At 53.2% G+C, this 65,249-nt stretch overlaps 3 protein-coding genes across 6 annotated transcripts; 2 read left to right on the top strand and 1 right to left on the bottom strand.

The window, feature by feature from the left end:
• The first annotated feature begins 9,279 nt into the window (after positions 1–9,279).
• DIRAS3 (DIRAS family GTPase 3) lies at positions 9,280–14,427 on the top strand. Of its 4 annotated transcripts, none has more exons than XM_030034158.2 (2): positions 9,280–9,302; positions 10,913–14,427. In XM_030034158.2, exon 2 carries the CDS (start codon positions 10,998–11,000, stop codon positions 11,592–11,594), a length of 597 nt encoding a protein of 198 aa, XP_029890018.1. In that variant the 5' UTR covers positions 9,280–9,302; positions 10,913–10,997; the 3' UTR covers positions 11,595–14,427. The 4 variants fall into 4 exon arrangements, with proteins under 4 accessions (XP_029890018.1, XP_029890017.1, XP_029890016.1 ...); XM_030034157.2 differs by lacking the exon at positions 9,280–9,302 and adding an exon at positions 9,894–10,211; XM_030034156.2 differs by lacking the exon at positions 9,280–9,302 and adding an exon at positions 10,264–10,506.
• A 12,489-nt stretch (positions 14,428–26,916) lies between these two features.
• GNG12 (G protein subunit gamma 12) lies at positions 26,917–52,098 on the top strand. Its single transcript, XM_030033888.1, has 5 exons — positions 26,917–27,010; positions 35,256–35,313; positions 35,947–36,046; positions 48,890–49,006; positions 49,980–52,098. Exons 4-5 carry the CDS (start codon positions 48,911–48,913, stop codon positions 50,103–50,105), a joined length of 222 nt encoding a protein of 73 aa, XP_029889748.1. The 5' UTR covers positions 26,917–27,010; positions 35,256–35,313; positions 35,947–36,046; positions 48,890–48,910; the 3' UTR covers positions 50,106–52,098.
• A 3,892-nt stretch (positions 52,099–55,990) lies between these two features.
• On the bottom strand, positions 55,991–57,889 carry GADD45A (growth arrest and DNA damage inducible alpha). Its single transcript, XM_030034190.1, has 4 exons — positions 57,762–57,889; positions 57,543–57,644; positions 57,246–57,459; positions 55,991–56,532 (listed from the first exon to the last, which is right to left on the bottom strand). The coding sequence occupies exons 1-4, from the start codon at positions 57,803–57,805 to the stop codon at positions 56,419–56,421; spliced, it is 474 nt and encodes a 157-aa protein (XP_029890050.1). The 5' UTR covers positions 57,806–57,889; the 3' UTR covers positions 55,991–56,418.
• Between the last annotated feature and the right edge of the window lie 7,360 nt (positions 57,890–65,249).

The raw sequence follows: 65,249 nt of genomic DNA, 5'->3' as shown, positions 1-65,249 counted from the left end.
TCCTGTAGCCCAAGGCTATTGTGTGGGATTTCATTATGATGAAAATAAAGGGTTGGCTATATTGCTGAGGAAAGAATTGCAGGAGACTGAGCTGTAGGAGATGAGATGTACAGAGCTGGGGACTGCTGCTCACATCTGCTCCAGTTCTTGTTATAAATGACTGTCACACCTACTCTCAAAGATGAGACAAAGTCAGTGCATTTTTATTGAGGTAAAATAAGCAGCAACAGATTTATTTTTTGAAGGATTTTGCTCTGTGGTTGGCACACAGACATGTGTCTACTCTCCTACTTAGCACCTGACATTACACTGTACATGAGACAATGGCTCTTTGAGTTTTTCCCTTGTCGGAGACTATTATAGGAGATCAATACGAACTTCAGGCTTTAGATCTAGCGTTTTAAATAAAATATAGGATCTTACCATGTCTGTAATTGCTGGCACCTTCTGCCTCTCCATCTCTGACACGTGCAAGAGGTAAGTCTGGAGCTGGTGCTGCGCAGGGCAAGCCTTCCCCGAGCAGGGGCAGAGGCTCAGCCGCCCGTCCTGCTCCAGCAGCGCCCGCTCTGCTTTCCCCATGACCCCAGCTGCGATGGCATCTGCTCCAGGGCCCTCTGTTTGCTGCGATTCCTCGGGCACACGCTGCCAAGGCATTTCCATGAACTGCCCTTTCAGGTCCTGCTGGAAGGGCTTGCTTTCACTGCCATTAATTTGGATTACTGGGCTGAGATAAGCTGATGCAATTAGTCCCCCTTCCGCAGCATCCACCCCTCTTGCAGGAGCCTCTCTGAAGATCACGCTGGTTGGTGATGGCTTCCCAAATCTCCTCTGCAGATTTCGAACGGGCGGGCGTTTCGGCGGGTTATCCCTCCTCGCTGCCGTGCCGAGCGCTGGGGGACATCCGAGCCCGTGCTCCCCACTCACTCGTGGGCAGGCTGCAGGTCAGGTGTTTGTTTCTGACTCAGCTGAGCTGACTCCATGCAGTGACTCCCTTGCTGAGATGGTTTAAATATTGTCCTATCCTTTGGCTGTTTCATTATCTCGAGTCAAGGAAAGTTTATATCCATTATAATAGCAGGCATTTGTGTTTTCTTCTATTTTTTCCATCCTCGTTTCATTGTGCTTAAAGCCCTCCAGAGTTTCCAGAGGAAGGGCAGTCTTCCAGGTACAGACGAGGCTCGCTCATGAGATGGATGTTATGTCTCAAAAATAGATAAGCCACTCTGGAACATTTTCTAAGAAATATTTTACAGGCTGAACTGCACTCCCAAGTATTGGCATTGCTGGGAAGAGACATCCTTTCTGATAAGCAATATGCACCAATGACACACATCCTCTGGTTTAATAATAATTTATGTAATTGCAGAAGAAAATCCTTTTTCTGCCTTCAGCTGCTGTCTCATACCTCTCCACAGGAATCAGTGACATTCAAAGCAATATTAAGAAGATGGCTGGTACTGGCCGTGAATATCAAGCTCTGTCTCCCACAAGAAAAGGAAAGCCTTGGTGGGCTCCAGAGGAAAAGCTGTGGAAATGGAGCAGTGAGGACAAAGCAGGACGGGTACCTGTCCCCGAGCCCCGGAGTGCCATGCTCATTGCTGTGCCCCAGGTCACTTGGACATCCCCCAGTAAGATCCTGAGGACCTTTGGGAGCTGTTGGTGCTGTGCCATGCCTCAGTGGTACCCAGAAGTTGGACATTTTTAACTTAGGAGGTCAAAACTGGTGTTCACAGAACTTCCTCTGTAGTGATACAGCAAGTAAAATACATTGGTTTCTAATTCAGAATTGCCCGAAGCACCTGTTTTCTGGCTTGGTTTCAGCCTGGCTGCTGCTCACTGTTGTGGTCTGGATAAGGACAGGTTCTGTGGGAATCTGTACAGCAGCTGAGAGCTGTCAAACCTCAAACAAAACCCGTTTCTGGGGTGCCCCATCTGTGCTCAGGAGCAGGCAGCCCTCGCTCATCCTCCCTGCCAGGACCAAGCGCAAGGGAGACAGCGGCGGCGGCTGTACGGGGAGGCCTAAAGCAAGGCTCCCCCCTCCATCCCAAAAGCGGTGACCTGCATGATTTCAGCCATGTAGCTCCAGGACGGAGTTAAGAGCAGAGCCTGCAGACTCTCTCCTCTCCCAAGGAAACCAATGAAGTTTGGTGGGGTGTCCCCCGTGCTTGCTAAGCAATGGGAAAGGGGGATTTACCACCCTGAACGTGGATAGAAAAGCAGTGAGGAGCACTGCCGGGGCTTGGTAACCCGGCAAAGTATGTTCTTGTGCAATCCCTGCAAGTTGCAAAGGAGTCCTGACATCACAGAAACAATCTCTGGCAAAATCACTATGGAAAAGGGGATGTGATCATCTTCACCTGTCCTTTCTGCAGGTCCCCACTGCTGTCCTGCACCAGCTCGCAGCTCCAGGAATTCCCCAGGCAGTTTTCCAGGGCAGCAGCAGGAGCAGGCAAAGCAGCACACGGTGCCTCTCCCCCTGCTCCCTCTCCGCTCTGCTTTCCGGAGGGGGTCTCGCAAACAGCTGAATTCCATTTAAAATTTCCATTTAAAATTTCTCTTGTTGCTGTCAGCTCCAGCCAAAGCAAATCCTGACCGACAGCGGGGCACTGAGCCAGCATCTCGTGGCCATGTCCCTCCTCGATCGGTCTGTCCCACCCAAGACAGAGGGCACAGGACAAGTCTCTCTCCTTCCCATCCTTTCTCCAAGGAGGCTGGAGACCTTCCCACTCTTGCCTCTGCTAAGTTGACTCACAGCTTCTTTCCTACTGTTCTTACCGGAGAAATCACAAATCCTTCCCTGGACACAGGAGCCTGCTAACTTTTCATATCATCTTACTTATCAAATATCTCTTGGAAAGAGCCGTCTTCCAGCTCGTGCTGGTCTGGGCTCGGTTCTGCACCCATCTAGGTTGCACGTAGCTGAGCCCTGCTCAGCTGCCTAGTGTGGGTAAAACGCAGCCGGCCGGCGGCCGAGAGACCTGCCAAAAAAGGGTGAGATCCCAGGCTGAACCACCTAATTGGATTCAGATGGGCAGAGGCTGAGGAATGGTAAATCCATCCCAAACCTTGGAAGGCCTGGAAAATGTGTTGTCTGAAAATGGGATATCTGCCTTTGAGCAAACGTGGCTAACTGAGATAGTGAATAAGCGACTAATTACTAGTTAGCATTTCATTGTGGCTAATAAATACCTCATAAACACCAGAAACGATGTTTTATAAATCAGCTCTGGAAATCCCCATTAATGATAGGATTCAGGCAAAGTGAATGACTTGCAGGTTATTAGGTTTGCCATGAGCAAGTCATCCTGCCTGGAGAGACAAGAACCATAAAAGCAGCCACACGAGGGACAGGAATCGGTTTCCAGCAAAGGGAAGGTGAGAGGTGATTAAATCTGATCTCGCTGCAGCAGACAGAGTTATGTCGGACTCAGCGCCTGCTGCAGACAGCCGCTCGTGGGTTTGCCAGCACTCAAAACTGCAGCAAAGGAGGGTGAAAAGGGGGAAACTGTTTCAAGTGGACACAAGCGTTGCCTGGATTAAAGAGGGCTGGTGACAAGTTTTGTCATGGCCTAGCCATGCTTTCACCTGGGATGCTGCTTGCAGGCACTCACGCCATAGCCTGAAGGACTCGGGGAAGTGAAGCCTTTGCACAGGGAAAGTCTCTGCTCTTGGAGAGAAATCTTTTAATTTCCTCAAAAAAATCCCTGCAGGAGATTAAATGCACAGGACACGCTCACTGCCAAATGCATGTAGTCATAACAGCCCAGGTACCATTGTAGCACCCTGTGGATTTAGGAATCCCCAAGGACCTGGTCCTGGAAAGCTGGATAAGCTGCAACGCTCTGATTTCACAGGCTTGTGCAGGTTTGGACACAGGCACTAGGTGTGGGTCTTGCTTAAATGGTTTTGATGGAAAACTATACGCAAAGAGTGGCAAATAGAGGTTTGAGGTTCTCTGAGCTCCCCAAGAGAAAGAGCACCTTCGGCTTGTCGATGCACGGTGGATCCTGCGCTGGGGATGGGAACGTGAGGGAGGGATTCAGGAAACAGCACTACGGCTGCCCCAGAAATCAGATGGCAAATGTGGTCAGCTCGGGAGTCAGCATTCCCCAGCAAGTACTTCAGGAACAGCGTTTGTGTCGCAGCCGGTGGAAACGTGGACTTTAAAGGACAGGATGGAGAGAGTCAGGAGAGAAATGGGCACGGGTCAGCTGATGGTGCCAGTTACCTCGAAATGGGATGTTTTAGGATTGAATGACGGAAAGCTTGTAGAAAATTGCTGCTGACGTGACCAGGCGGATCTCCACGAGTTCCTACGCGGCGATATCTGCGCGGGAGCACGCTGGTGCCAGCACGCGTGGGACTCCGTTCGTGTATGTCGTACACCACGGAGCAGGACTACCGCTGTCCCCTGCACTCCGGTGGGCACCCTGCCACCGCAGCAACGTCCCTCCTGACACTTCCCTACGTGAGGCATTTCGTTTTGCTCATAGTCTAACAGACGTAATCTTATGTGGTTACCCAGCGGGCAACCCCTTGTATTTACACCTACAGAGCTGAGCACGGGTTTATTGAGATGACTAATTAACAGGAGAAAATCTCCTGAATAGCATTAGCTCCCCACACAGTTGTGATTCAGCAGCTGTGACTACAGCACTAATAACTCTCTAATGTAATAGAAGTACAGTTTATTAGAACTAATTTTTATCCCTTTGTATTTAGCACGAAGCAATGTTGATTAGTGTACTGTTAAAGAGATCTGGTTTATTCCCCTATTTTCATTTTCTCTATTATTATTTGATTTATATCATTATATCATTATTATTATTTTTTCAGACAGGAACTTTCAAAGCAGCTCAGTGCAGCTGGGCACCTTACTGGCTTTAGAGGCTTCTTTTGAATGTCTCAGTTATAGTTCCCCTTACTTTTGGATGGATTTGATCCAAGTTTTATCCTGGGTATTTCTGAGTACCTTGCAAAAATCAGGTGTTCTGCTTATATGCTGTGCAGCTGAGATGGGAATCAGCCCTAATCTTTATCAGCAGCTGACTTTGAGGCAGCTTGCTTCTGCGTCTAAAACAGGCAGCCCAGTAGTTGAGCATCTAGCTTTTATTTTCCCCTAGTAAATAATGCAGTGAATGATGACAGGAGTTGACAGGGCCTCATGTTAAGACTGAAGCTCCTTGAGAAAATCCTCTGGGCTTTTTGTGTTAGACAAAAAATCCAGAGCAGTATGAAATAGGTCCAAAGACCCTTTTTTTTTTTTTTTTTTTTTTTTTTTTTTTGGTCTGGGATAGGAGGCAAGCATTACAAGGCTGCTTGGTAAGGATAGAAGTGGATTTAAAATAGATGGGAGAATACCATGAAGTCAGTGATGCAGCGAGTATCAGAGAAATAAGAAATGATAACCTGGAAAACCACAAATGGTTTTGGAAGAATAAGCTTGGGGAAGGACTGAGAAGTGTTTCCTCCACAAGTGCTCCCTAGCACTTTAGGTGCTGCTGTACCTCCCAAAGTGAGATTTGGCTACAGGCAGAAATTACTTAATTGCTTAACTAAGAGACAGAAACACAAATAGGAATGATATCACTGCAGTAGCCTTCTGCACAGCAGATGTAGGCTTGGTAACAGATGCTACTATACTGGGGATGGGCCAGCCAGTAGATTTTTCCATGAAAGTGTCCATGTAGAGCGGGAAAGAACTGGGGCCACCAGAAGTCAAGACGTGACCAGGTTGTATATAATCCAGTTATGGCCCCAAGCATAAATGGTTCATGAACTGCATTAATTTTTAGTAGGCTAAAAAAGTACAGCGGTAAGACAAGAGATGTAACATTGGGAAAACGTAGAAGCACAATGAACACAGACAGGATGGGAGAAACAAGATGGGAAGCTTCTCAGTGCCTTCAGGACCCTTCCACTGTTTTTTTTTTTCCTCAAGGAAAGGAGAGACTACCCGGAAAGGGAAGCATTGCCTCTTCAGCCATCACAAATCCGCCTGCTAATACACGAGCAGCAGTCTCAGAGCCTGACACGAGGGCATGCCTGTGCCGACGGATTCTGGACCCATCAGGTCCTACTCCAATGGTGACATGGGATGGCACAGCCCTGCTGTGGGTGGCTAATTAGCAGTGCCAATGTGTCTCTATCTTATCTGCAGATGCTCAGTTGTTATTCTTTAGTTTCTCAGCAGCACCTGAGCCGTGGGGGGATTGCAGCTGCTGCTGCACTGATGGGGAAGTGTGTCACAGCGCTAATCACCTCCTCATGCAAAGCCAGTTCGGTTCCTGGCGCGGATCTGCTCTTCCCGAGTTGCTGCTCAGAACAAAGACGGGCACACGTCCAGTAAGGCGGGCACTGGTGTGGGCAAAGACTTCCTCCAGCATCAGGAAGAATGAAAACCATTCACAGGCCTCCCGTTGCGCACGCAGGCACGCTCACACCAACGCATTTCTCCACGAGACGCAGCGGTGTGTGCCCTGCCCTGCTGCCCTCGGCTGCAGGAGCCTGCCTTTCCTCTGCGGCACAGCCTCTTCAGCATCCCTTCAGACAAGGACGGGGTACCAAAATGAAACCTGCCCAAATTTTCTGAACGGCGCGATCACTTTCTGTTTCTGCCCAACCAGACCCTGGCGCCAGCTGAGCAGCTGCAGAAATGGTTTCAAGCAGGGAACGGGGGCCATTTTCTCCCTCAAAGGTCTGTTGCTTGATCCTGTCCTGTCCCTGAGTGAACAACCACAACTGCTGCCTCCACACCCAATAATTCCCATGCAAGGGCTGGTGCCGGTCGCTGCCCTGCAGGAAAGGGAGGTGTTAGCTCTGGGAAACACTCCAGTGCTTTGCAGTAGGTTGGCATCAAGACCCAAGCTCCCGCCGGCTCCATGCCAAGGAAGAGGTTGCAGAGTCCGCCGCTGGCTATCCACTCCGCCAGGTCCAAAGCTTTATTGTAAGGCCAGGTCCTCAACGGGCATAAACTGGCAAAAGTCTGTTGTCTACAGTGAACACGGGAATAAACCACCACGGTGAAGTAGGGTAAGGTTTCTGGGGAGAGGCGAAAAGGTGGGATATTGCCTTCAAGAGGCTTTTGCACAGCCAGCTGGCCCTGAGCAAAAATCAGTCTGTTCATAAATCCCAGCAAAAGGGGTTTTGCCTGGCCTGCTCCCAGTGGCACAGCCAAAGCTGGGGCCGGTGGGTCAGGTGTGTTGGGCTCTTGGAGAAACTGGATTTGGGGATAGGGGAAAACTAATTTTAGCAATGGAAATTGTGCTTTTGTCAACATTTTCTCCTTTTGGGGCACACTCCCTCTGTTCCAGGATTCATCTGAGGCCACCTGTAAGCATATTGCTCTCCAGCTCCCGCACCAGTGCAAGCAGGAGATTTACAGAGCTTTTAATTTGCCAGGCACCTGCAATTGCATTCTCAAGGTTGTCCTCTATCGTGGAGGGCTTCCCTCCCTCTCCCACCGCGCTGGGCACAGCACGCCCTGCGGCTGCCAGCCCTCCAAAGGCAACTCTGGCACCGGAGAAGCTGCCGGGAAGCAGGGAGCCTCGGGGCGAGACTGCTAGGGAGCAGCCAAGGGAACAAGCCTCAGACTTCGAAAGATGCCGCTTGCCTTTGGTCTGAGCGGGGAACGGCACAGCTCCTTGCCTACGTCCCCGCTGGGGGAAACAGGTTCCCACCGCTGCCGAATTGTTCTTTGTAATTATTCTACAACCTGCATCAGTACACAGGCCGCGTGTGTCTTTCCTCTTTTAGTTACTGCGTTAATTTCATGACTCTCTAAGTCATCAGCGGGATTCAAATCCAGGCTACCTTAACCTCCTCCACTTGGCTTTTACGGCTGCTTCTGGCTGGTCCCACCGGGGAGCGATCCTTCACTTCCCCAGCTCCAAGCTTTCTAGGAAGGGCTGTGACAAATGCCCCCAAAGAGATTTAACTCTTCGGCTTACAGACCTGAGCCTGCCCCAGCCAGAAGCTTGCATACTCATCCCAGGCTGCAAGCAGCAGCGTCACCCTTCTGTGACTAGGATGTAATTATGGCTTTTGAAACCACGGGTTATTAAGCACCATGTGTTGGGATAATCAGTTATTTCTTAGACAGTTTGGCCTGTGAAAGAGGCAGTCACCGCCGATCTGGATGGGGAGAACAGGACTGGAGGGGGCAAGCTTGCTGTCCAAGACATGCCAGCAAAGGGCCATGCGTGCGGTTGGGGTGGCTGGGAGGCCAGGCGGTCTGCAGGAGAAGCGGAGGAGAAGAACCACGTTCCTGTAGACTTTCAGAAGTTATTTGCCCCTTTCAGAGCCGTTATTCCCCAAACCAGGCCCTGCGGCCCAAAGAATCAGGGGAAACATCTATGGCACCACCTTTAACCACATTTTCAGTTACAACTTCTGCGAGGGAGGGAAGGAGCTCTGGACCGTCCCCTCCCGCGGTGGGCAGCACAGGGAGGTCGGGGCCGCGGAGTTTGTCCTGCTGTAGTTTAACTGTAACAACAACAATAAAAGAGTAAAGCTTTGCAAAAGGGTTTCTTAAACACCCCCGTCTTGGGCAGCACAGGAGTTACAGGCGAGACAGAAAGACCCTGAGGCACCCCTTGGCCAAGGGTACCCCCATTTTCGAGTCTCCCGGTCAGAGCTGAGTTCTTAGCGGGGACGTTTGTCCCCCTCGCTCTCTTCCTGCTGAATGTCCCGGCAGCGGAGCACCACAAATGCCCTTCGTCACATGTTAAAATTGGCAAATTCCTCGGCTCCCAGCCCCGGCTGCAGCTTCCTCAGGCCCTGGCCTTGTCCGAGCACTGGTGACTCCCTGATGGCCGCCCGGGGACACGCGGCTTTTTGCAGGCTTCCACACGGGAAGCTCTGGTCCAAGCCTGAGGTCACGCTCAGGAAAAAAAAAAGCCCATTCTAGAGAAAAAAAAGAGAAGAATTCTCATCCAGGCAATGCAACACCCCCCTCCCGGTCACAGTCAGACAGCGGGGTGGGTTTAATTGTCACGGTGGGAGATGTTGCTGTTAGTCCAAGCCCAGACTGGCTGTCCTCAGGAATTAGGGCTAAATAAATTGCGCCTGTCAACCTGACAAATGTTGACCCTGTGCTCCAAGGCTGGTGCCCTCCCGCTCTCTGCGGCTGGGGAGGAGAGCTGACCCCTGCCAGCATGCCCAGCGCAGGCAGGCGAGCACTGCGGTGCTCCTGTGGTGGTTTGCCGTCGCCAGCCGGCCAATTAAGATGTCTATATCAACCCGCTAATGAGCCAGGCTTGGGCTCTGGGGTGGAGGTCGGTGCGGTCCCTCTCTGGGTGCAGGTGGGTGGCTCTGGAAAAAGCAGGTTCGGGGTCTGACTGGGGGCTGGCTGCCCTCAGCTCCCTCCATGGGGGCCCGGCAGCCATTTTGGGGCGTGAGGGAATGCTCGGGCAGCGCCTCGGCGGGGGCTCCGCGGGCGGGAAGCCCCTGCGGGGAGAGGGGCGGCGGGGCCGGGGAAGGAAGGGGCTGCGTTCCGCCGCTTCCCGCCGCGGGGCCGTGAGGCGGCAGCCGAGCTCCGGGCGCCCTCTCCCGCCCGCCATGGCGGCGCCGGCGGCGGCCGGGGAGGCGGCTCGGGCGGAGCGGGGCGAGGAGGCGCCGAGGCGGGACGGGGCCTGAGGGAAGCGGGAGCGGCGGCTGCGGGCCCGGTTCTCCCGGCCCCGGGCCGTTTTGGAGACGCAGCAGCGGGGACGTGGGCGCCTTCTCCTGTCAGGCACCGGGTTACCCGGTCTGCCTTAAGAGAGTGTGCGGACAGACGGTGTTTGGGGGGAGATCTCTTATAAATGGAGAGCAATAAAACCTGTGATTGTGAAATACTGCTCGCTCTTTTATTTGCCAGTGCGAGGGAGACAAATCAAAGTAGTGGGCCACAGCCCGAAAGGTTCGGTGGCTTCTCCGGAGGAGGGCGGCAGGAACACCTCGGGTCATCCCCGCCGCTTTAACGGCCGCGGCAAGCTGACCCGTGTTTTAAGTGCTAAAACAAAATTCAGCCTTAAATGTGAGCTAGGGAACCTGCGGGCTGGGTCCTGCCGGCGCCTGGAGGGGGTCTGCGGTGCCGGGGGGGGGGTGGCTGAAGGAGGTGCGATGGCGGGAAGGAGCCTCCCGTTCCTTTGTGCGTGGAATGGAGAGGGGTGGGACGCCGAAACTTGGCTCCGGCGTCTTTAACCACCAGGTCGAGGCGTTTTGTGTCGATGGTTTGTTTGTTTTTAAGGGGAAGGTTGGATTTTTACGGTGTTTTTTTTTTTTTGAGGCACAGCGGTAGTAGGCTGCCCGGAGCCCCGCAGCGGGCCGGGAGGGCCGGAGGAGCCGCTCTGCCGCCCGGCCGCTGCCGCGGGGCTCTGCCCGGGGAGGATGGTACGGCCCGCTGCGGTAGCTGCCATCCATCGGCAGGGACGCCGCAGCGGCCGGCTTTCCCAACCCGGCAGGCAAGTGGGTGGACGGAGCACAGAGGGAAAGGGAGAAAGCCCTGGGACCGCTGCCTGCCCGCAGGTCGGAGGGAAAGAGGAGGAGGAGGAGGAGGGAGGAAGGTGGAGGGGGTGGGCAGGCAGGGAGCCGAGCCTCCCCGCAGCGGCGGGGCTCCGGCCGGAGCTGGCAGAGCTTCCCCGCTGCTGGTGGGCGATTTTAGTCTCGTTTCGCTGGGGCTGATGGCCACAGGTAAGTTCGTTTTCACGTCTCGTGGCGTTAAGCGTGCACGGGATGTGTGCCTGGCGGGGGGGATAGTGGTTTCTTTCTCTTTAACGCAAGAAAAAAGGATGGGAGGGGGAGTGACTTATTTAATTGCTTATTTCAATAACGCACCGTAAAATTACCGAGATGGTGTGAACGATTTCTTCTTCTTTCTCTCCCCCCTGCTCCTCTCTGTCCCTTTTGCCCCCTCCCTCTCCCTTCTCTGCAGGCCACCTCAGTGTACGGGTGTGTAAACTTGAAGAACTCGGGCTCGTTCAGTTAAAAATCTTCACTTGTATCGCAGCGCAGTAAACATGCCTGAACAAAGCAATGATTACAGGGTGGTTGTGTTTGGAGCAGCAGGGGTTGGGAAAAGCTCCTTGGTCCTTCGTTTTGTAAGGGGAACTTTCAGGGAAACCTATATCCCCACGATCGAAGATACTTACCGGCAGGTAATCAGCTGCGATAAGAGCATCTGCACCCTTCAGATTACAGACACCACGGGAAGCCATCAGTTCCCTGCTATGCAGAGGCTGTCTATATCCAAAGGGCATGCTTTCATCTTGGTGTACTCTGTCACCAGCAGGCAGTCCATGGAAGATCTTCAGCCCATATTTGAACAGATTTGTCAGATTAAAGGGGACATCCAAAAAATCCCAATCATGTTAGTGGGTAACAAAAGCGATGAGACCCAGAGGGAGCTGGATGCCAGCGAGGGGCAAGCGTTAGCCAGCAAGTGGAAGTGCTCCTTTATGGAGACATCAGCCAAAATGAACTACAACGTGCAGGAGCTCTTCCAGGAGCTCTTGAATCTGGAGAAGAGGAGAACTGTCAGTCTTCAGGTGGATGGAAAGAAATCCAAGCAGCAGAAAAAGAAAGACAAACTGCAAGGCAAGTGCTCTGTTATGTGATTGACTTTGGCTGGACTCGCACTGCTGCATGGTGTGACTGGAGCATGGACTCCCACAGAAAATACATTTCTGCTGGAGGTTTCAGATGAATCCATGCCTTCTAGGCTATTGCTTTTCTCTAAAATCTCTGCTGGATTATATTATGTGTTGGTTTTAAAGAGGATGGCTTTCTGCATGTTTATTTTTTTAAAACAATAAATGTTCAATGTTAGCAATTACATGTGACTAGAAGTTTTTAATGCAAGTTTACAGAAGAGAAAAATGTCAGTCAGAAACAAACATCTCTATTGCTGTGAGTACATGCTAGTTTTTAAGTATTTCCAGCCTATTGGCTCAAAACAAATCATAGTGTCTATAATGTGTATAGTTCAAAAATTGTTTTCAGGAATCTGTTGACCAGAGCAAATCTTTAACAAAGCTAGGCATTTGCACTGCAAATGAACATGTATGTGGCTCCAGATGCTTACATTTTTGGCAGACTGGCTTGCATACCAAAGACGCGCTTTTTTTTTTTTTCCCTAGTAAAAGTTAAGTTTTCCTGGGCGCTATGCAGTTCCTGAGACTTCTGCAGTTCTGTGAGTGATTACAGCTATACCAGCATATAATCAGGCTGTTTGCTCCCCCCTCACCACCACCCTTTGCACTGACTTCCCCTGTTCACAGAGGTAAGAGGTTCTACATCCTCTGGCTCCCAATCCAGGGGTGATTCCTGGCATCCTTAAGCAAGAGCTGCCTCCTTCATGAAGGTAATTAGGCTGTTGTAAGTACCAACTGAGGTGGTGGTTGGTTATCCTGGCAATTCACCTTTCCTTTCTCAACTATTGGTCTGGTTTTGTACGTGGTGGAAGCTACTTTTGCAATCTTCCTGGAGTTCCCTTAGATTTTTTTTTTTTTTTTTTTTTGCCCCCCCCCCCCCGCCCCTTATTTCTTCCAAGTTACCTAGGTTTTAGCTGAGGCTTACGATGAGTCACTTCAGGTAACACTGCTTTGGGAAGAAACGTCTACACCTGGAAGCTGCATGTTTAAAGCATGCTCTTGTCTGACAAACTTTTAGCAGACACTTCCCACAAATGAGAGGACTGGAGACATGGTCTTAGTCTATCTCCTGTCTCCCTCCCCCTGCTTTTTTTTTTTTTTTTTGGCTGTTGTTAGCAAGAGACAAGCATGATAAGCCTCACCTGCAGTGCATGCTTGAGAAAGATTTCAAGAAAATAAGTGCAAGTATTTGCATCAGCCTGTGCTGTAGATGTACTCTGTGTACGTATTAGTCCAAGCAGAAGACTGTATGGACTTCAGTACTGCACTGTTGATTTGATTTTTACACAGCAACATGGTCTTGACGCAAGAGACGTGGGAGAGAGGAATTGCTTCTTTTTATAGCACTTTTCTAGTGAAATGATTCTATTGTTGAAGATGAGCAAAATACAGAACAGGAGATGCTGGAAAGTACATACCCTTTTTTAGTTTGAAAGCATTAGTGTCTATTAATAATTGCTGGTTTTCTACGTAAGATTCTAGAGAAGGGCCTTTTCTCTCAGCTGTTACTTGTTCATGCGTTGCAGACTAATACACAAAGCCATGAAGTTTGTATCCTTGTTAATATCTCGCATATTTGAACAACTCTGACAATCGATGCTGGCTGCTGATGCTCCGTTGTCTCCTATGTCTGTCTGTGGGCTGCTTTTCTAGTCTCCTCAGGCTGTTCCTACACCAACAGAAGGGGTCGGTGAGCTCTGTTTGTGCCAGGGGAGTTTGCCCCAGCTACAGCTGGAGCCCTCATGCCACTTGATTCGGTAGAAAATCTTACTCATGATTTCAGAAACCCAAGCAAGTTCTGCACGAATGTTCAGTGCCGACTGAAGTGTTACGCTTACTTGCCAAAATGACGTGCCGATTTGCCATGCTGATACAAAGGCTCTACACCTGATTTTTCTTATTGGAGATGATACCCTGCGAGCTTGCTGTGCTGGACCTGTGGTGCTGAGTGGTGTAGTCCTCCGTGCTACTGCTGTGTGTGACCTTCGCTTCTGTTGCCCAAGCTGAAGGGCAGCTGGAGAAGCAGCCGTAATGGCTTTGCTTGAAAATAACTCTTGCTTTTTCCTCTCTAACTTTGTGCATGGATTTTGATCTCTCTGTTCTTTCGTTTCCAAGCAGTTATGCAATGCTTCTCTGTGGGTCATTTTTAGCATCTGGCAATTATTATTGCAAAGACTATTTCAGTTCTATTCCAGCCTTTGAAACCCCTATAAGACATTTTATATTTAAGCCTTTTTGAAATGTCATGAGACCTAATAATGTCTCTACGACTCCCACTGCCTTCGTGGAAATGCCTGTGCAAAGGCAGGGCAGTGTGTATCTGCAATTATTCGCACAGCCGAGATGTTCCGTAATGTGTCATTATCACTGCAGTGTTTTCCCTGTACATGGTATGGAGATCACTGAGGACTGGGGGCTGGCAGAGCACAAGGAACAACTAATTGAACAAAACAGGCTCAGTCCCGCCTGCACCTGGGAGAATCATTGGCAGATCCCCCCAGGCTGCCTTTGGTGGCTACGAGGGGAGGTCCCGTGGGACAGAGCGGGTGATGGAGACGAGTGGGTGGAGATGCTCAGCTGCTCCTGGTGATGCAGGATGGTGGTGCGGGGGCATCAGCACCCCAAGTTCCAGCCTAGAGCAGATTGGGAACGAGTGACGCCCGGTGTGGCTGCCTTTCATGCTGTGTAAATAATCTGTGTTTTGGGTGTGCTAGATCAATTGTATTGTAAATGAAATCTGTATTAATAAATAAACTGTATAATTGTATTTGTTTCCGTATAAACTGAACTAGCCTGATTTTTGTGTGTGTGTGTAATCTATCATTCTTATAAGAAGATAACTTTATTTTAATTGAACTGATGCCCGTCAAGATGTTGGCTATTAAAAGTTCCATACAAATCTAAACTGCAGGGCAGTATCTTCACAATCTTCCAGGGAGCTATGTAGAGAATGACTATAGTTAGTAACAGGGTGAAAAATACCATACTGCTTGGGGACACTCGTTAATCGTTACGAAACACTGGCCACATTCCACTTGTAAATGAATGTTACTTCATGAACCTTGTATTCAGATCTGCTTCCTCATAACCTGGATCTGTTGGCTTTGTGTGTACTGGGACAGATGGTGCCATCATTCCTCTTGTGCCCGTACAACCAGCAGTCATGGGCTAACATTGTTATTCTGGAGTGATGGTGTAGCAGTAGAATTATGCCCCTCAGACTAACTGGAGAATAGCTGAAGATTCATCGTTTTTAGGGACTGGTGGGTAGGTTTTTGCTAAAACCGTACTTAAAGTAATATGTGCCTCTTGCAGATAACATTTAAGGAGTTTATTGCACACGTGCTTAAGTTTTATTTCTTATGTAGGAACATTTTGCATATTAAAGGAATAATGATTTTTCTTTAAGGATTAAAGTGTTTTGTAGTGTAAGGAGTATATGTTGGAAGTAAATGCTTTAGCCTTTTTTGAATAAGTGCAGTTTAAAAAAGTGAACAGATCTGGGTTTTTTTGATTATTTTTTTTTTTTTAAAAAAAAGGCAGAAGATACTCTGATGAAAGACATTCAGGTAAGATCGTTTGTCTGAAGTAAACAAGCAGTTCTCATGGCTGATAGAGCTAGCTCTTGTATTACCTTACAGGCTTTGTCCTTAACTGCTGTTTGCCAACAGCATGCTTTTTCATGAGGCAGTGACAACGTGTGTTTTATGGAGCTATTTATGCATCCTGTAAACTCTTCAGCTTGGAGACATGCCTTGACACACTGTTCGTATCTGGTGAGCAGAATGGTAACTCACTGCTTCTCAAGTTGGTTGTTTTTCTCTCTTTCTCTCTTTTCCCCCTCCCCCCATTCAATCAAATGTCATTCAATCCCAGAACTCGCTGTTTTTCTGAAATGTTCTTCAGGAGTTCAGATGTGGTGAGACAAGGACGTGGAAGATGTTGATGCAACTTGTTGAGTTGCTATTAATGCCCCCACAGCGTCTTTTCCAGGATCACAAGGTGAACACAGTTGACTGTAAAAATTCTCTGCAACGTCCTGAATGAATCATGAGACCTGTCGGTAGCCTGGGTGGCTGGGTGAAGGCTGAGACATTTCAGGCAAGGCCACTTACTGCATTTACTGGCTACCCTCTGTCCTGGGACTTAATGAGGAGTGGCAATTTCTAGCTTTGACCAGCTAGGTGTGTATTTCCAGCAATAATTTAACCCTGTCTTTAAGTTTCTCCACCAAGCAGCTACTTTAAGTTGGAAGCAACATGGACTGAGTGGAGCATTAACACAGGTTTCCCTTAGATCTGCATTTCAGGATCTCAAGCTTGCTTTAAAGCTTGGCTCAAATTTTGCTCTTAAAAATCAGTTCCTTGCCCTCTATCACTGTAGAGCTCTTAAATAATTTTCAGAAGCAGCATTGCAGTGCATTTTGGAGAACTTGTTAAGCAATATTCAGAAGAGAAGGTGTCAGATCAGAGGTGTTTTAATGGAGAAAGATAATAGCACTGCAGGCCTTCTGTTTCTTTGCTGGAGGAAAAATATTATAGCACCTTTCATTTTAAAGCTGTTCCAAGGTTTCCTCTCTGCAATACAGAAATTCAAACATTTCTCAATTAGTAATGTTTATTATTTCTATGCAACACTTGTCGACTGGCTTGAGGCAGCTTCCTTCCTGAGTCTGGCCAACAAAATTAGTGTAAAGAGAAAATACCAGGGCGGAGAATCACGAACAGCTCTTCTGTGACTTGCAAGAGAAAAAATGTGAGCAGTAGCTGGAGTGTCCACCCACACGTGTATTTTAAAAACAAGCAGCCAGAATATTGCCGTATTCTAATTCCTCTTCCCAGAGCAAAGCAGGCACATGATTAATGTAACAAAGAGTTCTGAATAATAAGCAATATTGCTTTATATGCATGGTCCGTAGCTACAAGGTACTCGGCGCACTCTGGAAAAGTGCATCTTAATCATCGTCTGCCATCTTCTACAGTTTCTGTGGCGTATATTAAGGATGTCAAAAGCATCTAAGAGCTAATGAAAATGCTGAAGACCGCTTAAAACTAATTGCAGCATAGCAGCCTCCTAGTTAATGGATATTGCTGCGTGCTAGGCTAGCACTGCTACCCCTAATTGGTTCCTTTTTTCCCCATTTTCAGCACACATTTAATAACGCAAAAGGACAGGAGGAGCGGAGAAAGGAGGGAAAGACCCGAGTCCCAGCACTGCCTTGGCACTGTTGCTCTTCTGCGCAAGGTCGCAATGTCCCACGGTGGCAGAGCTGAGCCAGCAGCAGGCGTGGGGTCTGGCTCGGTCTGCTTTGTCCAGTCCCGTTTGCTGCTGTTTGTTCTTTTTGGATTTCCAGTAAGTCTGAAAATCAGAGGGGAAAAGAGATTGTGTTTTCCTGGCTTAGCAGAGAACCAGAGTCTTCCAACCCAACCATCCCTAACTGTTCCTGCAACCCTCCTGTTGCCCCCCGGTCCTTAGCTGGGTGGGAGAGGTGGGCATGGGGGGACCGCCGCGGCCCATCGCTTCTTGGCAGCCTGTGCTGAGATCTTGCTCCTCGACTTGAGGAGACAGCAAATGCAGTCGATCTGCTGTAAGACAGCATCTCTGTGAGCCCTCCCCTGAGCTCTGCTGATGAGGATAAATGGTGTGAGGTTATGGGTCTCTTCCCGCTCCAGCAGCAAACTGGGACCTGGAAGCGGTAGCCTGGCACGTGGTGGGCATCCTTGATGGTGCTTCTAGGGACGGGCAGAGCCCACGTGTCCTGAGCTGTGCCCGCAGAGACTCGGCTGCAGGAGAAAGCTGCTGGATTTTCTTAAGCTATTCAAGGTCAATTGTGCATATGTATTTATTTAGCTCTGGTAAATGTGGTGGTCTGTAGCTGTTGGGAGACTGACTCCTTCTATTTAGCTCCAGTGAAAATTAAGTGCTTGGGCAAGTGCTGGCAAAGAGTTGGAAGATGAAACCAACCAAAACTCACTTCTCCTTATGCACAGCTTTCCCCAGAAATGCTGAAGTGACTTAGGTACTCGGTCCCTTTGGCTCTAGGAGGTCTGAGGGAATAAGGCACCGCGCAGCCTGCGTAGTTTGCCGGTGTAGCACTCGTACCGTCCTTAATACATGGAATTAATTCAGCCTCCTCTTCTAGGCTGCTCCTCTGGACCAAATGGCCAGGTAGGTCTGCAGCTTTTCTGTCTGAGCTACTTACTTGTTAAGACGGCAGATGTGGATCTAGACAAATCAGTGAATGAAAACTTGATCCCCCAAGAGCAGCTGTAGGCAGAGGTAACCTCACTGATGGTGTGAGTAAATACAATGGTAACTCTAGAGCAAAGTACGTGTGTGTTCCTGGTTGGAAACATTCTCCTACCGAAAAGTATTGGATCTATTTTTAATGACTGCAATTTAAAACACTTTACTGATAATGATATATTATTAACACACCCATGATGAGACCCCTGCATCTCACCAGCTGAGCCTGGGATGTCTCTCCCAGGTAGAGGGAGATGGTTTTCCTACACCTGTGAATTCTGCCCCAGTGCTAAAACCTCTGCACAGAGGTAAAAGGGCAGCACAGAAGTAAAAGCCTTGCATCTTGAGCATCAGCAAGAGTCTTGTTGTTTCAGCTCTGCTTTTCGGAAAGGGCACTTCTGAGGTGACAGCTGTTTGTCCCCAGAGGTGAGACTAAAATAAAACACTCCAACGTCATAACAATATCCACGGCTGAGCAACCTGAGCGTGCGGCGGGGCTCCGGGTTACCCAGGAGAGGCAGGGATGTTGCATTTGCAGCTTGTCAACCAGAAACGGGCAGAATCCAGCAAACGCCACCATCGACTGCTCAGCAAAGCCTTTGGGTGAGCTTTACCCAGCCTGCGTCTCCCGGGGCTGAGTCTGCAGGAGTGGGCTGTAGGTGCCCACCAGTACCTCCTGCAGCCCCTCGGACGTGAGGGAGAGCGGTAGGACGTGCTGCTCAGGGTACGCGGCGGTGTGACGCGGCACCGCGGCATGATCGCATCCCTGACACCACGAGACAGCACCGCCAGATGGTGAGGGCTGGCCAGCAGAAATCAAAATCTTTTTCTCCCAGTGGAGAACAGAAAAAGTTGCTCCGTTTCACCCGGAATGATAGCATGGGCAAGGACGTAACATGCATCTTGATGAAGGCTGCCCTTTTAAAAGTGTATCCTATTTTTCCACCTGGATAATGGTAAGAAGAAATCGGTCATACCGACAGATCTTTTCTGCGTAATTCTGCTGGTTTTTTTTCAAGGATCAGTATCTGAAAAGCTTATGCACGTACGCTGCGTCGTGCCCGTGTGTAAATACAAGGTTTGTGTTGCCCGCAGAGAAGGGCTGGTTGAACGTGCCGCTGTTTGCCACCAGCAGCCAGGCTGTTCCCGCAGCATAAGGGTCGCCTGTCCCCCTCCCCGAAGAGGGAGGGCCGGGCTGCGGTGTCGTTCCTTTCCTAACCGGGGTCCCTTCCACCCCCCGAGAGTCCCTGCTCCCACCCTGCCGCAGGGCGAGCCTCTGACCGGGGGGGGGATGCGGGCAGAGCACCGCACCGGAGTCTCCGGCACGGGGACCCGCGGGGAGCTTACTTTTTATATCTCAGTGATGCATTTGTGCTTTTCAGACTAAAAATATCTAAGGATGGAGATATGAAGATGCTTCCCTCCTATGTTGTCGTTTCTTCTTTGTTCCTATGTGGTTTTCTCCAACCCTTGCATCCCATCATCTGCCTTAGGCTGCCCGTGGGATCCCAGCGGGCGAGGGACGAGCGGCTCACGCCCGGGCAGTGAAAATCCTTTCTTGGAGGGAAAAATCCACCCGTCAGGTGGAGTCCCTGGACCAAGACCGAGGTCTCGTCTGAGAAAGGAGCGACGAAAAGGCTTCTTCAGCTGGTGCCGGAGCAGAGGGCTCTGGGCTGCATCGCTGCTGTCACTGCTCAGAGCATCCCGGGTGGGCAGGGGATGGAGCAGACCCTGGCCCGCAGATAAAACCTACCTCTGCAAAATGCTCAGCCCTATACAGGGCCATATAGGTCTGCTGAAATGAATACGGAGGTGAGGGATTAACTGAATATGCTCCCGCTGCCTCCGAGGAGCAGCACGACGTAAGTCTGTCCCTGTGCAGTCCTGACATGTCATTTCTACAAAGTAAAACCCACAAAAGGAAAGGGGAAGAAAATTAATAAATAAGGGGATGTTTGTGCTCAAATTGTTTCAGCTGTTTCTGTCATCAGATGCTTTACCAGCTGGCCGAGCTGGAATGGGGAGATTGGCTGATTTCTTGATTATCTGGAAAGATTACCCAGAATGTGGCTCAAAAATGGAAAATATTTCTATTGACTGTAAGACATTACTCTTTCCTACAGGCTTAATTCCAGGCATTGATTTGTTAGTTCTTTTTTAGGTGAAAAAATAGCCTTTACGCACAAGAAAGAGGATGCTGAAGTGTGGCTGGCGTTTGTCCATAACGCGAGTCCTGAGGAACACAAAGGTATTTGGAGATTAATATTTTTTGTTGCATTCATTACTGCTCGAAACAGCCCTTCCCGGGCAGGGTTGTGGTTCCAGCTGGATTCAGCCCGTGGGACACGGACGGGGTGAGAAGCAGCCGGCCCAGAGCCATCGCCGCGGTGTGCCTGCCGGTGCTGCGGGTGCTGAAATACACCCTCAAAGGAAAGCAGGTCGTGCAATTTGAACTAGATTGAGCTGTTCTATCAAATTGTGAATGCCTGGGGAGATGTAACAGGCCTACGTTTTCTTTACACGTGATGTAGCAATTGAATCAGTTGGAGGATTTCAGTTATATGGAGCATGGGAAGGTTACAGCCCGATCAGGCAATTTTTGGCCATTGCAGGTATGGTGCCAGTTACTCTCGTAATGCGCACGATGTAAACCAGTGTGGTTTTCTTAGGGGACAGGGTCATTTATCACACATGCTCCTTCTGGACAGCCTTTTCCAGGGAAGGCTGGGTCCACCAGCCCAGTGATGGGGATTTAAGTGAGAAACTCCTTCATTCGTGAAAGAAATACATGATAAATAGTAAGGGAAAATAAGCATAGGGAGGGTTCAGACCATATTGCCAGCGGCTGGCTCCTTGGGACATGGGTGGGCAAGCAGAGGTAGCAAAGCCAGGGGAGCCTGGGCTCTGGTTTCTCCTCCGATGATGCTGTAGCTGGCCAGTAGCTCTCGCCCCTTTATCCATTTTCTGCTGCCAGAAGGGACTGGGGAACCTTTCTGACCCTCTTCCCCGAGCACCGCAGGTGCTGGTGCCCCCTCCCTGGAGATCTCCCCGCGGATTAAGCCCCTGCCCTTTTCCACGCTGGTGCTACCTGGGAGAGGTGAAAGCAATATTTCTTTCCTGGTCTTTCTCCTTTAGCAGAGTCTATTCAACAAAACAGCCAAGATACTGATTTTTTTTTTTTTTTTTTGTCAGCTCATTAATCCAGGCTTTGCTCCGGGAATGCAAGAAGCCGCAGTGCTGGGACAGAGCCGGCAGCGTGGGTGCCATCACGGGAGGGAACGCCGGCCGTTACCGGGGCCGGGATGGCGATGGGGGAGCAGGGACCGCTCTTGGCCGGGGACCACGGTCACGGGCGCGGGCTCTGCGGTGAGCAGTGAGGGATGGCTGCCCTGTAAATTACACTGCGATGTCTCCCGTACCTCCGGTTCTCCTTCCCCGCACGTCTACGCGGAATTTGATTACTCTTCTGCTCTAGGGAAAACCTTTCTTGACTGCTGGCTGCGCACATCTGTCTGGTTTATTTATAAGTCCCTTTTTGTAATGATTACTCCGGACTCTGTGCCCAGTGAGCTAAACCCACAGGATAGCTGGGACCGGCCCCTTCCCGAAAGACACGACAACCACCTCTGCCCCACGTCAGCACCTAACCAGGAGCAAGCTCTGGCCTGCTCTCAGCTATTTTCAGGATAATTTTTCTGTGCGTTACTAGTTAAGTATGAGCTCAGCAGAGCCACTAAGTCAAAATTCCCATTCTGCGCAGATCCTGGGGAAAAATCACTGGGCTTTTTTGGGGGGGACATGCCACAATTTTGAGGATTTCCTAGGCAGGGGAAAAAGCTAAGAACTGAGGTTTTTCTGCTCTGCCTGCTCTTGCCTGGCTCCATCGTCCCTGCCAGGAGAAGGGCAATGGTTGGCCCCGGGCGCTCGGCTGCAGCGCCTGCCAGCCCGGCCGGCTTGGACGCCCACGCTGACTTCTTTGGGCATCTTGCAAAAGAAGTGGGCAATTTATGCGGGGTATTGGTGTTTCATTTTTGCTCACTACTGCTAGCGTGTCCAGCACCTTACTTTGAGGTGCAGGTTCAGGAAAGCATCTTTACTCGTGGTAGCGTTGGAGCGAGGCACCTGGCTGATGTTTTTCTGACAAAGGAAGTTTTTGTTACAACATGATGAATGCTGAAAGTCAAAACGCATCGTAAAAAGCGTCAATTTTAGAACAAACTCCCACTGAATGCAGCTTTGGACACGGGCACTGGGTGGGTGCACAGCAGCCCAGTACCACGCTTGCGCCGGGGGCTCAGGCTGACCCACCTCGGCGCAAAGGCAAACTGCCGCTTTGTCCTCGGAGAAGCCAGCCCTGCTGCTGGCAGCCTTTAACTTAGGGTTGGCTTTTGGTCAAATGGATGGAAAAAAATCACTTTATTTCTCCTTGCGCATCCTTCCCCCAGGGATGACGCACTTGACCTTCGGGCACCGCTCATCCAGTGCTGTGAACGTGAGGCTAATGCTGATTTTCCACGACGCTGCCGGTGGGGCTGCAGGTCTCCCCCTTGACTGCAGCAGTGCCTGCGGCATCTCCGAGCGCCCCAGAAATTATTAGCTGCTTGCAAACACGCACTACTTTTCATTTCAAGGTCCGCTGCCTCTCCGTTGCATTAGGTGCTGTGTCTCATTCCCCAGCAGGGAATAGGTGATATGCTCACCTCTGGAACTGGATTATTTGGGAGACGCACGCTCGCTGCTCTCTGCAGCGCTCCTGCCAACAGCAGCTCCACTAATTGCCTTTGAGGAGAGATTTACGCAACTGCTGCTGTTTCTCTTGTTCAGCTGGTGCGTGCCGTACGATCATTTTTCAGCAGAAGTGCCCTGAGGCGCTGGGAGCATCCTCTGTGGTCACTGCAGCTCAGCATCCCTCAGCACCGGGCCCCGGCGGGCAAACCCCTGCTCCCGGCAGGCTGCTCGGAGCCTCCCCGGGGCACGAGGAGCCGCTTTTGGGCAAAAAGGTGGCTGTCCTTCCTAGGATGGCCGTGTGAGGGACAGGCGGTCCCCAGGAATGGGCTTTGCTGGGTGATGGTGGTTGGGAGCCGGGTGCCGGGCTCTGCCGGGCGAAGCTCTGCCTTTCCCACAGTGCTGGCCCCGCTCCTTTAACCCACCCTCTCTTGGTTCACGTGCACTGGAGGCTCGTTAGGGCTGGGAGTGATTTGGCTATTTTTCTCCAGCGTCAGAGGTCTCCAGCTGGGGAAGACCCCCCCCCAGCTCATTCAGTGAAACCCACCCCGCCTCGGTGGCACCGGGCAGGGCAGGACGCCGGTGATGCCCGGCCGGGGATGCGGAGGAGGAGCTGCAGCATCTTCTCGGCCGTCCCCGGAACGGGCTGCGGCGCATCCGAGGCAGAAAGGAGCAGCAGCGTCAAACACGCGGACGAAATCTGGCTTTGCTTTAGCACGGCCAAAGTGCATGCTGAGACCAGATCTTCTGTCTTCCAGGTTTATGGTATTGCAGTGTGTCCCTTGGCTGAACTCTAAACCTTGTTACGCAGGAAATAATGAGAGTTCAGCAAAGATAAATGATCGTGGTGGACAGGATTAGACCCTGCATACCGTACTGAATCCCACCGGCGGGGGCTGCCGCGCGTTCAAAACAATGTTCACACACTTTGCTATGGGTTAAGGGGAGCAAAGGAAAAGAATCAAATAACAAAAAAGTTATTTGCAATAGCCTAGGTGGAAATACAGGTGTAAGATGTGTGAAAAGCAAGCTGCAAAAACGAACAGTGGCTTTGCTTTGTGTCACCTTCCTCGTGTGTGTCCGTGGTCAGACGGGCAGGTAAGAGCGAAGTCGCGGCAAGACGATGGGCTCGGGGTGCCGCACCACCGGCCTGGCCGCAGGGAAGTTTTTTGCTGTTTTCTTTGAACCGGTTCTGGTCACCGATGTGTGTCGTGTCCTTGGGAAATCATGGCATCTCCCCGTATCTACCCCCGTCCTTCTGAATGGACAAAAGGTGGGAAGGAGGTAAGCTCTTGAAGCAAAGACTCTTTAATAGCGTGGGTGCTCTGATCTAGGCTTAATACATGCTAATAATAATAAACATTTTTATATATAGATATATTTGTGTTTGGAGGAGAAAGGAAAAACTGTGCTTGTATCACTGCAGACCTGAAGAACTCAGTCCTGACTTCAGAGAAAGGTGAGACAGCCTTTGTTTTAATGTCTGGGACAGAAAAAAAGGAAGGAAAGCCGAGAGATCTCCTCGTGCTGAGTCTTTACCCAGTCCCCGCTGAAAAGGAAAACAAAAGTTTAATAGAGAAAATACAAAGTTCAAACTCGCTTTAAGTTTTACGGTCCTGTTGCTCCGAGTCGGAGCGGCAAGGCTGGTCCTGCGCACTTGGTGCAACTCGCTCTGTTTTCTGGAAGCGTTTGAGAGCGCAGGATGCTGCAGCGGCGCGTAGGCGGGAGCGTTGCGTTTTTGCAACAGGCGAACCTGGCGTCACGTCAGCTCCACGAGGAGCAGGGCGGCTGCAGCCCCGCGGCCGGGGCCTCCACCGGCTTCAGCGGCATTTTTCCGACATACGGTCACTCTTTGTTTGGCCGTTCCCTGTGCTGGAGCCACCCGTGGTAACGCACACGTGCAGCCCCCAGCCCCGTGCCCCTGCCCAAACCCCCCGGGCACTGCACGCCTCGGCTCCAGTGCACCCAGTGCCTGCAACAGCGGGCCCAGTGTATGTTCTGCTGTGCTTATTGCACGCACCAGTGTGCCCAGTGCATGCTCCAGAGCACTTGACGTGCCCAGTGCGTGCCCCGTGCACCCAATGTGCCCTGCCAGTGCGCCCAGTGCACGCTCCAGAGCACTCGACGTGCCCAGTGCGTGCTCCAGTGCACCCAATGTGCCCTGCCAGTGTGCCCAGTGTGTGCCCCAGTGTGCCCAGTGCATGCTCCAGAGCACTCGACATGCCCAGTGCATGCCCCAGTGCACCCAGTGCGTGCTCCAGTGCACCCAATGTGCCCTGCCAGTGTGCCCAGTGTGTGCCCCAGTGCGCCCAGTGCATGCTCCAGAGCACTCGACATGCCCAGTGCATGCCCCAGTGCACCCAGTGCATGCTCCAGTGCACCCAATGTGCCCTCCCAGTGTGCCCAGTGCATGCTTCAGTGCACCCAACCTGCCCAGTGCATGCTCCAGTGCACCCAGCATGTGCTCCTGTACGCACAAGACACCCCCCCAGTACAGTCCCCAGCCCTGTGGCCCCCGAGGGCTGCAGGCAAACCCAGGGAGGCAAACTGGGGGGGGTGAGACGGGACCCCCCTGCAAATGCTGCTGCTCGGGTCAGGCGATGGCCCACCGCACTGCTGCTGCGGGTCGGGGGCTGCTCGCCCAGGAAGGCTGTACTGCGAGGCAACAGGTAGTTAATTAACACTGGTTAATTAAGCTCACGATTAGAACTGAATTAATGGGTAGCTGCTGCTTTAGCCCACGAGAGGGCATTGCTTCCCGGGGCCTGGCTGGCTGGCGGAGAAGCTTGGGGAAAAGTGGCTTTCTCTTTTTTTTAATTACGAATTAGGAATTCGTCCTCTTTTGACAGTTTTTGAAGGGTTTGGGGTTTTTTTGTTTGCACTGCGGTGTAATGCATGACATGTGCATCCAACAATTACTTTCCAGCACCGAAGTGTTACCGGCTATAATGCCGGAGATGTGCCATAAAAAGGAGCCAAGCAGAACGGCGATACCATCTCCTCTCCTATAAAGCCCGGCTGCGGAGACGGGCTGGCATCGTCCGTGAAGACCTGGCTGTGCCAAGAAGAGCAACAACCGGTCTGGGCTGGCGTCAGACGAAATGGAAAAGAGCGAGGAGGGATGTTCCCGATGCTTTCGGACCCGCTGCAGGGCAGAGGGACAGCTCGGGATGCTGCGCAGGGACACGCTCGGCACCATGTTGGTGCTGGCTGGTGATGAGCGCAGCAGCTTCCCTATCTCTCCCCACGACGGGACCAGCGTTTTCTCCCACCCAGCTGCCTCCCCTTCCTCCCGTCTCCTTTTTCCCAGGCTGGGTGCCCGCTCCCTCGCAGGGAAGGTGAGCGGGTGGGAGCCGGCAGCAGAAGTTGGGTGCTGGGTGCGGGGCTGCTCCCCCCGCTTCGGGGCAAACCCAGCATCGCTGCCGATAGCCGAGGAGATGCGGGAGAAACATCGAACTCCACACCTTCGCTCGTCCTCCTGGAGTTTTACAGCAACAAGTCTGGTACGGAAACGAGACCGAGACCAAACTTAATCTGATCTCACGAGGGCTCCTGCAGGCTCCCAGGCAGCAACCTGTATTTAAGCATTAATCAACGCCCTCCTCTGCCTCTGAAGACAAATTCGCAGCATCAAAGCGCCCAGCCCCACAAGCAGAGGCACGTCGGGCCCGTTTGGGCAGCAGACAAGTCTTTGCAGATGCCAGGCCTGCTCCTACCCGGGCACCGGCGCTGCCTCCGCGCTCCAGCAAACCCCACGGGATGCCCAGTTCGTCCCCAGGCACAGGGACACAGGGATGCTCCGGCCGGTCCAGCGTCCGAGATGCTCCACCATCACACACCCGTGGTCCGGATCTGCTCCAGTCCCCGGGTACGCACTGCTCCTGTCGCGATCCCTTTGGAAACAGCGTCGGCGGGTCTGAATCTGGCCTTCGGGACAGGAGAGACCGGATCCGGTTGTGCAATCTCCCGTAGATCTGGAAGAGGCACTTTGTACATCAAGTCGCCTGCGCTATGGAGCGAACTCTGTGGAGTTTGGCGGGTGGTGGGGTTTGGGAATGGGCGCCCCGTCCCCCGCGTTCTGCTCCCTCGGGCTGCGCTCAGGCTGGGGAATTAAAAAAAAATTAAAGTTAAAAAATAAAATTAAATCCTTTTCTAACGTGAAAGCAGGGATCCCACGAGATGGGAAAGCGGGGGGGCGGGGCGCCCGAGGTCCCGCCCCCCGCCCGCGCTCGCCCCGCCCACGCTCCCCCGGCCCCGCCCCGCCCGGAGGGCGGGGCGGGGCCGGGGGAGCGTGGGCGGGGCGAGCGCGGGCGGGGGGCGGGGCGAGCGCGGGCGGGGGGCGGGGCCACACCGCCCGCTCCGGTCGCCCGTGGAGACGGGCTGCGGGCGGAGGACGGGAGCGGCTGGCGGTGAGTACCGGGCCCGGGCGGGGAACGGGCACCGGGCCGGGGGTCGGGGGGGCTCCGCCGGCGGGAGAAAGGTCTCCGCTACCGAGGGGGTAGGCCGTACGGACCCGGCGGGAGGCGTCAGCCCGGCCCCGTTGGCGGCTGGTTCCCCCCCCCCCCCCCCCGCCCCGGGTGGGCCCGCGGGCGGTGCTGGGCCCGGCGGGGGAGGGTTGGGCCCGCGCGGTCCGCGGGTGGTTTTTTTAGGTTGGTTTAGGGGTTTTGTTTTTTTTTTTCTTTCTTTTAATTTCCGTCCCTCAGTTTTTCTGAGGAGAAGTCCCGGCGAGAGTCGGCGCGCAGCCCGATGGGGTTCAACAAGTTGCGTGCGGCTTCAGAAAGCGACGAAATCTGTCCAGTTACATTAAACCCCCACCCAAAACCCCCCCAAAAAACTAGGCCTTTCTTTCGGAGGCAGGGTCTGCTGCGCAGCACCCGGCCTTCCCGCCTCCGTCCGTCCGGACCTTCTCTCTGGCAGTGATGGATGCCCAGGGCTGGGAGCAGGAGACTGCGAAGAGGCAGCCCCAGCCGTCGGATAAATCATTTAAACTTTTATCTGTTTCCACGTTCCCACCCGTCGGGCGATGGATGGGCTTTCCTCGGCCCCGCTGGGGTTCCTCTGCTCGGCGGAGGAAGTTTCCCATGTGCGAGGAGTTGTGGGATTAGTGTGGGAAGGAGTTTAATTAGTGGTGAGCGTCATTATTCGAGGAGGTTTCGTGTTGATACTGGGAAGATTACACGCCCTGATGCAGTAATGAGTTTACTCTAGTAACTTTTAAATTGCAATACTCTATTCCGAGCTTAAATTCTTTACTTTTTTGGGGGGGAAAAAGGGTAGCTGGAGTGTATATTGTGTTTTTAGCCTGGTGCTGTTGGGAAGGAGGACCCGCGCTGGGCTGATGCCTGTCTCGGCGCATCCATCCTCCCCCCTCGCTGGCACTGACCCCGCTGCCGGCGTGTGGGGGACACGGGGGTCTTGTCACCGCCGGTGGAAGGGCAGCAGGACCCGCGTCGACATGTGGCTTCGAGCGCGATGGGGACAGACATCGGGGTCGCTGCAAGGCAGGGGAGGGCCCGGGAAGCCAGGCTGAATACTGTCAGAAGCTGGGCCTCGTTAGTTCTGACGATCAGGAAACAATTTGATTAGTACGGCATATCAAACTGAATTCACAGTGATTTGTCAGGCTATTAGGTGGCATTTCTGTTGACTTAGAGCTAACAGCATGAGTGACAAGTTACTTGTTTGCATTTATCTTTGTTGTAAATTGGTTTAGAAATAAAATTCCGTGAGTAAATAGCGAGTACTGGACACCAGTAGCATTTTATGCTACTCCAGTACCACTAAATGAGATTGAGGGATTAGTATGCAGTTAATGACTTCTCAATCCCGTATTTCGTCCTGGCGTTGAACGTATTGCAGTCATTTAGGATATCTTTAATCAAGCACTAAAGCGGCAAATAAACTCTAGAGAACAATGGATGGGGTCTAGCGCTGCGGTCAAGCTCGCTTTCGTAATTGCTCAGCTGACGGAACCACCTTCCTTTAAAAACAAAGGTCTCCTGCTCTTTGGAGAAGTTTCAGAGGGCTCCCAAACAGCAGTCATTGCTGGTCAGAACCACTGCCAGCATCTCTGGTCTCTTGCTGGCATTACATTTAAATGCAAATACTGAGTTGTGCTGTAGGTTTCAGATATTTCTTTTGTTTCACATACATGTCTCTATGGCTATATATTAACTTTTTTTATGAATACTGAAAGTTCTTAATTTCTTAGGCTCTGTTCCTCAAAACACTCAGTGTATTTGAGCCAGATGCGTGAGAAGTTCTCTATAGCAAGGTTTGGGATGCAGACAGTAGCATGGTGATGGCTCCACAATCCCTTCAAGTGTTGCTGAGATGTTAAGTCTGTTGTGGAAGATGGTGAACATGACAGCTCTGCAGGGTAGGAACGTGTTTCCTTCCCGGCCACAGCTTCCTAAAGCTGATGCATCATCCTTTGATTAGGCTCTGTTGCAAAAGCAAATTCAGATTACTGCAGAAGTTTGTGGTACAGCCCCATAAATCCTCACCCTCAGCCATTTCACTTTGTCCCCTGCACCAGAGCAGAAATTACCGCACGAGCCAGCTTGACGGGGCCGGAGAGAAGTACTTTGCAAGCAGTATATAGTTAGCATGGGAAACACCACCGCAACCTTGGCCAAAGCATGGAGCGGTATTCCTGGGAGGATTGTATCGCTGCAGACTCATCTGCGCTTACAAAAACTATAGAAATGGGTAGGGCTAGTGGGTCTCGCGTTCTAGCACAGAAATACCCTTGTCAGGACGAGGTAGGAATTGGTAGTGCAACTTTCATTAGACTTAATGGAAGCAGAAAGCAAGTTCCCCAGATCTTGAGAGTAGTTGTGGACTTGCCATTTCTTGGGAAATTGAAGCTGCAGATGTTTGACGACTCTCGGGATTTGCTCCACATTAATCACTGCTGGCATTGCACAGCTATTTTCTGAATTTTGTAATGTTACACAACTAGACCTCATTTTTCTGAACCCGAATGTTCATCCTGCATTCAACACTGTGGTCTCTTCTGATATCATATCTTTGCTGCTCTCAGCAATAACCTATAGAGGAATGTAGAAGGGAGGGAGAAGAGGAAATACTCATGACATGAGCAAAAAGTTTGCACTCTGTATTTGGCAAAGATTAATGAGAAATAGCAGAAAGGGCAGAAGTAGTGACAAAAGTCCTCACAGTGACTGAGTTACAGTAGGATTCTCCGTGGGGTTTTCCAGAGGCAGGCAGAAGCGGGAAGGTGGGGGTACCCGGGGGAGGTAGGAGCACGGTGGGGGTACGTCCACCCCCCGGAGAGGCACGCGGCTCGGGGTCGGGGGATCCGGCATTCCCACGCACCGGGATGGCTACTGCGGAGCAGCTCGGCTCCCTTCCAGCCAGGCATCCATGGGGAGGAGAAGGTCCTTAAAACCGGGGTACGGTGTACCCCGCATCTGCAAGCTCTTTGGTTCCCAGGGGCCCCCAGGCAGCTTAGCCTGCCAGCGTGGGTATGGGCGGTTCGTAGCTTTGAGATGTTCAGGGACACCACTGACTGTATATTTTTAGTTGTGTTCCTTTGAATATTTGGTAAAGCAGGCAATGTGTTTATATTCAGCTTCCTGTATCCGTATCAGCGTCTTGGCATGTGATGGAGCTACAGAGTTTAAAAAAAAAAAAAAAAAAAAAAAAAGTGTGTTGTAAGGATTATTTGTATTGCAGCGGCTAACGACTGCGGGATGCGGCCTCTGGGATGCCGTGGGTCCCGAGCCCCCGCACGAGGGGTGGTAGCCCGTGTTGGCTCCCGCGGGCTCGCCCGGGACTCGTGCATCAGCTCGGGGTCGTCTCCTTCTTGTTTAAACAGTCAGCTCGACTTGAAGCAGGAACCAGGCTTGCTCTTCCATTTGTTCACAACATTTTTCTTCCCGTCCCTTCTCCCGTGTCTTTACAAACCTGCCGTACAGGGACAGGTTACTTTTTGGCACGTTTTGGATTTGGACCTAGGCGTGACCCGAGCCTCACTGCTTCCCTCCGCTGTGTCTCTGCTCCGACGCGCAGCGTCGGCTCGGAGCCCTCGCTCGCCGTGCGGGTCCCGATCCTCCGGTGCCGGCTCTCCCGAGCGTTTGGAGGTGGCAAAGCCGATCTCTGCCCCGGTGGGAAGGGGGTAGCCCGGTTCCCCGGCACGTGCCGATGCCGGCGGTGCTCTCTTGAATCGCCCCTTCGCTATTCGTAACCTCTCCTTGTGCAGAGGCAGTTGGAGCACAGAGGGGAGATTTGGCCTGGTTTTGCTCTCTAAATGATAGTTATCTTTGTGCGAAAGCTTCCCCCAGCTAGGTACTGATATTCAGAATAACTTCTTTCCCTCGCTAGGGCGAGAACTGGGCAATTCAAAAGCCGACACTAAACGCACATGGGAGCAGGTGGCTGTGTTATTTGTATGGGGGGTGTGGGATTAACCATGGGGAAGAGAAAAAGTTTTCTGGTGCTTTAAGCTGAGGAGAGCAAAAAAACCTCCCTCCCAGTTTCCGTCATGCTAAGATGATGCCGTGGGACCCAGCGCTGCCCTCGGCCGTGCTGGGCTGCTGTACTGGGGAAGCATAAGGGAAGGTGCGGGATGCTCTCATGAGGGACCGGTAGGTATCATTAGAAAGGGAAAAATATGGGCTGAGAACCAGGGAAAACCGTCGAGGCTATGGAAGCTGGTGCTGCGGGTCTGGCTTGCAGAGCAGGAACCGCCACGGGAAGGGTTGGGAAGCTCTGCAAGCGGGGACTCGGTGGCGATGGCAGGGTGTAAAGGTGGCCCTGCGCAGGAGAGGGCTTATTCGGCAGAAACAGGGATTCTTATTGTTTATAAATTTAAGTTTTAATTTAAAATTGATTGCAGCGTAGGAAGTCTGTCTCCGGAAAGGCCTTTCCTGAGCTGTCTATCCCTAATTGGATATGTTTAGATTTCTGTCCTCTGTTGTTAGGTCTTTGGCCTTAAATTTTCTCAGTAACTGGTGCAGTCTGCAGTTCTGAGATACTTGATGTATCTGTGTATACCTTTCCAGTCAATAAAAGAAAAAAAGGTTCTTTGCCGTGTCATTAATCATATTGATGAATAGCCAGAGCATTTCTGGAAGAAAATTTCCTTTCTGTTTTTAAAAGTAAAATCAAGCTGATACCAAAGGCATTCACGCTATTCTTTGTGTGCTGCCGTATCACAGTGAAGTGCAAGAAGTTCTGTCCCAGGCAGTTGCTTACAGTTTGCGTTAGAAAAACAAAGTTCTTGTGAAGGATCCTGTGCCCTAGTATGGTGCAGCTTTCCATGTGTTTTCAAAATCTCCCACTGATGATCTTCCTCTCCCTTGTTGATCCTGCTCTTCGGTTGTCCTTATTAAAAACCACCAGCACAGCTGGCAAGAAGTTATCCTCTCTGGAAAGCTACGCTGTTGTAGGAAGTACTTGAGGTGAAGGTAAACCAGCATGAAATAGGAATTTGCAGTCATGGAGCAGTTCTGCAGAAGCCCAGGAGGCTTTTGTTTCTGAATCAAAATAATTCCAAAAGCATCTCCAACTTCATTTGCTTCTGTCTGTGCCGTGGAGGAAGAAGTTAAGCAAGTGCAACAAAAAGTCTCAGAAATGAGAGATTAAATGGAAAGAGCTCGTTATTTTTGTTAATGAAAAGCCATAATCTTTCAGCCAAAGTCTTTTTTTCCTGCATCATCTCACTCTTGTAAGGTGTGGTATGAAAGGTGTTAACGGTCTCCAGTTGCTTGTTTTCGCAGCCATCTGGAGTGTGTGTTAAACCACTGGGGCCACTGCCCTAAAAAATGTAAAAGTTGGTGCTGTTATAAGTAAAATGTCCTGTTTTGTCAGTTGTTGCTGTAAGTTTGAGCAGATCCCAAAATAAGTTTTCAGCTGGGTTCTTAGATTCAAGCCAAAAAAAAAAAAAAAAGTCAGCCTTTTGGGTCTAAGCTTGGAGCTGGGATAAGCAGAAAGTGCCGCTGACAGTTTTGGGAGACAGACCCATCTTCTTCCCAGCCGAATCCGGTTTATGTTGCTGTAAAACTTGCAAGGGATTCATCCTGCAAAGCAGGGATGCTCCGGCTGGAGCCGCCTGCCGGGACCTGCGGTGCGGGAGGACCAGGCTTGGGCTGCTGCCCTTGGCCGCGGGGTCTGGGACCTGTTTGGCAGCAGCATTTCCTCGTATCTCTCGCTCCCACCTGCCTTTCCCTGATTTATTCCTTCCCGAGGATGGCCTGACCTCTGAACACTTAGACTCCAGCTACCCAGCACGTCTTAAGGAGGCTTTTGGGGCGGGGGGGGTGCATTACACCGGCCTCAAACTATGCTAGTAATGTTGGGTTTGTGGGGTTTTATGACTAATTTGATAGGAGATTTGATTAGGCAGGAGTATCGAGTCTTTATGGCTCTAGGGTGGAAAGTGGCTCCTATGAGCCATATTTATTTTTTAGATGCGTTTAAAGATTGTTTTGACTATGTGTTTTGACGTCCGTCAGGAAGCAGAAGTCAAGAGATTAAAATTTTTCTTACTTTTCCTTAACAATTTGTGGGTGTTGTGACCAGAGTGAGAACTTGCAGAGCTAAGGGAAGCAGAAGCTTTTCCATTAAAACGCGTATTTTGTGCAGCACAGCTGTCACACGTATGCAAAGGAGGGTTACGTGTTGCATTTATTTTTGTTTCCTTGCTGTATGTGAAAAGCGCAAACTTGGCGCTGGGACAACAAGGACTGGCTGCGGCAAGGCAGTCTCTTTTCGAGTGCAATTTATTTTCCTGCTCCAAACAATGATTTTAACGGCAGCTATTAAAATTTTGATGCCGTTTCCAACTCGGGAAGTGGCGTGTGATTTATAAAGAGGACGCTGCCCATGTTGCCAGCCCGTGGCAGTCAGCGCACCTCTCCCTTGGTAAGGGCCATCCCTCGGGAACTTTCTGTGCTTTTTTACCTCCCGTTTCCTGGGAATGGGGGAACTGAATTGCTCTGGCTCCTCCGACCCCACCGTTGCTGCCCGAGGAAGGCGGGGGGCTGCTGACAAAGCCTTTCGTGGTCACTCCGTGCTGCCGAGTGCCAGCCGAAAGGCAACAGCCATCCGCTCCTGCCCTCTCCCCGCTGGTGGTCATTGCCATCGCTGTGCCCCTGCGCATCGCTCTGCGCTTAGTATGCCGGGAATTGGCTCTACATTTCATGCATAGCGGGGCTGGTAAATCTCATAGCTAATTGTGTTATTCGGCCGGTTACTGAGCGGCGCCGGGGCTCTGCGCCAGATCTCCGCCGGCCATTTGGCAAGGGACGCTTGTTTTTCTTCCAAAAAGTGTCAGTGGCGATTCTGGATCCTGCCGTGCCCTGGTTAATGAGTTATCTGTGCCCCAGCTGCTTTGCCAGTTTAGTAAATGCCTGGCGCATATAATCCGTGTTTTGCACCGTATTTGACAGTGGGTGTCTCTGCAGGGATCCAAAAGTATATAAACACGCATTATAAATTACAGGAAAGGTTAACATAGCAATTCCCAGTCAATGTTAGATTATTAGTTGCTGGTTTTAGAACTTTACATGTGTATTTGCACACTCATGTGTGTACTGCACTGAATGTGCCTGCCCTTAGACTTCATGCAGCAGCAAAGCAATGTGAATAAAGACATTTATTTGTAAATAAAGTCCCCCCTCTAGCTATCACAGAAGGCATGTCACCTGATGGTTTTTTTTTATCACCTTCTCTTTTACCCATAGCATCAAGGCTCCCAACTTGGTTTGTGTTTGTATTATAGGTAGATGTTTTTAAACAAATAAACCCTTGTGAACTTTCAGGTATTCTTCAGTCGCTGGTTTCTGTTCTTGGTGATGCCGAGTTGTACGTATCAGGCACCCAATTCCACTATCGTTCATGACCAACACTCTTAGAAAATTGCTGCCCTCATTGAATTGTCGTTGTTGTACAGTTTTAGCTTGAAATTAGTGTTTTGTACAATGAAAATTTAAGAAGGGTGTTAAATATAGCGTGCTCCGAATTTGCCAGTCTTGCAACAGTGAGCAGCATCTGGTGCAGGAACTTGAATGTTTTAGGGTTGATCAAATTCCAGGATTTTTTTTCTGGGTGTGTAAAGGCCTCTGTAGGAAACATGGGCTCTCGGATTTGTTTCTCCTGTGGTTTCAGCACAGCTGCTAGAATATATCAGTGGAGGCTTACACGTCAGAGAAGTCTGCAGGAGGCAAAGTAATACATGTGCTCAACACCAGCTAGGCTGGCACTTAATGTAAACCTGCTCAGGGCTTTACCCCGAGTAGTTTAACTCGTCTTAAAGCCAGTAGCTTTTCTGTCAGCTGCCTCTAAATCTCGTCTGCTGTAGGTCTGGGTGGGACGTCTGCCTCGGGAGCGTGGGCTTCAGGAGGGGCCGCAGCGGCAGTGGGGGGGTGGTGCAAAAAGGCTGCGAAAACTTGACTTTGTGCACGTTTGGGAGGGGGCCAGAGGGAACTGGCTGCCCGTGGCCGTATCCTTGGCAAGGGAAATAGGGGAGCTGGCCGTAAGAAAGGTTTGAGGTAGATTTTTCAGTGAGGCCAATCTCAAAATACTGCAGTCTTTGTCACTAGAATTAAACCACAAGTTCTAACCCCTCTTAGCTTTTGCTTTCTTGCACTATGAAGTACTTACGATTTTTACTTTACTCTGTTTCAGGATCATTACACCGATAAAATCAAAGCAAGCCGGACAGGTAGCAAGACTGCCTTTGTAGGTGAGTTTCCAGTACGCGCTTGTTCTTTCCTTTCATGCAAAACACAAAGCAGCATCACAAGTCCCAAACCCCAGTGATTTAATCTTATTCTGGAGTAGAACAAATACAAAACGCTCAGCAGCTTTATGGAGGAGAGGCCACAAGGATGGCACCGGCTCCGTGGCGGGCACAGCAGCCGGGCAGGCTCTGCGCTTGCGGCTCGGTGCAGTGGTGGCTGCTGCCCGCTCTCTGAGGCATTAGCAGCAGGTTAGAGGTTGCTGACTCCTTCACCTCCATTTTTAACTGCTTGACCACTCTTGCATTGAATATTAGGCGGCAGAAATGCTGTTTTGAATAAGCTGCTTCTGTCACGGAGATTAGGCTTTTTCTTGTTTATTCTATCGGTTAGCAAGGGGCAGCGTGGAAGTCTTCACCATTTCTGTATTTGCTGTGTTTCATGTCTATTGTTTGACCATCTTGGAATGCAAATTCTTGCTATATTCACCCCATTTTTAAAATAGGTACTTTGATAAATGCATGTAACCAAGACGCTTGTGAAGTACTTTGCACCCTTTCAGTGTCTTTCAGCTAAGAACTACAAAGCTCTTCACAGAGCATCTCCCACCAGCGTCCTCGGCTTTATCTCTCTTTCAGACTAAAGAATTTGCTGAAGGTCACGTAACCTGAGGCCAAGCTGGATCTCGTGACTCCCAGTCTGGTGCTTTAATCACGGACCGCTCCTGCTTTACATGCTGTAAGATGAACTGATTTTGATACCACTGAAAGTCTCTTTGCAAATGTCTCTTTGTAGTTTGTGTATGTCTTTTCTGGTGTGAGTTAGCTGGGTAGTGCCCTGTGGGGAGAAACAGGTACCTTCTGTGGAGAGACTGCACCACAGTTCGTTAGGGAGCACAGGTTGTCTTTACTAATGACTTCGGGCCGATGTCTTTAAAATTATACTGCTCAGATGTTTTTCAAAGTAACCTTGATCTAGAAGTCAGTTTTCGTGGCTTTCATTTGTACTAAAGATATAAAAAGTTTAAGTCAGAAAAAATGCAGAGGAAAATAAAAGCGGGTTTTTCCACTACTCATTTCCCAACAATTAAATTGGGTTTCACAGAATGACATGTATGGTGGCTGACTTTGTAAATCAAATGTAGCTGTAGCCCAGTTTTGGTTAGCAGGATGGTACTGGGATAACTTGTGAAATGGAGGTTATGAAGGAACACATCCTTAATTAAATACCCAGAACGCTAAATCCAATTGAAGATCTTGGGAGTTGTCTGTTTTCTTTCATTTCACATTATTTGGGATTTTTATACGTTTTAGAAAGACTAATTAAGAGACTGGCAGCATTGTTTATAATTTAAAAAAAGATCTCAACTGTAAAATCTCTAAATATTCTCCAGTGTAAATTCTCTGAAGAAGGAAAACATCACAAGTTGGTGTTCTGTGCTTTAAGGAGCTTGTATTCTCCATGTGCACTGACGGGCTGCTCGCCTCTGGGGAAGGCAGGTGTATCTGCATGCCCAGACTTCCATCGCTAACCTAGTGCTAATTACCGCGCTTCCTCCAAGAGATACGGATAGAAGGAGAGTTTGGCGTTGCTGTATCTTTTCTGCTGTGAAAGTGGGTTTGAAATCTGCTGATACATACTGTAATCCAAACGAGGCAGACTAAACAGAGCTGAGGTGTGCTGGTTCCCCGCTTTCAGCTGACTTTTATATGTCTGACGTGTAAAACCCTGTGTCTGTATTTGCTTCAAGCTCATGTCGTGTAAGATCTGTACTTGTGCAGACTATGTAAAAGACCAAGCGACTTTGTGCAAAACAGAAACTTTTGTGCCCAGCAAAACAGAAGTTGGGTCTTCTGGGGTGCCTGAGTTTCCCCAGTCCCTTCAGCTGTGGTGCTGTGCAGGGTGTGCATGCCAAAGCATCCACGTCCTTCACCAAAAACACTGCGTGCGAGTACCGCAGCTGCCAGGTGTTTCAGCTTTTCCGCGTGCATGGTAATAGCGCGATCCCTGAAAACGCAAAGGAGTTGGTTTTGTGTGGGGAGGATCTTGCTTTCTTTTCCCAAACCCAAACTTTTTCTGGTGTGTATAAAACCCTTGTGCCGCGATTGTAAATCTTGCCTGATACCCGTTTAAAAATCAAGTCCTCCTCACCTGCCGGGAACCAGCTAGCCATCGCTGTTGCCGCTGCTGCTGGCAGTTTGGTTCGCAGGAGCTGCGGAGGCAGGAGCAGAAACCTTCCTCTGGCCACCAGTCCCCTGCAATAGTAGCCACAGCCTCGCTGCTGAAAACTCCCCAGCCCTTGGCTGGGGCTGTGCAGAGGGAGGGCGAGGGAGCGAGCCCCCCGTGGGACCCCCAGAGCCAGCGGGCGATCGCGGCCGCCGTTTTCCTTGGGAAGTTTGCATCGTCACGGGTACTGCGTTCAGTGCACGAGGGTCTCGGAGTCCGTCTCCTCCCAGTAAGCTCTGGCGTATTGCACAGCCTCGTCGGGTGCGGTGTAAGTATCGTAAAGCGAGAAACAACCAGAAAGCATCTCTAATCCCTGTTTCATTTTACCACCCAATTCTGTGTTCCTGCTGAGGGCAGGGCTCCGATGTTTTCCCGCTTACCGGGTTTTATTTTCCATTCTATTTAGTAGCATAGCAGAAGGAAAAGATTTCAGGCGCGGCGTTTCCCTCTGCCAGGCGTCTCGCCGTGGTTTCCACTGGGTGTCAGCACGGCCCCGCGCTGGGGCCGGGGCGGCAAGGAGCCCTGCCAAGCCACCGCCGGCTTTCCCTTTGGCTGCACCCACCGCTGGAAAAACTAGGTTGGCTGCATAACCAGAGCAAGGTGCTGGCTGAGGTGCAGTTTGGCGCAGGCGCGGGAGGTGGGTGAGCTGGGAAGGGGCTGTTTTGCTGGAGATGCCGTTTCCTTTTCCGAGCAGAGCAACCGGTCGGAGCAGGAGGAGTGTCGAACGTGCCCTCGTCGTTCCAGTGCTCTCTAATTAGGGTTACATCTGGGACAGCGGGTCCTCGTTTCTGGAAGATCGGCGTGAATAACTTTTGTAGTATTTACTTTGAAGGTGTGGACGCGATAAAGAGCGTTCCCGGAGAGGTGCTGTGGAGGTACGCGTGCAGGAATCGGTGTGAGCCGGGCCGTGTCCGGCAGGTGTGACAGATCAGGGCTGCTCGCCCTGCGCTTCCTCCGCATGGAGCCTCCCACTCTTTTTCCACGCTCCATACGCATCCTGGCTTCCCAGTTATAAAAGTTGGGGAAGGGGCCTGGGCATCCCCCACCGCCCCGTGCGGGAGGGCAGGAGCAGCTGGAACCCCTACGCTGGGATGCTCGGCCTCGGTGCAGGGAAGAAAAGAGCCCGGTGTCCCAGCCGGCCGTGGGAGCTGGCATCCCCTTCGCCGGGCGGTTGCGGAAAGGTGCTGCTGCGTGCCGGGGCGTGCAGGATCTCAGCGGGGAGCACGCGTTGGTGCAAAGAGGCGAGTGGTTTGGCTGAAGGTAGTGCCAGGCGCTTTGAGATTCCTCCGGCAGATTCTTCCCTCAGACACCTAAACATTAAAAAAAAATCAGGGCCGTGAAATATCACAATTAACGAGACTTTTTGATGCTTGCGTGCAACCGTGTTTCTGTACGCTGACATACCTGGTTATGCTACGCTGCACCCTCAGAATAGGGTTGTTTATTTCGGCACCCAGCTACGGCCTTTAATGACAGCGTCAGGCCTCTTGGCTTGGACTCGGAGAGTTTTTAGGTTCTGCAAGTCGTAACAAACCTGCTCCCGAGCGGCCACGTCTGCCCCGTAGGAAAACCGACAACCAGCATTCAAGTCCCAACCAGCCGCCAGCCTTCACGCTCCCACACAAGCGCCTGGGAAAGCGGCACGTGCAGAAGGACTCGCAGCACCCGGAGAACCCGCGGAAACTTTACGCCGAAACACCCCACACCCTGCCGCTGCGCCTGGCGCGCGTAGTAGTGGCGCATGTAGTTAGTAGTGGCGTGCGTAGTAGTGGTGCGCGTAGTAGTGGCGCGCGTAGCCCGCAGTCATCCCAGGTGCTGGAGAGGGGCTCTGGCATCATCCCCTTCCAGGGACCACCGCGGCTCCTCTTTCCCACTCTCCATGATGACCGACCTTGACTTGGCGGAGTTGGGTTTACGGTTGGACGTGATGATCTCGAAGGTCTTCTCCAACCTAAGTTGATTCTATGACCGTGGCTGCTGGTGCCTCTCCGTGCTGCTCGCAGCCCCTCTTCCCCTCGCTGCCTTCTCGCTCCGTCCAGCCTCCCCAGCCCGTGCATGGTGTCCTGCTGCTTAGCCAGGCTGGGGGTGAAAGGGGGGGCTTGCCTCCTGCAGTGCCTGTTCCCCCCGAAGCGGACGGCGGCCGGGCTGTGTGGTGGCTCCTTCGAAGGTCTGCCGGATAAGCGCCGTGCCCCAGCTGTGCCCTGGGCAGCGGCATGGGCTCAGCCTCGGGAGCAGCGAGGAGCTGTGTAAAGCAACCGTAAAAATGCCACCTTCCTGCCCAACAGCTCTACTCTCCGTATTTTCAGAAGCAAAATTGCCGACTTCGGAGGTAGGGGTAAGCTCCTGCCTTTTTATTCCTACGAGCTCTGGAGAGTGTAAGTAGGTAAGAGGAGACAGCTGGATTCGGGGTTTGATGGTGCGTTATTACGGAATCGTTTGCAGAGTCCCAGCTGAAGGCAGCAGGGGTGAAAGGGTGCCAGGCAGGATGGTGTTGGTAAGTAAGGTGACCGCAAAATGGTTTTGCAGGCGGCGTTGCGAAGTAGCGGGCAGAATCTTTATTATTGGTGGTGATATGCAAAACGGATCCAGCTTAAAACTGTTTCAGCAAAGATTTGGAGAGGGGGGGTTGCAGGACTGGCACCAATTTCGCTTGTAAACCTGCAGCATTTGTTGTGGAATCACCGAAACCGTAAACAGGAGCTCCTGTGGTACCACGTTATGGTGTTTTTTTGGGGCAGAAACGCTGCCCAACGGCCACCCGGCACCGCTGAGCAGCTCCTGGGGATGCGTGTGCTTCTCCCAGCAGCAGCTCCGTGCCGGGGAGAGGGCACCAGCCGTGCCCGGCGTTCACTTCGGTACCCAGCCCCGTGCAGGGCAGCACGTGCAGAGCGCGGGCTGGATGCGGCCCGACTTTGAATTTGCCAAGCGGCTCGCTCGTCTCTTCTTTTCCCCCCTACTACTGTGTTTTTAAGAAAAGCAAAATAATTTCCCACGGTGGTGTTTGTTTCTGGTTTTTCTAGCAGGCTCAAGTGGGCAGCAGCATCCAAACATTTCCGAGCTGGAAGAGCTCGCAGCGGCGGTTCCCCGGGGTCCTCGCTCCTCCATCCCGGGGGGATGCAGAAGGGACAAGCCACCCTGGCCCACGGGACACCCGAGCAAAGGCTGGTCGGTGCTGGTGCTGGCGTTTGCAGATTAGCTGTTAACTTTAGATTCGCGCCGACCCCCAGCCGTGGGCTGTCGCCCCGGAAAACCGGAGGCCGACGGCGTGTTAAAGCCACGCACGTTTTGTACGCTTTTAGGTGCCGTGTTTGTTAGTGTTGTCGCTTTGTGTTTTGTTCAGTCCGCTCCGTTGATCTACAGTTTTGAGTTACTCGACTTAAAAGCTGTTTTGCTTCAAAAGAAATAGCACCAAGATACCCTTTTGAGCCTTTATTCCGCTGCTAGCTGGGGTTCGGAGCTGCAGTATAAGCTGACTTTACGTAACTGGAGCGAATAGGGAGCTGTTTGCCAGGCAGAGCTGCCGGGCGATTCCCGGGTGTACTTTAGCAGCGGTGATTTAATTACATTTCACTCAGCAGGTGGTTCATAAGTCCTGGATCTAAAAGAGTAAAAAAGATAGATTGGTGTTTAATTATCCTGGTTGGAGATCCAGTTTAATGCCCAGCCGCGTACCTACCGAGGCTGTTCTGAGCGCCTGCTGCATCGTAACCTCGTTACCTAAAGCCTGCGGAAAAAAATAGGGCAAGGCCTTGAAAAACAGGGTTTTTCTAGGGAAGAGGGGCAGCTCGGCCTGTTGGCAGGTGTTTCTTTTGTTATTTATAAGACAGAAAAAAACGCAGGTGTATGGCCTGCATGAAGTTCCCTGGAAGTTCCTTGTGTTTTTCCCTGGCAAAGCACGGCTGGTGAGCATCCTCCTCTTTTGAACAAACCTAAGTCCTCAGTTTTCCATGGAAAAAGGTATTTTCCCCAAAGGATGAGCTAAGCCTTCCCACTGGCATATTTGCTCCGTTCGTTTGTTGACTCTGCTGTTAATTACAGAGCCCTAGCCCAGCCTGTGCCTCTGCAAGGCTGCAGCACCTGGAGAGGGCAGGCAGCTTTGCTCCCTCCCGTTGTTATTAGTGCCGCCTTTTCGCTTCTGACAGCTTCCAAACCGAACAGGGGTAGGGACGAACAGTGAAAAAGGGCAAGAGGTGACAACGAGCGCGCGGTAGCGTGTGCCGTGGTGTTTCGTGGGATCCCGGTGGGGTTAACGGCTGCTGCAATGGAAACTGTTCTTCCAGTTGTCTGTCTCGCCGCACCTTTCTGCTCCTGCAGCCTCCTGGTATTCAGAAGGGGAAAATGAAAGCTGCACGACGTGTTCGGGACTGAAAACGGAGAAGAGATCCTGCCAGCGTGCACGAGCAACGCAGTGCGGCTGGGGGGTCCGAAGGGCTGCGGGCTGGCGTGGCTGGGGAAGGCGGACAAACCTGCGAGCCCCTCGCCAGCCGACGTGAAGCGCAGCACGAAAGCTTGCTCGTTTTATTAGACCAGCCGGCACAGCTGGAAAAAACATACCCCGTCTGTTTTCAGACGTAGCTGTTGGATGGTTTCGGAGCACTTTCTGCAGGAAGGCTTTGCTTTGGGCACGATGGCCGGAGAAGGCTCTTGGTGGGACTGATTATTTTGTCTCTTTTTAGGTTGTGAGTCAGAGACAAGTGAGAGTTGCAGCCATGCCCGCAGCTGCTCCGGGGCTAGGGGAATCTCTGTCATCCTCAACCTCAGGTCTGGCAAGCCCTCGTTCGGCTTTATCTCTTGTGGGAGCGGTGGGCGCAGGGGACCCCCGGCTCGCCTCCCGCCTAGAACAGCACGAGACGACACCGGCCGTGTTTTGTCTTAGGTGGTGAACTGAAAAACTCGTTGGAACTTTTGGGTTTGGTCCGTTTGATAGAGAATGAATAGTTGTGGCTGTGGGTGCCGGGGGTCACGAGAGATCCCCGTGAGAGAAGTGGTGGGGCTCGCTGGGCTCGCGGGGGATCTTTGCTTTCGGCTCGGGGCTGCCCGCTGAGCACCAAGGCTTGTTTCTTAGAAATTGGAGCGGTGCCCTCCCCGACCGAGTGGTCTTTTCTTTAGAAAGTGATTTAATTCTCCTGGAGACATCTCTGTTCCTGCAAACGCTGCCCTGGGCTCCGAGGGCACAAAACCCCAAGTTCTGCAGAACCGCGCATGCCACCGATACAAATCTGCAGAGTTTTCTGCAGTTGCTGTTGTCTGAAATCAAGTGTACCCTATGAGAAATCCTGCGGCTCGAGATGGCCGCCACAGCTTAGTTAATAGGGTAGGTTGCCAGGAACTCGGAGGGAAAACAGTATTATTGGGTGATGACCTAGTTGTTTGTAAATCTCTCTGTAGAAGAGATTTAGTAATCTTAGGAGGACTATTAAAGTAATGCTGCTTGTATTTGTTTGAAGATGAGGAAACACAGCAATTTAATTTTCAAATGTTATGGTTTGGGTTTGGTTTTTTGTTTTGTTTTTTTTTTTTTTTAACATCTAATTTATTAACAAAGCTAACCAGCTGGGAAAATAAGCACCGAAACTTTCCTAACGAGGTCAATCATGTAGGATGGGAAGGGACTCCAGAGAAACTCAAACCTCTCCAGTGGCAAAAGGGGTTTTGCGGCTGTGGCTTGGGGGTGGGGAAAGGAAGGCTGAGCAAAGTCAGCCTAGGCTTGCCCCAGCAAAATGAGAAGAGAACAGTTTATCTTTTAATTTTGCAGCAACTGTTTTTTAACCTTATGTCTTTTTAAAAAAAAAAAAAAGTACTAAAATTGGAGGAATCAGCAAATGTTGAACTATCTTAGTTCTCGGAGGTGCATGCATTACTTTATTAAAAAAAGAATTGCTTTGGGCTGGGTTTTTTTTCACACCGTAGTTTTTCAATATAGTAAGTGAAAACTGCAGGGTCTGGAATGGGAGTTTGGGCTCAGTTCATAGTGGATCCGTGGTTTTGTGTCCACGTGAAACAGCTCCTTCTTATTCCAGAACTGATTATTTTAAAGTACTCGCAGTCAGTTTGCGACGCACCAGCAGGGTTCATATCAAATTCAGCAGCTGCGTGTATCGGCTCTAACAGCGCGTGGTGGAGGTTCTCGGTTGGAAGTTTCATTTTTTTTCACGAGCGCGTGAGCCCGTCGGGTTATGGGGAAGCTTTTGCAGCCGTGACCGTCTCCTGCGGGTCCTTCTGGGCGACGTAGCTGCGCTGCAGCGAAGCTGTTGGGTTCGGTGTGCCTGCGCCTGTCTCACGAGTCAAGCGGCCGCCTCGGCCCCGGGGTCCTGCGGAGGTTCTGGCCGGGTGCCCTCTGATGCTGGTGAGGAGGAGGAGGAGGAGGAGGAGGCAGGGAGAGCGGGGTGAACGCAGTGCCCCCCGACCCTGTGGTTTTATTCTGACCAAAACCCCCAAAAGGTGGGGTCTTCCGATTTCTCGCTGTATTCCTTGCAGAGCGAATTTCCCAAAGTAGCCAATAGCCTCGTAACTATTATCGTTTCTTAAGAGTACTACCCGAACGTGAGAAATTTGTCTTCTACCGTTTCAGTTCCACGTAGCCAAGACGCTGTTTTGTACTTGCGCGTCTCCCGTTCTCCGTCCGGAGCAGGGTCCTTTTCCTCAACCGCTGCTGGTGCAGGAGGACTTCTTATAGAAATGACAATCCCATAGCAAGAACATCCTCCAGACACGACATCAGCACCTCTCCTTGGGCCCGGGGAAGGGTCGCTGGTGTTTTTGGTGAGCCGTGCCTTGCTTGCGTTGCCTACCTGGGACCACGGTCCGAAATCCCACGTTGGGGTGCCAGGGTGGGAGCTAGAGCAGCGAGCAGCCCCGGGGACTGTGCTGGGGGGGGGGACACGGGACAGGGGGAAGCATCGCCTGCAAGGATGATCCCGTTACCATTTACAAATGAGTTAAGCCTCATTTACATGTTGAGCAGAAGCCCCCGTCGGACCCTGCGGCCATTTGACCTCAGTGAGCAGCACCAGGATTAGGCGACAAACCCCAGATCCAGCAAAGCCCCGGCTCTGGTAGTTTCCCATTGCAATCAATGGCTTCCAGCGGGAAGGAGTCTCAAAACTTGGGCTCGAACATATTAACGGCTTTGAGCAGAACAGGGCCCCGGTGCTATTTTTGTGTGTTGGAAGGGGGCTGCGGCAGCAGAGCAGCCATCCCCCTGCCCGCTTCTCGTGGCACGCCAGCGGAGGCAGGAAGCGTCGAACAAAACCCACAAAATTGTGTCCTTTTAAACTTCCTTTCTAGGAACTCTAGCTTAACAGTTAGCTTTTCAGTAATTAAATTCCTCCGATTACCAGGTTAAACGCCCCAAAAGTCTAGTAACTCCTGTTACGTTTCCAAATGCTGTTTTAAATGAGCGTATGGTGCTGCAGGAGCGCAGTCTGCTCACATTAGCCGTCGAATCTGAGGCTGCAGCTCTTGGGGCAGTCCCGGTGTGCCAAGGGACTCCGTTCGCTTGGCAACAGCATCGCAAAATCACGGGGCAGGTTTGCCAGCGGAGCCTACGCATGTTCGGGCTGGGGTGCTGCTGTCGAGAGTCACGGGAGCCGCAGCTCGGTCCGTCTCGCTGCCTCCGGTGGGCGGCTGGTAGAGGTCACGGTCCCTTTGCAGCAGCCCCGGGGGAGATGGGGGCTCTCCCGTGGCCACCGTGTCCCCCGCTCTGTGGCACCAAGCCCTGGACGTGGTCCTGACCCTGCCGATTCCCACCAGCTAAAGCGCGGCCCGCCCCTCGGGATGCGAGGTAATTCTCCTGATTTTATAAAATTCTGCTTTTGTGTCTGTGGTGAAGCACGCAGTGCGTTCCCGCGTTGCCCGGCGTGGTGCAAACCTCCCCGGCTCGTTGAGTTGGCTGTCAAGTTGACTTGAAATGGAAGAGGCTTTCTTGTCTGAGTCACGGCACTGCAGGGCTTACCTCGGAGGTGGTTAGTGCACCACGGCCTTTGCCTTGAATTCCGGAGAGTTTTCACTTTGTATTTTCCAAATAATACAACATGCATTCAACGTACACCTCCCATCATCACTTACAACGAGAAGCGTGCTCCAAGTAGCTTGCCCTTTCCCGGAAATAAAGCAGAATGTCTGAATATTAGGCCTTTGCAAACAGATTTACGACTGTTTCCAGACAAAGTTGTTTATGCTGTGTCAGTCAGCATTCCTCCTTCTCTTGAGTAATTTGGAGATTGAATCACTAAGTGTGCCATCAAAATGCATTTTAATATTTGGGTGCTACAAATATTAGTAATTCAGGACGCATACACTGTGTACTTGCCGTGGGATGTTACAGCTCCGTGATTAGCAGTAACTCGACTAATACGGTGGATCTGGGTTAGTAACCGAGAGTTTGTGTCGTGATGTTGATACAGAGGGTATTTCAGACTCCCGTGCATCTTAACTCTCCTCCTCGCAGCCAAAGCACGCAAAAACTTCACACCTCCCTAGGGCAAACAACGCTCCCAAAACTCCGTACCCACGGCCGTGCCGAGGAAGTAGCTGACGGCGCTGGGAGATGGCAGCCCCGGTCTGGCAAAACCAGTGCCCGTTCCTGGGAGCGAGGGTCTCGCGCCTGGTGCTGCCCGGTCACAGCTGCGTCTTCAGCTGTCCTGTGCTGACTCACGGTTTGGATTTGTCACCTCCTGCCGTGTCGCGCAGGGATTAAATGAGGGCTGGAAGAGGCTTGCGGGGCCGGAGGATGAGCTGCTGTCGTGCGGACGGTCCCGGCTCGTTTCCTTCGTGCCGCTCCGAATGCAGCACCGTGGGGCGGCGGGTGCTGAGCGAGGATGAGCGCCCGCGTCTTTGGTTAAGGCAGCGCTGCTCCACGGAGGGAAAATCCTGCTGGCTTTTTTTAATTTTGCAATAATTACCTCCCGTGGGTGGTAAGCAGTGAATCACGTGCCGCTCGGTCCGTAGGTGATCTCTCTGGAGCACAGCGGGAACTTTGGGGAAATTTTTGGGCGATGAGGGGCTTGTGGGGAACCGGGGCAGCGGCCGACTGCCACAGCCCAAGGCTTGGGTTACTGACCCGGCTGTCGCGGAGCTGAAGCCACCACGGTTTACAAACTGTCCTCCTGCACAGCCGGCACGAATCGGTCGGCACCGGCTTGCTGCCAGCCCGGCTTCCCCGGCCTCGGTGTCACGGGCGTCTGCTCTGCTCAAATTTCCTCAACTTTGCTGCAGCTTTACTCGTGGTAGCTGCCTACAGAAACCCTGGGTGGAAATATTTGGAGGAGTGGAAGGTACACGCTCCAGATGCGGCGTGTCCCCGAAATGGCCGGTGCCCTCGCCTGCTGCAGGGCGCTTGCTCGGAGCTGCGATCTCTAAACTGGCACGCGTTTAAAGGTTCTAAAATTACAAAAGACCTTCTGTGATTTGCCCTGAAATCGGTCATTTGGAGCATATGCAGCATTTAAGCTAGTTCTGGTTTTCATGCTTGCCTCCTCTTCCCGGCTGCAAAGAGTTACTGGGAAAGTGGGCCAGTGAGCTAAATACTGGGGGGCTGTTATATGGCCGTGCAGGTTGGAGAGGTTCACGAGTACGTTCCTAATATTGGTTTCAGGAAATAAGTTTTTAGTGCTACCTAATACCAGTTACGAACGTCCCCCCTAGCCGCGCGCGAGCAGGAGCGTTACCGGCCGCTTGGCGATTACTCTGCCCAAAGCCGTGGCGAGGACGGTCCCCCCGCGTCCCGCTGCCGGCCGTTCCCGGGCTACGGCAGCATCCCCGCGCTGCTTTCCCCGCAGCTCGGCTGCGGAGCGCGGCCGGCGTTCGCTCTGCTCCGCGGCGCTGCTTGCAACGCCCGGCAGCCTGATCCTGCTCTCGCTGGGCTTCGCCGCGGATGCAGCTGGGAAAACCAGCGGGCTGCTTCGTTTGTGATCCACGGCCGGGATGCTTAGGAGAGCAGCAGAAGTCAGCCCCGCGCTGTAAAGCGTGAAAAACACCAGTCAGCACGCCGCTTGCGGTACTTCTCACCGGTAGATCGCCGGGCTGCAGGCGCTCGGTGCCGCGGGAGCACGGGTCGGCGCGTCGCTCCTGCCAGAAAACGCCGAGGATGCCGCGGGCGGAGGAGTTTGCCGACGGCTGTGCAGGGTTCCCGGCCAGCAGAAAGCACCCGTGGGTGCCTGCGCTGCTCTCGGAGGAGAGCTGGGAGGGCGTGTGGCAGCGTTTTGTGGGCACCCCGCGTCTGCCGTGGGTGCTGTGCGCCGGCGCGGGCTGCGTTGGCCTGACGCGCGCCGGGGCTGAACGGCAAACCCAGGGCTGGTTTCTGCAGAGGGAGAGAAAAATGTCGAAAACCCGGGGCCCTGCGGAGCGGCCTAGAAATGAGGGCATGTGCCGAAACGGGGACTTGGTGCAAAATGATGCTGTTCCCAGCTAGCTGGGCGGGCACGAGCACCGGCTGGAAAAACAGCCCTGCTACCCAGGCCGAGGCGTGAGAAACCCGAAGCCCACAAGGAAACGCTGTATGCAGCACTTGGAAAGGTCACATGGAGCTACATTGGACTGGAGTCCCTGTAACGCAATAAACGATTTAAGCACAGCGCCATGGAGCCAGTTATTCTCGTGGATCCGTGGAAGACAAAACGGCGGGGTTTGGGGACAGTCCTGCTAGAGATTGCGTGCAAGGATTGGCACAGAACGGACGGTTTCACGGGCTAGGGCTGTCCTAAACCAGCTGCTCTTTGAACTCCCGGGTACCTGAATAATTTAGCAGTAAGCTCTTTGCTGCTGCGATGCCTGTGGGGATATTCTTTTGAACGCGATGCTGCGCGGTCCTCGGCCCTTCCCTGCTCCTGCTGCTCCGTGCGCGGGAAGTTTCCTTCCAGCAGCAGCGGTTGGATGGCTGCACGGGATGAGAGGCGGCCGGGGACGTGCAGCAGGATGGGTGCTGCGGGGAGATGGGGCAAGGTGGCCTGCAGGGTGGCACGGGCGAAGGGACAGCTCGTGGTGGTCCCGTAAGCCAGGGCAGGCTCGAGTATGCCGTATGAAAAAAAAAACAAAGAAAGGAAAGCCCCGGAGCCGCTCGGTTTTTTTTTTTCCCCCACCCCGCCGTATATGGCCACATGGGAGCAGACAGCAGCCGGGAGCGCGTCTCTGAACTTTGCCTTCTTGTTTTTTTCCTTTTCTTCTGACGTGTCGTAAAGCTGCTGCTGGGCTGCTGCAGACCCGAAACGCAGCCCGGCCACTTCATCCCCAGTGCTCGGGCAGCTCTCCTCCCTCCCGAAACCTCCTGGGGTAACCGTCCCTTCCCGAGTGTGTGTAAAAGTAGTTTAACATGCTGTGCCACCTTCTGGAAAACTAACCCGTTGTCTTTCAAAACAGAACTTCGCCGCTTCACTGAAAATGTCTGGCAAAACGGCTAGCACGACCAACAACATAGCCCAGGCCCGAAGGACTGTCCAGCAGTTAAGAATAGAAGCCTCAATAGAAAGAATAAAGGTGAGAGCACATCCTTCTTCACCCCTCTTTTTTCTCTCCTGTTTTTTTCCCCTTCCAGCTGTAGGGTGATAAGATAAGGGAGTGTGTGTGTGCCCACAGTTCATTTTTTTGTCCCCATCTCGGAACATGACATATACCTTTCAGCCCAACAAACCTGAATAAATGTAATTCTCATGGCCGCTTGCCAGCAGTATCCTCAGGTAGCTCAGTGCTTTATGGACGTGTAGGAGAACCAAAGCAAAATACGAAGTGCAAATCAAACGTGTGAAACGGAAGGCAGGTACGAGTTTCCCATTTCATGCACATTGTGTGATTTTGTTCCATTTTTGTTCCTGAATGCTACCTCTGGGAGGAAGGTGAATGTGTAGGGACCTTATAAAAAAAAAAAAAAAAGAAGGTAGTAAAAACTGGATTCCTTTAACTTAAGGCAGAAAAGAAACCAAACTTTTTTTCTGGCTAGCAGGGGTAGGATATTGGCTACACGAGATGTAGCCTTCTCGGAAGGATGTTGCCTTCTCGGGTTTTGCCGTGCTCCTTGAATTGCTGCCCAGCTCCTTTTGAAGGCCAGCAGAACAAAGTCCAGACTGGCAGAGCCGCGGTGCCCTTCCTCGGGTGGCAGGAGGGACCCTGCGCGGCGTGCCCGAAACGGCTGGTGAGCTGAGGACGCTTCTGTTGACTGTCCCCAACGTTATAGATGAGGAGTTCCTCGTTACAAACCTACCGTATTATTCTGAACCTTCTCCTGTTTATTTTTAGCCTTCTGTAGAAGCCGTGTAGGAGCCGAGCGGTACTTTTGCCTCGTGTCACGAACTAACCCCGCAGAGCACCGGTGTCCATCCTTTCCTCCTCCCTGGTCCCACGCAGGGACTTTTTACCTGTCGGCAGCTCCCGGCATGTTTGATCATGTTACCTGTTATGGGGAAATACCATTTTATGTTGTTGTGTTTTTTTTTTTTTTTCCCATCTTCTGCAGGTGTCAAAAGCATCAGCAGACCTAATGCTCTACTGTGAAGAACACGCCAAGAAAGATCCGTTGCTAATGGGCATACCCGCTTCCGAGAACCCTTTCAAGGACAAGAAGACCTGCATTTTGTTATAGGAGAGCGGCAGCTCCTCCGCAGCCCTCCTGGGCAAAGCCAGCCGCCGGCAGGCGTATAGGCAAATACTCTGTAAGGTACCACCTGTTAACTGTGTAAGAGCAGCTGTTCTTTTACCAAGCGTATAAATGATTTCTTAAGCTTTCTAAAGCATTTCTTCTGTTCCCTATCTTTATTAGGAAGCGAGGTTTCAAACTGAGTTAACTTCTTTCTTGTCCAAGGGAATGGGGTCTTTGTCAAGCCCGCGAGCGCTGCGCCGGGGTCCCCGCGGCGGGACGGGCAGGGCGAGCCGGGGGTCTTGTCCTCTGCAGCAGTGGGTCCCCGTTTCACTTTTCAAGTTACGCAAAATGAGACCAAAGTTGCCTGAGCTTTGCTGACAGAGCGGAGGCAAAGGTGTAGAAACCTGATTAAACATCATTGGTTTTACATTTTTTTTAAATTACGTATGCGGGGAAGGCGGGGGGGGGATGTGTACTGTGTTGGTAGCGTGTGTTTATGCACAGACACATTTAGAAGTGCATTATCTAGCAAAAGCTACCTTGAAAAATGGTTGTAGCAACTGCTGGTGAGCTCCAGGGAGCCATGCCTGCAGCCTTCCTTACGCTGGCTTCTCTCGACAGGGGTTTTTAAGTGTAAAACCTAAAGCGTCAAGAATCAGAGATCTGCAGATTTATTTTCCTGCTTTATAAAAGGAGCTGGAAAAGCAGAATTTTCAGCTTTGATTCTGCTTCTCTGCATTTTCTTCTGTAATTAAGAATCTGTGTTAGTGTAAAAAAAACCCTGTCAAAAGAATCAAAGGCTGCAAGCTAGTGCTGCCCTGGCTGCGTGCTGAGCTGGAGGCATGGTTCCGTCACTCGAAGTCCCAGTTGTATTTTGTGCAGGGAGTCAGAATTTGGCTCTTTTTAAAATTCATTTTTAAAGGGGAAAAATGCCAAATTATATCCAGGTTGTAGTTATGCAGATACAATTGGAGGGCCTTTCCATCAAGTAAGTGATTTTATATATATACATAATAAAAAAGTCTTTCTCTGTCTGTGTGTGTATATGTGTATATATATAAAAACTTTAATAGTATATTTATACAAGCATTGCATACTAACAGAAAAATTTGAAGGGATCGGAAATAATTCTGACTTCAGCTGGCTACAAATGTCTTTCTCTGTAGCCGGTGGTTCAGAGGTTGAAGTGGCGATCTGCCGTAACTGTGCGTTTCTGTAATGATCTTTACAGAATTTATTAACCACTTGTAATTTACTGTCTTACGTCGCATATCTGTCATTTCTATATTAAATTATATACAGGCTATTGATATATATTGAGAAGTTACATATTTGTTTAACAAGCTGCTTTAACAAGCAGTTCAAAAATCGACATGCAAGACTGACAGAAAATTGTGCTGCTTATTCTGTGCTTACAGGCAGATTATTTTTATAATTAGAGTATTTTTCTAGTGGCAATTTAAAAAACAACAATGTAGATCCACCCTGATTTTTTTTTACTGTGTTTGTGTCTATCATTTTATAACACATCTTGTTAAAAATAGTTAATTAACTTAGTTTGGGTATGCAAGACTGTAGCTGTTGAGAGAACTCCAGCTGTGCTCAGAAGCGTGCAGGCAGGTACGCGGGGCGGGTAAATAACCTCATGTTGCTGCCCGAATATTGTTCTCCTATCAATCTGCTGGCCCCGTAGTAATCTGCATTTTTATTTCGTTAGCGCTCCCTGCCCCCCCCCAAAAAAAGATCACCTGTGTGGCTGCAGAGGTGCTGTTCGTGTCTGGCTTCTTTTCTGTATTGCCTGCCCTTAACTAAAGCCTGCAGCAGGGTCTGGTTGGTGATCCAGCTGTGGAGCACTGGTTGGTGATCCAGCTGTGGGGTCCGGCCAGCACTCTGCCCTGAGCTGGAGCGTGCCCACCTCCCGTCATTCCCACCCGTCACGCCGTGTCCCTAGTGGTGCTTAACTCTGTATTTTCTAATAAAGAGCTTCTGGCACGTTCCTCGGGCTCGCTCCGTCACTCCTCTCCAAAGAACCCCCCGGCGTTTGTCAAGCCCGCGGCCGAGTTAAGTGTATTTTTCAACTTCTTCCATGCAATTTTGACATCCTTGCGGCACCAGGGCAAGATTTATGCCGGCGTCTATTTCACGCTTGCTTACGCGCCCAGAGAACAAAAGGATTGCTTGTAGGTGGCCGTGACCGTGTCGGTGATCAGAGGCATAGAATTAAAAACACCGTGCCAGTTTCTTTTTCAGGTGCTTTCTCAGATTTAGGTAGAAGACTTCAGATCATCAGCTAACATCACGCAACTGCCCGCCTCTGACGGCGTTTAGTGCATAGATTTTTGGTAAACTCTTTTATTTTTTAAATGCAATATATAGGGGCATGCGAAGGCTCGAGCGGTTTTGGTTGCACTTTGCTCTTTTGCTATAAATACTCTCGTGAAAGAACAGGAATTGTAAAATTCGGGGGAAATACAGACTCTGCCCTGGTAGAATGAAAAAAGGAGAAATGAGACCATCTGCATCCACAGCTGCTGGGGGAAACCCACGAAGGCAGCACGGTGGGGCGGCACGGAGATGCGATGCGGCGGGGCGGCACGGCCGTGCCGCCCCGCCGCATCGCATCTCCGTGCCGCCCCTCTCTTTTATATCAAGTGAACCCAATACCACTCCAGAATGGGTATTCATTCTTTTTTCCCCCCCCATAAATTAAGCAGCCAGCTTGTTATTTGTGGTTTTTCTCTGTGTTTTCTAATTTGTCTCTTAATACTGTGTTGCATTAAAGGGGAAGGGCCGGTTGGTGGCTTGGAGACCCGACTCTTGCTAAAATAGCCCCTTGCTAAAATACTTTTAAAATGCTTTTTCTGTGCTCCCAGCTTTTCGTCGCTCGTTTTCCTTGGCCTCCTGGAGCTGGTGAGCTGCAAAGGTTGGACTCGCTGCTGCTGCGCTGGTGCCTTGCCGGGTGTTCCCTCCGTGGGAATGGGGTCGGGATAGGGATAGCCTGGTGCAGGTGGGACCGGTACCCCCTAATCCTGACCCCTCCTAACCTGCCAAGGGTCCCCAAAAGAACCCGGCTGTCCCCGTAGCGTTGGGTGACAGCAGGACAGGTCTTCTGCAGCCCCCAGGTGGGATGGCCCCTACCGAGACCCTCAAGCGTGCTTGGTGGTCGTGTTTAAATTTTGTCTCAGGTAGGACCTGTTCATGTCAAACCGATAGGCTAAAAGTGGGTTAAAAAAGGAGATCTGACGAGATCTGCTCGCAGTTCTTCTGGGCTGGGATGGGGTTATTTGGGTGAGCATTGCGGCAGCGGTGAGAGCTGCAGGACACCTCGGCCCTGGAGCAGTGACAGAAGCTGGGTGTTCTTTATTATTAAAAAAAAAAAAAAGTTTGTTTAGATTTACTAAAGATGCTTGGTAAAGCCTCGGTTCTGTTTGGGGGAGATTTTTTTTTCTTTCTTTCTTTCTTTTTTTATATACTTTCCACATCCTTTGTCCCCAAGCAATCCTGACCCATCCCTCTTTTGGCTTAGCTCAGCGTGCCGGGTGCGGGGCCGTCATCCCGGTCCCCAAAACGCCGATGTCCCTCCCCGGGGCTGTCCCCTGGGGTCTGCAGTCCCCTGTGCGAAGCACAGCCATCGACCCGGGGAGCCGGCAGGCCGGCTTTGCCAAAAATGATCGGGTTTTGCTTGAATCGGTCGCTCTCGTCTTGATGGGTTTGGGTTTTGAGACTGCGGTGCAATTAAGCCCCAAACCAGCACCCGTTTTAAATGAGGGGGTGCAGCGATGGGAATGCGGAGCGGGATCTCGAGTCCAGCTCTCCAGGCCCCGCTCCGGAGTCCGAAGACATCCCATCGCCGCGTGCGGCTGCTGCTTACTCCTCCTTTTGGCTGGTTTTCAGAATAAACGTCCTTCCCTTCCCACCTTTCCCGGCAGCCCGTGCTTTCCCGGCGGGTGGATGCTGCTGGGCTCCGGTCTGGCTTTGCCCCCCACCCCGGGGATGCCTTTCTTGGGCGTTTTTGGGAGGGCTTGGCACGTGGCCAGGCAGGGGCACCCCCACCCCCTCCTCAGAGCTGGCTGGTTTTGGGGAAAAAAAAGAGCGTTTGGGTGCAGGGGTGCGTGCTGGGCCATGTGGCTCCGGGACCACCCGTGGGTCCTGGCCAGGCAGTTTGTAGTGTGGGGACAGGGGCTGGGGGAGACGCCGGGAGAAACCAGGGATTTGGGGAGTTTCGGATCAAGTTTGAGCTTGGCGAAATAGCAAGTATCTCCAATTAATTCCCAAAACGTGATTGATCCACCCGCCCTCTGTTACGCGCTTAGGAAGGAGCAACAGAGCGTCTGGTGTACGACGGCAGAGGAGGGTAAAAGATCCCCAGAGCTGGATTTGCGTGGGTTTACGGTCAGACCCGGTGAAATTTTTTCCTCCATGTCTGCCATTTGTGCCGCTGAAGTAACATGCAACAGAAAGAGGATCTTTAAATACGTGTGCACGGAGGCAACAGCCAGTGGATCAACTCTTGGGCTGTATTTCCTTTTGAACTGCCATAATAACGAAGCTAAAATTACATTTGTACAGCTACCGTGTCTGAGCCTGACCCAACCTTCTCGCCGGGGTTCATCTGTGGGGTTTTTTTTGTTTTTTTTTTGTTTTTTTCCCCGGCTGCGTGCCGCGTAGTGCGGCGAGCATGACTCCCGCTGCCGTGGGCTGATGCCGATGCCACATCCCTGGGGGGCCGAGGACGGCGTCCGCCCGGTCCTGAGCTACGTGCCGGACACGGCACGCGGTGACGGTCGTGGTGGGGTGTGGGTGGGCTGGGGGGGTCCGGGGTGCAGCGCGCCGGGCTGCGGCACACACGTGCAACGAAGGAATCCCCGATGTAGGTCACCGGCATCGTCCCGTCCCGTCCCCCCCCCCGGGGAAGCGTGGGTGGCACAGGGCTCTTGCCGGCAGCAAGCGGCGTGGGCGTGAGGGAGGCTGCTCTCCTGCTTTCCTGGGGCCTGGAGAGAGATTTCTGCCGCGCGGAGTACGGCTTTTTTGCGTGCCAGCGTATAGACGTAATTAAAAGAAGAGCCCGGCACAGAAACCCCCTAACCCTGGGCGGGGGGGGGGGGGGGGGGGGGCACAGGGAATAAATCCGGGAGGGTTTGCAGCAGTCTGCGGTGCGAGGTTTGGACAGACACCTTCCTGGGAAAGGAAACGGCGGGTCAAGTTTTCCTCCTCCGAGGAATCGGGTTTCCCCACCTTCCAAGAAAACTCAGGCTCTGCAGGAGTGTCGGAGCCTCTAAAGTAACGCTCCCTCTCAGGGGTTTGGTTTTTTTTTTTTTTTTTTCCCAACTCTGCTGTTAAGAAGTGGCAGCGTTCAAGAAAAATAAATAACATTTCCAACATTTCCTGCAGCACATCAGCTGCTTTTTCGTTTAATGGCTTGGGAGGGGCTAGGAATAAACCCACACAGGACCTTGCCCATGGCCAGCACAAGGAAGCAGCTGCCAGATGAGCCCTTTTGGCTGTATGCTAATAAGTGGGGTAAGAAAATAAACCCCTGGACCAAGGGTTTGAGTTTAAACTTTATTTCCAAAAAAAAAAAAAAAAAAAAAAAAAAAGAAAACAAAAAAACCAAAACACAACCAAAAACCCAAAAAACAAAACACTATCCAATTTCAAACAATTATATTAATGTAGCTGCTTTTAACAGCCAACTGTTAAAAGATGTGTGGTTGCAGACCAACTGCTTAAGGGCATTCTGGTTCTCAAACCTCGGAGTATAAATAATTTTTTCATCAATATCATAAAATAACTTATTATATATCTTAGCATAAAAACTTGAGGATTAACATCCCAAAAATACAATAAAATCGTTTGTAAAACATTTCGATTAACCTTTTTGCTCTTTAAGGTACTTAAACCAGGAACTGTTAAGTTGCACTTTAAAAAAAAAAACCGTGAAGGGTGTTGGGTGTTTTCGGTGAGTAACCCGGCCGTGCGGCACCCCCGCGCGTCAGGCAGGGCTCCTTCCTCCGGCGACGCAGGCGCTGCTCTTCCCTTCGCTTCCACGCTCATCCCCGCCGCTTCCGAGTCACTCTTCTTCAAAGAAGTCCCACAAAACACGTAGTTCAACTTCAGCTTACCCCCCCCTTGATGTCAGTTTTATCTTTTTTTTTTGTTGTTTTTTTTTTCTTTTTTTTCTTTTTTTCCTCCCCCCCCACCACCCCCCCCCCCCCGCAATCCTCTCGCCAGGGCAGGGAGTTACTTCCTGAGCAACTGCTAAAATATTGCAAAACTTCAGTGCAATTCGGTTGAGTTCGTTTTCGGCCCGGCGCGGTCACCGCTCGGGGAGGTTAATCACTGGCACCCACTGATCCATGTAGCGACTCTCCCGGCAGAAGCACATCAGCTGACTCAGCGCTGGATCCTTCCACTGCGAGGCATGGGGGTTCTGGAAAGAGAGGGAGAAGGGGGGGGGGGGGGAGCGTTTTAACAGAGAAGCAAAAACAACCCCCACAGAAAGAAAAAGCACAGCAGAAAACCCAGGAGCGTGAATCATCTTAAATTGCCACTAAGGCAAACAAACAAACCAACCCCAGAACCACGCGAGGAGTTTTGCAGCCTTGGACTCCAGGGCAGAGTAGGAAAAAGAACGTGAAAAAAAGAAAAATTAAAAAAAAAAAGGAAATCAAGTTTCCTGCGGGATGCCCCTGCGTGCGGGTACGGACCCGAGCCCCCGGTGAGGGCCGCAGCCGCCGCCGCGCCCTGGTTTGACCGAACGACATTTCGAAGTTGCGCTCGATCCCAGGCTTCGCGGGAGGTAAAAAAAAAACCAAAAAAACAAAAAAACCCCCAAAACCCCAACGCGCTCTGCCTGTTCACCGCTGCTTACTGGAAAGAGGAGTTAAGGCCTTAGAGCCGGACCGCGGCGGCCGGTTCGGGACGAGCTGCCGGTCCCGCCGCAGCGCCCCGCGGCCCTCGGGAGCGGCGGGACTCCGTAAGGGACCACGAGGAGCCGTCGGGAGAACCGGGCGGGATGCTCCGAGGCGCGGGGCGACCGGCGGAGCTCGGGTTTTTTTTTTTTTTTTTGGGGGGGGGGGGGGGGGTGTGTTGTTCCCGGTGTCGCGTGTGTTCCCCCCCCCCCCCCGCCCGGGTCCCCCTCACCGTGACGAGGACGCAGTGGAGGTCGGCGGGCGAATCGGTGCCGGTGGCGGGCAGCAGGAGCTGGGCCAGCCGGGCCGGGTTACTGACGCGTAAGATGTTGATGTCGTTCTCGCAACAGAAAGCCTGGATCAAGGTGAAGTGGATCTGCAGCGCCGCGTCCCCCGCCTCCTCTTCGTCGGCCGCCAGCAGGCACAGCACCACGTTGTCCGGGTCTCTGCGGGGACAGCCGCCGTCACCGGAGGGGCTGGGGGGGGGTACCGGGGGGGGTACCGGGGGGGGGGGGGGGGGGTCACTCACACGTTGAGCAGCTTGGCGGCCTCGTAGACACCGAGGGTGAGGCTCCGCTGGCTCAGCGCCTTGCTCAGCACCTCCTCCAGCGCGTCCCCCGCCTGCTCCATCCTGCCGCCGGGACAAGCACAGACAGGCCGCCGCCGCCGCCGCCACCGTCAACCGGGACCCTCACTCCTCCTCCTCCGCCGCCCCCCCCCTCCTCCGCCTACCGTCCCCGTCCCTTACCTCCCGGCGGTGCGGTGGTCCCCGGGCAGCTCCTCCAGAGTCATAGTGGAGCTGGAGGTCCCGGTGCCGGTCCCGGTGCCCGCTCCGCGCCGCCGCCGCCTCTGCGGAACAAAGGCGCCCCCCGGGCGTTATCCGACTCGCGCCCGGCCAACCCGCGCCGGCCACATTTGCATATTTTCTTCCCATTGGTCCATGCAAATGAGGCCGCTCCCCCTTCCACCACCCCCCCACCACCACCACCTCCGCTCTAAGAACGGCCGAACCGAAACCCCCGCCGCCTCGCCCTCTGCCTACCGGCCGGGCAACCACGGGAACCGACGGGGAGGCGGCTGCTGATTGGTTTGCGGGAAGGAGAGGGCGGGGCGTTCGCCTTGTCGAAGAGGGGCGGGGAGCGGGCAGCGCGCGCCGCCGGGGCCGGCGGAGCCCGGCTGTTGCGGGCAGCGCCCGTTCGATCTGTCCCGTCCCGTCCCATCCCATCCATCCCGTCCCGTCCCATCCCGTCCCGTCCCATCCCATCCCATCCCCCAAAAAGGAACGAGCTAGACGCCGTTCCCGGGCCGCCTGCGGGAGGGGGGGGGGGACACGCGGGGAACGGTAACGGTCACACGCATTTGTTCCCCTTAAACCGTAAAACGCTGCCAGCCGTGCCGCCCTGCCGTTCTGGCCCCGGGGCAAAGCCGGGCTGCGGGTGGGCGCAGCGGCCGCCCCGGTGTTATTCCTCCGCTGCTTGCCGTTTCCCCTTGTCACCGGTTTACGGTGGTACCGGGAGGTAACGGGTGGGAGCGCGGGCCAGGCCCTTGGAGGGTGAGCGTTGGCGGTACCGGTGAGGTAGGGCCGGGTACGGCGGAGGTCGCGCGTCTCGGTCCGGCTTTGCCGTCGGTAGCAGAGCTTGGCCCGGTAAAGCCGAACGTGTTTCCGTAGCGGGACGTCGTCGGAGCGGCCCGGCGGTGCCGCCTGTCCGGCCTCCAAAGACCACGAGTTTCCCTTTAAATTCACAATTAGGATGAAGCCGTCCATCTTCCCCGCAACCGCAAAAGTTGCGCTCTTGCCGTTCCCCCTCGAGTGACCACCGGCGCGCTTGGGAAATAACCTCACCAAAACCTCGGCACGCGCGATTGCGAAACACCCGGGACGCTCTTGTAGCCCTGGCAGCGGTGAAAGCAAACGATATTTTTGTGCGTGGTTTTCGCGCGATACGGCCGTCCCTCGGCGTAACGCTACCGGCGGCGTTTTGCGGCTCGTGGCGGCAGCGCCGGCGTAGCCGCCTTTATGCCGAGAGCCAGCCGGGGCGGTGGAAGGGACCCGCGCCCGTCCCGAGTGGCACGTTGTGATTTAACCCCCAGCCCTGGAGAGCGTCCGCGGTGCCAGGGACGGGAGCGTGGGGGACGCTGCCCTCCCCGTGCCGCCGTCCTTCCAGGAACTCACGGTTCTCCGGCTTTCGCCTCAGCGGGGGACGTGGTTTCTGATCCGTGCGTCCGCCGCCGACATCCGTTTTGGGGTTTGCATTGGCCCCTCCGCGTCCCTGGCCGGGGTGGGGGTCACCCCCAGCCTTGCCTTAGAGGACACCCCGCCGCCTCTTGTACTGTTCCGTGTTGGACCCAGAGGGGGCAAATAAGGCAGCGGAGTCTTAAAATACGTGCTCTGTGTGTAGTAAACGTGTAGTTTCACTTCCAGCCTTGCTGGCCGGGAAAGGTAAGGCGGCCCGTTGAGAAACCCCAAACTTTGGAGGCAGCTTCGGCAGCTCTGGCCTCCGGCTCACGCGTCGTTAGCCGGGGCTGGCGCGGCGCGGGCTCGCCGCTCGTGTTCGGCACGGTGCGAGGTTCCCCGGCGCGGGCGACGCTGACGCCCGGCTGTCGGGTACCCGTGTCACCGTCCCGGTTAAACCACGACGGTCACCCTCCCGGCGGCGCCTGCACCTCGGGTTGGGTGGGCGGCAGCGCGGTGACCGGCACCTTTCCCGACGTGAGCGGTAAGGAAAGCCAAGCTCCGGAGCACGGCCGGTGTTTCCGATGGCTGCAGCTCGGCGTGCGTCCTTCTGCTGTTGAGCAGTGCTCTGTTCCCTCTCCCCAGTTTGTCTTCTGCTAGGCCACGCTATAATTCCCCGGTGAGTCACAGGCATTACAGCTCGCGCTAATACTTGCAAGAAATACCTTTCCTGAGCGCAGTCTGAAGCCCGTAGTGCTCGGAAGTGACAGGGTTATCCCGACTTACGGCACCGGCGGTGGGGACGGTGGCATTTCGGCAGAGCCACCGGCGCACCGTGCCGCGCTACGCCGGCGCCTGGCGTGCCGACCTCAGCCACGGTGTGTTGCTGGCGGCAGTTACGGTGCGAACGGCGCCTGCCGGTGCTTCTCCCTGCAAATATCCCTGGCGGACTGGACTCCCCTCGACTGCCGCTACGGTGAAGCGACGCTTCGTGTCGGCCGGAGCCATAAGACCGCTCTGCAGCTGGGTGCTCGAGCTTGTTCTTCTGATGCTGACTTAGCTGAACCGTGGGCGTTTGAGCCCGGCGGAGGAGACCTGCTCCCCCAGCCCACCCCTCCCCAGGCCAGCTGGCCGCCGGCATCTCGCCCTCGCCGGCCCCTCCGCAGGGTTTCCAAGTGCGGGGTCGAACTTGGGGTTTCTCCGGGAACTTACTTTTGCCGCCATATGGCCCGTCTCAGCCCGGGAGACCTCCGGGGAGGATCCCTTCTAATGAGAGCCGTGTCAAAGATCACGCTTTCTCAGCTGTCGCACCTAAAAGCCTCCATCCTCCCGCGGCGAGTGCCAAAACGCTTGCCCAACCCGGGCTGCGAGCTGGCACGGTCCCACCGGCGCCGGCAGACTGGGGCTGCAGACGGGACCCTTGGTGGTCCCTCACGGAGCTTTTGGCAGCCTGTGCTTTAAAGGTTTGCTTGCGTTAGCGTTTCCCTTCGGCTCGTAAACAGCAGCGGCCGTTTTCCACGGCGGCGTTTGCTGAAGCGTGGTGCGGCGTGCCGGTGAGCGCAGCCGAGCGATGCAGAGCGGCGTTCGGCACTCTGCTCGCAGAATCACTTAATTAGCCATTTGGAAAAGCAAGATCTGGGTATGAAACTGTTTTCCACAGAAGAATATAGAGAGCGATTTAAGTAGCCCCTCGGTTGTGCCGGCTACGGCAAGGAAAGCTTCCAAAAGTTTGCATATGTTCCCCTGGCTCGGCTCTCGCTGCCCATTGTCCTGCCGCTGCAGCCCTGATGAGATATGACACGACTTAACGAAGCCCACGGCGTCAGGAGAAAGGGAAAAAAAGCCTCTTTTGCATCAGGTAGAGGGGTGGCAGATGGCAGGACCGCAGCAAAACAGGTGGAAGCATTGTGTGGTGACCCTCCGAATTAAGTTCGGTTAATTTGCTGTCTCTCTATTAGCAACTAAAGTCTCCGGCTTCACTGAGAGATCTCAGATTGTATCTCGCAGGCGGTCTGGCCGCGCAGCCCCATCTGTGGCCGGCCGCAGAGCTAAATCTGTCTCAAAGGCAACTGAAAAGCAGCTGAAGCCTCTTTTCTCTCCCCTCGGTAGCAGCAGCTCCCTGACCCGCGCCAGTAATGACGGCAGGCGATGCTCTAAAACTGCATTTTCCCCACAGGTTTCCCGGCTAGGGGCAGTTTTCCTTCCCTCCCTTTGTCCAGAGAAGCAGCAAGGATGCTCAGGAGGCGTGCAGGTCCCTCCTGCTTTGCAGCGGGGAGAGAGAAAGTGGCCGTACTGGGGATGCACCGTGGCTGCTCTCCTGGGGAGCCCGGGACGGAGTCGGACCCGCAGTTGTCCCTCCATCAGCTCCCGGCTGGCAGCTGCTGCTAAACCTTCCTTTCATCGCCTGCCAAAACGCGCCCGGGGTGTTTTGCTCCCCCTCAGGCCCCCCCCCCCCCAGCCCTTTAATCCTGACTTTCATAAGTCGCCAGGCTGATGCCAGCAATCCCCTCTGCGTTCAGCATCACAGAGACGGGGGGCCCAGGAGCTGCGTCGGGCTTGGCTCTTCCCCCTGCGCTGGCGGCCCCCCGGCCCCAAATGTTCTCTGGGGCCATGGGTTTTAGCTGCTCGGTGGTTCGAGAGCGCTGGGTTAACAGGCAGGGATTTAGGAGATGCCCGCCCGGGTCCTGCCTTCGGTCCGGCTGCGGGAGGCGCGGGCTTGGCCAGCCAGAGACACATTTCCTGCACGTAAAAGCGAAAAGTTGTTTTAAGTTTTTGGGAATGAGACCAAACATCAAACGGTGTCAGCGAGAGGTGACGAAGCCCCATCCGAGCCGAAGGGTTAGGAGCGGGGGGGGGGCAGCAGGGCCGGCAGCCGGCCAAGCCCCTTCCCGGGGGGCTGCGGGGGGCTGCCCGCCGGGTGGTCCCGGCCGCGGCTGCCGCTCCTGCCCCGCAGCGAGGTGCCGGGGCCTTTCGGCTCCCGTTTCGCTCGGCTTTGTGCTGTCCCCACGCTCGCGTGGCCCCGTTCCTGTTTTCGGCGATGTCCCCATCCCCTCCCCGGGTCCCCTGCCTTGCCGCTGTCCCGCGTGGGACCTTTCGCCAGCTCCGCTGACCCCCCCCCCCCCCGGCCATCCCGTTGCGACGTGAGGGTCCCGGGTCCGGCCCTTTGCTCAGCGTCGCAGAAACGTGCCGCCTGCGCTGCCGAGCAGCGCGACACCCCAGCCGCGCTTGCGTCGCGGAGCCGCGCGTTCCGGGTGAGCGTTTTCGCTCCCCTTTGAATCTGCTGGATAACGAGGGCAGCGATCACCTTTGCAAAGCAAACGCCAGCTTGCACATTCCCCGGGGGGCGGCCTCTGGTCCAACAGTCCGCTGCATTTTCCCAGCGGCACCCAGTCCCGTCTCGCTGAGCCAACCCCGGCACCCCGGCTGACCCCGCTGTTCCCAGCCGGTGCAGGCGCCAGCATCCACCTTCACCTTCCCGGGCCGGGGCATCCCTGCCCGCGCCATCCCGGATCCCTGCGGGAGCAGACCCCCCAGCCTCTGACCCTCTGCGTGCTCAACTTTGCCTCCTTGCAGAGCGGAGCAGGAGCCCGGGATTGACCCAGGTCTGCGGACCCGGCTTTCCCGCACGCCGTCGGTGGATGCTTCTCGCTCGGGCACGGACCACCGTGTCCCCCGGCCAGTGCCGGCAGCAAGGCAAGGGCAGAGACGGAGGGTACGGGATGGGGCCACGGGCAAAGCCTGCATCCCACGCAGGGCTGAGCCCGGCCGTGGCAGCGTTAGGGGCTCTGGGTAACCTGCCAGCACGCCCACAGGGCACTAAAACCACCGAAAAAGCAAACCCGGCCATCAGTTTGGGGAAAGGCAGGCGGGCGTACCTCCTGACACGGGCACGGGAGCTCTGAATCCACCTTTGCGGTGGGGTAGAACCCCCCGTTTATATGAGTTTCCCCTCCCTTTTCTTTGCAGGAGTTTCTCCACCCCCGGTGGAAATAAAAGCGGGGTTCAGCTGAAGCAATCCCTGCTGGCATTCGGGGTGTGACTTTAGCCGGCGCCTGGGAGCGCACAGGGCGGCCGGGAAGCGCGGCTCCGGCTGGGTTTGGCTCTGGAGCCGGGCGCCGTGCCAGCAGCTTTCCTAACCACCCGGGTCACCGCAGTCCGGCCAAAAGCCTGGCTCGGTGGCACTTCGCAGGGACGGAATTTTCCCGGGAGAGATGTTCGCCTTTCCCCAAGCAAAAGCCATGCCCCCTCCCCACAGCCGTGGGGTCGGGTTGTGCAGATGTAGGTGGCGGGGGCCAACTGTCCCCAAAATCCCAAGTCCTGGCCCCAGAAGAGAGGGTGCAGGGTGCTGGGGATTTGATACTAAGCCAGCTGGTCTGGTACGGGGTGTTTCATGCAGCGCTGGGCTCCCTGCACCGAAAGCAAACCGTCGCACCCTCGGCTTTCATCAGCAGAGATTGGAAACCGCGAGCGAGGACAGGAGCTGTCCCCCCGTGACCCCATCCGCGTGCAGGAAAGGAGAAAAGTTGGGGTGCGGGACCCCACGTTGGGGATAACGCCGTCTGCTGCTCTTTGCACAGCAAGACCGGCTGCTGACTCCTGACCTGGGAGTTTACCTCTCCCAAAAGCGGGGTGGCAGGGATCTGGGGGTGCAGGGGTCCGGTCCTGCAGGGGTCCAGGGGTGCAAGGGTCTGGGGGATGTGGGATGTGATTATCCCACCCCGGTTTGCCCGTGCTCAGCACATTCCTGCTGTCCTGTGCGGTGCCGAAGCGTCGCTGAAAGGGATTCGGGTCTCGCCGGCCACGGCACGCTGGGGTTTGGCAGCAGGCTGCGGGAACCGCCTGGGTTTGCACAAAATAAGGGACCCGCTTCCCGTCAGCAGATGTTTTCACCTGCGGCCAAAATCCCGTGCTGCCGCCGGCTCCTGCTGCCCCAGCTGCGCCCCATCCACGGCAGCATCCCAGCTGCCCCTCTCGCTGGGAAAATGACATTTTGGGCTGCACAGGGAACGGTTTGGTTTGGACTGCTTTGAGCGCTGGAATAAGAAAGAAGCGCCTTTGGTGCTGCAGGAAAAGCTGCACGGGGCTGGGAGAGGCACGCAGGCAGCCTGCACCGGGGCACCGTGCCTTCCCACGCCGGGCACCGGAGAAAACGCCGAAACCCGGCGTGGTGCTGCCGGCCGTGCCCTTGGAGCTGGGGACGGGGTTCGCTCACCTGGGCCTGAGTTTTTATTGCAGAGGCCCAGGGGGTTTGGGACAACAGGGACCCTGCAAAGGGGGAACACAAGTTTTTTCCCACCCTGCGCTTGCCCACCTTTGCAGATGCCCCTGCAACCCACGTCCGTGCCGGAGCCGTGGCCGGGGGACCCAGGGGCGTTGGGTGCTCGTGTGAGCCCTCTCGCCTGGCCCGGAGCCGAAGCCCGGGCAGCACCGGGCAAAGTCCGGGAGCCGGGACACCCCCTCGCCGCCCGCAGCACCGCTCCCCGGATAAACCCGCAGTAAAAGGCAAACCCAAACTTTGTCCCATTTAATAGCTGTGTGCAGTCTGAAAGAGCACACGGGTGGCATCTGCATGAGCAAACACCCTCCTGCCCTGCGTGCTTTTTCCACAAGGAAATCGGCTTCGTGTGAAATTGCTGCGGGAGCCACCCCGGCGGTGACCGGCTCCCCCCAGTCCTGCCTCCCTTGGGGATGTTTCCCGTTCGCCAAGGGCTTTGCTTTGCAAGCTGTTCCCCCCCTCCAGCCCCTAAAAACCAACCCCTGCTACTGAGCGCAGTCACGCACGTGGAAGCAGAGAACCGGTTTTGTTCACCCTTTTTAGTTACAGTCATCTTTAGTGCTGTCCCTGCCAATAGCAGGTAGGTCATCTGGGGACAGGATATGAGTTTACATTCATTTCATTTAATTTTGTCTCCTGTAAAGCGCTGATCGGGGAGAGTGTGTAGAAAGAAAAGGGGAAGGGACCTCGAAGCGAAGCCCTGAGTTTGACGGGCATTGCAGTAACAACTGTTGCAGTACATATAAACGGAACCATGACGTTTATTTGGAAGCAGATTTAAAAAATAT

The sequence above is a fragment of the Aquila chrysaetos genome, chromosome 12 (assembly GCF_900496995.4).
Source record: "Aquila chrysaetos chrysaetos chromosome 12, bAquChr1.4, whole genome shotgun sequence".
Taxonomy (NCBI): Eukaryota; Metazoa; Chordata; class Aves; order Accipitriformes; family Accipitridae; genus Aquila; species Aquila chrysaetos.
This window is presented reverse-complemented; position numbering and strand designations above follow the sequence as displayed.

Coding starts and splice junctions, on each gene's coding strand:
- GNG12 (XM_030033888.1), top strand. CDS start 48,911: ATGTCTGGCAAAACGGCTAGCACGACCAACAACATAGCCCAGGCCCGA. Junction 49,007..49,979: donor CCTCAATAGAAAGAATAAAG/GTGAGAGCACAT, acceptor CATCTTCTGCAG/GTGTCAAAAGCATCAGCAGA.
- GADD45A (XM_030034190.1), bottom strand. CDS start 57,805: ATGACTCTGGAGGAGCTGCCCGGGGACCACCGCACCGCCGGGAG. Junction 57,460..57,542: donor GCCGCCAAGCTGCTCAACGT/GTGAGTGACCCC, acceptor CTGTCCCCGCAG/AGACCCGGACAACGTGGTGC. Junction 56,533..57,245: donor TCCACTGCGTCCTCGTCACG/GTGAGGGGGACC, acceptor CTCTCTTTCCAG/AACCCCCATGCCTCGCAGTG.
- DIRAS3 (XM_030034158.2), top strand. CDS start 10,998: ATGCCTGAACAAAGCAATGATTACAGGGTGGTTGTGTTTGGAGCAGCA.